At 43.9% G+C, this 71,569-nt stretch overlaps 2 protein-coding genes across 7 annotated transcripts; one reads left to right on the forward strand and one right to left on the reverse strand.

Annotated features, from left to right (window-relative positions):
* Window positions 1-5,565: 5,565 nt before the first annotated feature.
* Window positions 5,566-29,657, reverse strand: Cryz (crystallin zeta). Of its 4 annotated transcripts, XM_085835374.1 has the most exons (11): window positions 29,521-29,579; window positions 29,313-29,448; window positions 23,233-23,265; window positions 22,257-22,380; window positions 20,735-20,887; window positions 17,014-17,177; window positions 14,683-14,734; window positions 10,009-10,158; window positions 7,110-7,217; window positions 6,924-7,019; window positions 5,566-6,596 (listed from the first exon to the last, which is right to left on the reverse strand). In XM_085835374.1, exons 4-11 carry the CDS (start codon window positions 22,365-22,367, stop codon window positions 6,435-6,437), a joined length of 996 nt encoding a protein of 331 aa, XP_085691500.1. In that variant the 5' UTR covers window positions 22,368-22,380; window positions 23,233-23,265; window positions 29,313-29,448; window positions 29,521-29,579; the 3' UTR covers window positions 5,566-6,434. The 4 variants fall into 4 exon arrangements, with proteins under 4 accessions (XP_085691500.1, XP_021014127.1, XP_085691501.1 ...); XM_021158468.2 differs by lacking the exon at window positions 29,313-29,448 and having other exon boundaries at window positions 29,521-29,608; XM_085835375.1 differs by lacking the exon at window positions 23,233-23,265.
* Window positions 29,658-29,687: 30 nt separating this feature from the next.
* On the forward strand, window positions 29,688-48,806 carry Tyw3 (tRNA-yW synthesizing protein 3 homolog). 3 transcript variants are annotated; one of them, XM_085835376.1, is made up of 7 exons: window positions 29,688-29,953; window positions 33,594-33,674; window positions 34,452-34,550; window positions 37,147-37,218; window positions 37,529-37,571; window positions 40,694-40,827; window positions 45,620-48,806. In XM_085835376.1, exons 1-7 carry the CDS (start codon window positions 29,780-29,782, stop codon window positions 45,626-45,628), a joined length of 612 nt encoding a protein of 203 aa, XP_085691502.1. In that variant the 5' UTR covers window positions 29,688-29,779; the 3' UTR covers window positions 45,629-48,806. The 3 variants fall into 3 exon arrangements, with proteins under 3 accessions (XP_085691502.1, XP_021014129.1, XP_029330960.1); XM_021158470.3 differs by lacking the exon at window positions 37,529-37,571; XM_029475100.2 differs by lacking the exons at window positions 37,147-37,218; window positions 37,529-37,571.
* Window positions 48,807-71,569: the final 22,763 nt, after the last annotated feature.

Here is a 71,569-nt window from a genome sequence, read left to right on the forward strand (position 1 = left end):
CCTTTAATCCCAGCACTTGGGAGGCAGAGGCAGGCAGATTTCTGAGTTCGAGGCCTGTCTGGTCTACAGAGTGAGTTCCAGGACAGCCAGGGCTACAGAGAGAAACCCTGTCTCAAAAAACAAAAAACAAACAAAGTAAGGAAATCAATTACTTTGAAGGTTGAGAGCAAAAAGGGAAATTCCTCGTAGCAGTCTGGCTAAGAAACATTTTTTGATTATTTCTTTAAGCTTCAGGGGAATCTTGCAGTTCCCTTTCTAAAGACCCTGTATATTTCTTACAAATTTGGTTACTTACATTTTCATTATATTTTAAACTGCCAATCACAGTAATGTTGCAGCTGTGAGTTCTTCCATATTCTCTAAGTGATCATTGTGGCTTCCTATGAGTTTTTATACTCTCATCAGCCACCTTTTGAACTCATTAACTTTTCATGTTTTTCCTCTTGCAATTTCCAGATTTGGAATCATGTAAGTAATCAATTTCTCTGTGTTCTTTCTTGGTGGTTAACTTCATTGTTCACTTGACAGGGGAGGGGGTGTTAAAGTCATCAAGAGACACATTTTTGGGCACATCTGTGAGGGAGTTTCCACAGAGACTTAACTTAAAGGGAAAAGACCTACCACGCATATGAGCAAGGTGTCTAGACTGAAAAAAAGGGGAAATGAGCAGCAGCATTCTTTCTCCTTTGCTTCCTGACTGTGCAGGAAATGTGCCAAGCCTGGCACACCAGCCTCACCAGCCTTTCCCAGCCATGACGACTGCACACTTCAAACTGTGAGCCAGAAGACTGTGCACTTCACACCATAAGCCAGAAGACTGTGTACTTCAAACTGTGAGCCAGAGCCCTTTATTCCATAAGTTGTTTTTATCAGGCCTTTTGTCATAACATGCAAAAAGAACTAAAACACTTTCAAATCTAATTATGTGAATTTCAACAATCTTAAAGTATATCTCTCACCACCAGCAGTGTTTTTCATAAACATAATTAGTCCCATGGGTGATGAACTACTCTATTGTTTAACTCAGGACATTTCTCTTTAATTGTTTTTCTCATTTCCTAGGGTATGTTTTGGTTGAACAATACCTATCATGTGTAGTTGTAATAGCATGCTAATCACTCAGCTGATGGAAATTTGGTTGTTTCCAATATTTTACTATTAGTATGATTGCAATGAAAAATTACATGTGTCATTATAGATATCTCTGTCTAGAACTTCCTGTGGAGGGAATAATATCAATTTAAAGGAGATGTGTATTTTGAGTGTAAAGCACTTCCCCCCTCATTAATTAATTAATTAATTAATTAACCTCACAGTCCAAGTGCAGCCCTGCCCTCCTCCCCTCCCCCACCCTCCCTCCACTGCCATAATTTAAGGCCTGCTGCTCCTTCTGTCATATTTCTTCTCAACCCTTTTTCCCTCCAAAGGCAAGAGTTACTAAGTATTTTCTATGTTATAAAAAGTGTGCTCAGGTTGTGCTCATTTCTTCTCTTTCTTTTTGCACATTGTAGGGTGATCCTCTTCACTCCTCTCCTTCAATGTATCCTTTCCTCTTGGATACTGAAAATTAAGCATCATTTAAACATATCTTTTTGTGTGGCAGGCTATGAAAGATTATATGGCAATTCTCCTATTCTTAAATTCTTACCTCTCACCTATGCTGCATATTACCAATTGAGGCTCTAATTATTAAATCATTGCTTTCAGTCTAAGATCTGGTGAGTGATACATCTGGCATTTAAAGCTAGGTCTTCTACCTTTCTGAATCCTGATCTTATTGTGTTGGGGTTGCATATGCATGTGGCCCCTCCTTCTTGTCTATAAGGGATCTCCAGTAGCATGGATGTCTGATTTTGGATCATCTGGTTTTGGTAGAAAATATGCACTTCAGACGTGTGGTTTCCTTCAGACTGTGATGCAACACAGGGATCATCCAATCAACATCTGTATGTAGTTGATTTGCAAAGTATTTTCTGAGTGGGCAACTGTCAATCTAGGTTGATGAGCTTGCTATTCCTGTTAACACTTGAGAATTGTAAGCATCGGCTAAGGTCCCACCATACTCTCACTATCTCTAAGTGCTTAGATTGAGATATTAGCTGGAGGAGAATTTTCCAGTTACTGCAGACATTTAGTGAATACTTGTATCATACCATGTTTTGGGAATCAGTGTCAGGGAGACACATGAACTATCATGGATGCCCTACTAGTCAGTGACAGACAACAGTGAACACAGGTGTGTAAGACATAACACTCCCTAGGTTTTTCTGTAGAGAGATTCTCTTATAGACATCACTTGTTAATTAAAAAACAAAAAACTGATGTCCAATGAGCTGAGGCAGGAAATGGGAGGTAGGACACTGGCTGGAGGAGAGAGGATTCTGGGAAAAAGTGAGAATATATACAGGAGGTTCAAGGGAACTTGAGGGGAAAAGATGTAAAATAGCAGGTATCAGAGCTCAGGATGGAATAAGGAGAGATTCAAGCAAGACACTGAGAGAGAGACCAAGGAAGAGGCTAAGGAAGAAGCAGGCCAGGGCTGAAGGAAAGGTAACTAACGAGGTAATAATCATAAAATAGTTCAAATGGGTTAAATGAGTTACGAGCTAGTCAGGGAAGCTTATGACCTAGGCATTTAATAATAAATCAGGGTCTCAGATTCATCATTCCAGGAGTAGGGGCTGGGAAAGGATTTTTTTAACACTTTTCCTTGGAGGTAAAGTTCCCCAAACATGGGCTTAATGAAGTAATAAAAAAATAAAAAATAAATAAAATAGAAATAGAATTTTAAGTGGCATTTTTAAAAGCACCATACTGAAAGTTGTCATTACTAGAGATGGCTGAGTTGTACTTGGATGCTCTGTTGCTTTGGGATGTGGCTGGCCAAGGACGCTAAGTCAAGGTCAGGTTGACCTGACAGGCTTTGTCATTCTTGGAGGTTTCCTGGTACAGAAAACAGCTCTTGATCCTGAGAACTGTGGGCATCCCAGAGTCACATGTAATTTCTTGCTTTAATGTTTACTTAAGGACAGTAGGAAATGTTTCCTGGTTTCTTTACCCTTTCAGACAGGTGGTCCCCAAGCATGGCTCTATGGTCAAAGCAGATATAAAGAGCTGACAAAGACCGTTAGAAGACTTAAATGTGCAGGTGGAACTCCCAAGCACCATTATGTGACTGCTCTGTGTCCCCGCGTTCCCTGTGATGGTTGGTTCTATGTCACCATGGTCATGTTTTGTTTATCTATTTACAAAATAATTATAGTAAATCTAAGGAATTCCTCTATAGTACAGGGAGGCCTTTCCAACTAGTTAAAAGATTTAATCACAAAAAAACAAACTGAAGTTTCACTGAAAGAATTCTGCCCCAAGACTCCAAAGTAAAAATCCCAACCTACATGTCTTTCCTGCTTGCTCTGACACATCAACTCCCATAACTACTCGAGGGAATTGCTTCAAATAATCCTCTTAATATATGTCTTGTTAATAATGTTTCTCTGCAGACTCCTGACAGATACACACACACACACACACACACACCAATTGTGGGAAATACTTCACAGGGTCATATCCCCATTTACCAATGCGGCCAAGGATATTGGTCATGTTTTATGTATCTTTGTCACCTCATATTACAACACAGTGCCTTCCAAGACTGACCCTCACTGAATGCCATCCAACCAGCAAACAAGTGAAGCCAGGGAAGGATGATGAACAGGATCAGAAAAAAGCCAAAAAGAACCCAGGCAGAGCGGAGCTGGACAGTTGGCAGTTCAACGCCTACGGAAACCAGGGGAATAGTAAGTTAGAAAAACCAAAGACCTTGAGAGGAAAGTTCAAGAGCTTGAATTTTTTGCACCAATAGCCAGCAAAACAAGCAAACAGAACTCAGCTCCACCTCGAGCTCCTGGTTCTGAGTTTGCAGGACAGAGGCTTGCTTATTGCCTTGTTCTCTAGCTCAAGTCTTAGGCATAGAACTCAAAGAACCATGAACAGAAATCCAGAAACAATCACTGTCTGCCTTTCATCAAGAACAGCTATGATGGCCTAGGCCATGAGCCCTAAGCCCTAATTAGCAGACTGCAGTGAGCCAGAAGTTGGGACAGGTCTACAGCCAGAATTACAGGGAGATTCACACAGAAACACACCCCATGCTGTGGCATGTTAAACCTGACAATTAACTCAAAGTATGCCTAGTTTTGCCCTCAAAAGTAACTGACCCAGACCAGTGACTGTGAAGTAGCATGGGGTCTGTGTGTGTTAGCTCCCATTCACAAGGCAAGTGTGCAAACAGGTCAAGCTGTTCATTGTAGCAGTAGTAGATTAATTCATTCTACTCTCTTGGCAGCAGTAGTGTGAGTTCCTCGTTACTGCCCCAGTGTTGTGAATTCTCGAATGAAAGACACAGACACACACACAGACATAGACATGCGCGCACGCGCGCACACACACACACAGCCTTTTATTTCAATATGCATTAAATAGCCCAATGGCTAAACCACTTCAACCCTCCATGTTGCTAGCACACTCTCTCCTCTGATATTCTGGAATTATTACTTACTAAAACCCATATTCCATCCTGGCTGCCCCGTACCTAGGCCTACAGCCCTCCTGGGCAAGCCATGATTCCCAACTCTTACATGTTGGCAGTCTCAAGCCTGGTCCTTCTGCTTCCCTGACATGGCAGCACTAAATCCTTCTTCTTCCCTGAGTTCCTTTGTCTGCAAAGTCTAAAGTCCCACCTCTGTCTCCCTGCCCAGCCAATGGCCATCAGCAACTCTGTTTGCCAATCAGAACCAGGTGGGGGCAGGGACCCTCAGCATCTTACATGCAGATGTTTCCAGTAATTTGGGGGACACAAGTAGCATTAGAACCAATCAACAACAGTTCATGGGGTCTGTGTGTGTTAGCTCCCATTCACAAGGCAAGTGTGCAGACAGGTCAAGCTGTTCATTCAATCATCACATCTTTATCTTTTTACACAAGAAAGAGCCCTCCATGTAGGAAGTGCTTACAGCCCCACTCTAAGGATATAAGATATTGTCTCCCTGAAACTTTGCTAAAGTGTTATTTTATAGGACAGTTAACCAGTAAGATAAATGGTGGCTGAGCATAGACCATGTTAATAGCTAAACTGCTATGATTACAGCAAACACCTCAAGCCATCAGTGGCTATCCCCCAAATACATGAGGAATGACGTCTACTCACTATTTAGCAAGGGTCCATCTTCAGACTACAACCTGCTACTCTACCTACAGAACAAATGAAACAAGACAATCCACCACACAATGTGAAACAGAAGGATGTGGAAATGGGTGGGGGTGGGGGCGGGGTGTAGAAATGGGAGGATGTGAAGAAAAGCACACCAAAAGTGAGTCACCAACCACTACTAAAAGTGAGTAACCGACCACTACCTCCTTGGACATGATGCTGGTGTGAGATTTCTAAAAGGCTGTCCTTCCATTTAGTCTAAAAGAATTCCAGGATCGAGCAGGTGTAAGAAGGACACAGGGTCAGGAGCTATGCAGAAATGAGGTTTGTGTTATACACACGAGACAGACAAGGGCTTCAGTGTTCTACACAATTTACTCCAGGTTAAGATACTATGAAAACCAAAGCAGACAGTTCTTAATGTGTTAAATTTGTGAACTTACAATTTTAAGTGAAACTAGGAGACTCATGCCACATATACAGCAAACTGTAAGTGACCATGAAGCATTTGATGGGTGACTGTTCTGAAGACCACAGACCCAGGATAAGGCTGCTGACCTCCCAGACTATAGGTGGCTGGTGACCGGCATGCAGTATTCTGATATTCTCAAAAATGTTAGGAAAACTGACTGGTAGGTCTCCCAAGTGTTGCTCATTTTTGCCCTTCCCAGAAGCTTACAGACTGAGATGACATTAGTTTTAAAAGGATGTTTTTCAGCCCAGGAAGTCTTCAGGGCCCAAGACAGCCATGGCTGAGGGGGCAGGTGACTCCCTAAAGAGTAGCAGGCTTGGGAGCCCAGGAAGGTCAGTAGAGGACCATTTTGAACTTGTACATTTTATTCAAAGGTATGAACTTAATCAGACAAGAAGGTCTGAGATGAAGCTGTGTGTGGTAGTGTGCATGACTAGTGATTATCCCAGCACTTGGACGGCCGAGGCAGAAAGATCACTGTGAGTTCAGGGCCAGCATGAACTACAGAGAATGATCCCGTCTCAAGCACAAAACAAAAACATCCAACCAAACTAAGAAAATGAAGAAAAAGGAACAAAAGAGTTTTGTGACGCATGCAGACCCCATTGGGCACACCTGCTCTCTGCAATTACGTCACTCACTGTGTCTACTCCCTAAAGTCGTGTTTTTAATACATGAACCTCAATCAAATAACACTGTTTAAAGATGGTGCAGCAGAGACTTGAGGAAGAAGGTGTCCTCGTGACACAGGTCTCATAAGAGGAGAATCATTTTCCCCGTCTTCCCACTGCCGTGAATGATATCTTCGTGGGCCTGGGCTGCTTTCTCCAACGGATACTCAGAACCTATCACAGGTTTCACCCAACCTTTTTCTACTCCTGTTTGGAGAATGCCTGCGAATTGTTGAAATTCCTCCTAGAGGAAAGGGATTGGAAAAAAACAAAAGTGTGTGTTTATTATAGTTATTTGTTTCTTGGCAGTGGACCACATGACCCAAAAGGTCCCCTTGCAAGTATGAAGATTGGCAGTTTTCCCAGATCCACACTTGAATTCTCTGTCATTCGCATATGCCTGGGACAGTGCTAGTGTACGAAATACCGTCTTGACACAGCTGTAACTGACTAGTGCTCCCTCTCCATACTGCAGCTCTCACGAGCCACCTCTCCAGTCAGGTGACCTAGCTTGGCATGACTTAAACTGTCAGTCTGCTGTCTAGCACAGTCAGAACCATCCCTTCCTTACCTTGGTGGTTGAAAAGAGAGAGACCCCAGTGATGCTTGTTTCTTTTGCCATGGTGTCCCTTGGGTTTATCTCAATGGGACCTCGACAGCCAACAACCTACCATGGAAACAACAGGTACACAGTTGAAGGTTGCTGTAAACCGAGCTTGAGCCCTGGTGAAAGTCACGGTGCTGAGGTCATACTTACAACGACCCGTCCTCCGTGGGACAGAAGCTTCAGATCATTGCTAAGGTTCTCATTTGCCAGCATCTCGATAATCACATCAACCCCCTGGTCCTTGTCACCAACAGACGTCTGCGTGATAAAAGAACAAGATGAAGGCGAGAGTTGGTAAAACCACTTCTCTAAAGCACACATCAGAACCAACAGTGCATGTTTTAAAGTAATCTAATTACAAAGTGACCAGTCACACTCTCTACTGTACCAACTCAGAAACATTGGATACGATACCGTGGTCAGGTCAAATTTGTATGGATTAGTGTGTGGTGCGCGCGTGTGCGTGCGTGTCTATGAGTGGATATCTGTGGTGTTCGGATGGGTACCTGTGTGGGGGTTGGGGGCTGTGGATGTGTATTTGTGGGTGGGTGTGGTGTGTATGTCTGCCTGTGTGCATATCAAGTTGTGTTATAGGTGGTCTATCATTTGCTTGATATACTGATTCTTTCTGTCTGCACTGTTGGGTTGGTTCTCAACATTTTAAACTGGTTCTTAAAGATCCAGCAATGTTATAATTATTTTGCATTAGATGTATATAACATTCTAAGTAATGAGTACTTAAACCAGGCACTGTAATTGATGTAGGAAAATGAAGGAAAAATGACACACAAGGGCCTTTGGGGAATGCTTCCTCACACTGCAACGTTGTGGGAAGAGGAAAATGCAAACTATTACAGGCTGCAAAACATGCAGAACAGCATGTTAGGTAAAGAACTCCGTATTTGGGTTTTGGTTTGGTTTTATTTTTCAGGTGTTCATTAATTCAGTGTTTTAGGTACTAGAAGCTCAACAACAGACAGGAAAGTTAAAATTCCTCTTTGAACAGAGCTCCATTTCAGTTATTTCTTGGTACAGATATTTAAAGGGACAGGTATCTCTAGGAACAGAGTGGACTGAGCAACTCTGAGCTCAGTAACACTCATCAGGCCAGGGGGAACGGAGGCTTAAATAACAGAGGACAGGAACTGGAGAGAGCCTTGTCAAGGGGTGAAACTGGCAGAGTAAAGGGGGTGGGTGACTGGAGGGCAGCCAGGAGAAGCTGATTTAAATGGGCATAAGCAAAGCTCATGCGGAGACAGCACAGGGTAAAGTGCCCGCTCACAGGCTTCTCCAGATCCAGCACCACAGAGGAAGCTGGAATCCCAGAGCTGGGGGCAGAGATGCATAGATCCCGGTCCTGCTAGCCAGGAAGTCTCCAGGGAGGGGTGAGTTCCAGGTTCACTGAGAGGCCTTGTCTCAGAAAAAAAGTGGAGGTGACAAAGGATGACATCAAGGTGAACCCTTGCCCTCCACACATCCATGCATAGGTGCACATGCACATACACACACACACACACACACACACACACACACACACACTTAACACACGCACACACACACACAATTTGAAAACAGCCATAGACAATGATATAAGGGTTCCTGTCAGGGTAACAGGTGAGTGCCAAGGACTGCTAGGCTAGTGACACAGAGATGGAACTCAGGCGATAGAGCCAACAAAGGGCATAAAGACACACAGACACAAAGATACACAACATAAAATAATGTGAAGAAGAGGAGGTTACTAGTAAAGCCAGTGTGCAGGAAGACAGGAGAAGGTTAACAGTGAAGCCAGTGAGCAGGGAGACAGACAGTTTCAAGAGATCCAATCAAGATCTCACGCTCCTTAGGATAAGGACAGACACAGAGCAGCCTGGACACAAGAACTCTCCACTCACCAGAGACGCAGCCACTGTGAATGTCAGAGCACACACAGGCAGAGCTGCACTGGGAGAGAGGGGCAAGGGAGCAGTGAAGCCTGGTGTTTCTAGAAGTTAGGCATGGGAAGAAGAGATGGGACGAGGGGATGAGGGGATGGGAGAGGAGAGCGGAGTGGAGAGACCTGAAGAAGATTCCTGAGATCAAGAAAAAGCAGAAGCCAGCAGGTAAGTGAAGGAGTCACCCTTGTGGCCTAAAGTCATATGCTGAAGAAACAAGCAGCAATTTTCCCCAGTAACCAGTCTTCTCTCAGCTCAGACACGCCTGAGAACCGCATCAGCACTGAGCACCAGGAGCCAGCTCCTTCTGCATGGCACAGGTCAGAGCTCTGACTGGCATTTTTTTTTTTTTTTTTTTTTGGCAAGGTGGTATGGTGGAAATACCCCCATGCACACATTCTTCTTCCTTGGATATTGACCTCCTTAAGGCACTCCATGCCTGCAAAATTCTCATTGTCCTACCTTAGGACAGTGCTTTTGAGGATGAGCAAGGGAGTGAGTGCTGGTTCCATTATCAGTGATATATAAATAAGGACTTCAGGATTCAGGTGAGCGGTGGACAGAAGTCAAAGGCTGAGCACTTGCCAGGCAAACCAGACAGACAGATAAGATCCTGTGTGAACTGTATGGTAAGCAACACTAACTGAATGTGCCTCACTGTGGTGGGTGGAATAGTGGTAATCCCTCCCCAAGGACCCCATTAGCAAGCAGCATCTTTCCTGGATAGGTACATCTGGTTTGTAATTCTGGGAACCTCGAGTGCAATGGGAATTTCACATCCTTAACAACTGCACTATGAGCATCTTGTAGCTGCAAGCTTTATTTACAACGGGATCTTTCAATTGACTTTAGAAAGGCTCTGTCTCATTTAATACATAAGCGTATTACAAGCATGACAGCAAAATCTGGACAAACTAGATGCCTGTTCTTTTAAATCAATTAAAACATGTATAGGGGTGAGAGAACATATAGATATGAAAACAGAAACAATGTTACTTACTAAGCAAAATCATGTTAACTCATTAAGAAGGCAGTTGTTAAAGTGACTTATTTTTAAAGCCAAGTGAGTCTCCCAGAAGCAAAGTTTGACCTTCTTAAACTGTAGAAAAGTGTACCTTGATTTTATCAATATAGTTGGCTTCTTTGTGATTAAACACTTCGTGGGCTCCGTTTTGCAGAACAAGCTTTTTTCCTTCCTCAGAACCAGCTGTGCCCAAAACCTTTAAGCCATGAGCTCTGGCAATCTGGCATGTAGCCAATCCAACCTGAAAGACAAAACATAACCCTGACATCACATAGTCTCCACATTCCCTGGAAGCAGCCAGTGCCCACAGGGAAGTGTGGATCTCACTAGTGCAGTGGTTCTTAGCCTATGGGTCATGGTCCCTTTACAACAGTCACCTAAGACCATCAGGAACACATATGTTTATGTTACAATTCATAACAGTAGCAAAGCTACAATTATAAAGTAACAATGAAAATGATTTTACAGTTGGGGGTCATTATAGTATGAAAGGGTCACAGCGTTAGGAAGGCTGAGGACCGCTGCTCTAGTGTTGAACTTTCCTGAAGGAAAGAATCATTCTCCCAATGCCGTGCTCAGCATACCTCACAGAGCTTGCTGAGTTCTCCATCACTGTCAGTGCTATGCCGATGAGGAACTGTAAGCTCTGAAATACATCAGCCTTGAGCAAGTCTCATACAGCAGAGCAGGCCAAACCACACTGCAGCCCATGACCACTAACTACTGTAGCAGGACAAGCCACACTGCAGCCCATGACCATTAACTACTGCAGCAGGGCAGCTGCTAATACACTCTTTGTACAGGAGGTACAGCCTTTAAAGATTGCCTTGACGCTTCTCCCTGGCTTTATTTAACCAATTAAATAATACATTCTTTATAACAAGCATAAGGCCTCTATTGTGTAAGTTAGAGATATAGGCTCTGCCCATGGACTTAATGTAAAAAAAAAAATTACATTCCAAAGAGAAAACAGGTGATGTGAATTAACAAATGAGTGAAGTCAACAGAAAGTACTGGGGAAAATAAGAAAACCACCAAAACACCCAGGGTTAGAGCTATGGAGAGGGGCTGTCTAAGCCATCAGGAAAGGTGACCTGGACAAAATGAGGAGAAAAGGGGTGGGAGTGGGGGTAGAGGGGAAATCCAGGCAATCCCTGTCCCGAGGGTGCAGGTGGTAAAGGGAAGGGTAGAGTGGGAACACGCTCGGGGTGCTCAAAAGGCATCAAGAAGGATGGTGTGGCTCAAGGACCAAGCTCACGGCCCAGTGGAGACTGATGGCCAAGGTCATGGCAAGGTAGAGGCTCTGGACAACACTGAGAGCCATGGTGGTGTGGAGAGCCTAAGCTCGCAAGGAGTGGCAGCAGCTTTAGACTCTGGAATCAGGCAAAGACCCTGCTAGACCTGACAAATATACAGCCAGGAAGTCGAGATGGTGTAAAATGACCCTGTAGATGACTGCTGGCCCAGAGCAGGGCATGGAGTTTCTAACTTCAGCTATTTACCCTCTTTCTTCATTGGAAACAAAACCCTTTCCCACAGCGGTTTGTATTAAGGTTTTTCTATCCCCAGTTTTATTCAGAGTCAAATTGAGAAAAGCACTCACTTCTTGAAAAGAAAATAAATGCTCAGAAACTTCTTTTTCTTCTGAGAAGCTCAGTATGTAGCCCAGGTTGGCCCGAACTCATGGTGTCTTAGTCCCTGCAAGCTCATTATGTAGCCCAGGCTGGCCTGAACTCATGGTGCCTTAGTCCCTGTAAGCTCATTATGTAGCCCAGGCTGGCCTGAACTCATGGTGCCTTAGTCCCTGCAAGTGCTGGGTTCCAACCATGAGCTGCCATGATTGGCTGTTATTTCCTGTTACGGATCAGTTTCAAATGCAGACCAGGACTTCTTCAACACTTTCTACCAGACCACTGTTTATCTGGATTTTGTATATTAGGTATTATAGACACATGAAACATACATATGAATCAGCAATCTCAGAGTCTGACCCATTACTCTTGACTTTATGAGCATCAAGGGTAATATTTATCAAATTATATAAATGTTAAAGTGGCAGGCATGTTTGGGCCTACTTCAGAAATTGTTGAAAATTCTATTTTACTCCTTAGCCAAAATTTAGTGCATTATTTTTCAATGAAACTCAAGGCAGCGATTCACTAGTAGTTTTTAAAAATCAAGGATTCAGGGGGGGGCGGGGCATGTGAGTATGCTGCCATATGTGCCCAGTGTACATGTAGAGGCCAGAGGCCAACTTTGAGCATGTCTCCTCTCATACCAGACCATCCTTTTAAAGCTGAATATTCTAACCCAACGCAGTTCACACAGAGCATTAACTGACAGGGTCGTAGGCTGGGCTCCTTTCCACCAAGCCAAAAGTCAGCAACCATCTGGGAACCAAGTCAGGCAAACTGTCCTCTGATCAGCACAAGCTTGCACAGACAAACAAAGTAAATGTAAAAAACTCAATTTAAAAGTAAAGAAACTATGATCTGGAAGGCCAATAGAATTGGGTAAGGCAGGAGAAATAATTATAGTGGGAAATTCGAGAAACCCACTGGATAGCGGCAGCCCTGCCCCTCCTGGGCTGAAGCAACCCATGGACTGAAGGCCCATGCAGTGGATGAGGCTCTGCCAGGCATTCTATAATCTAACCAAAGCAAGTATGCCGGACCCTATGTAAGGAAGGATACAGCCAGCCAATCAGGAGGAGCAATGTACTGTGGGGTCACTGCAGTTGACCCCAATAACTGAACCTTTCTAGTAAAACTACGATGCTAATAAAATCACATTTTAAGGCACAGACCTAATGCAAACATGTCACCTAAAGCTCTCCTTTGAGCATAGTCTCTCAGTTTTCTAAAGGGTTCTGGCTACTGTTTTCTTGCCAATGATTAGACTCACAATATTTTTTCAGGAGATTGCATGGCATTTTCTGCCAGTTATTTCTCTCCAATCTATTCACGAACACTAAAATGAGACTCACCCACCAATATACTGGGACAATGGCTATGTTCGCAAATCCACGCCATATTAAACCCACAACATAATCCAGCAAGAATGTGGATTAAATGAGGACGGAAAGCACAAACACAAGCCAGGCAAAAGCCAGTGTTCTGTCTCCCTCTGATAGGGCAGTAGGATCAGAGGCGATTCACACATGGGCCGCCAGCCTGTCCCGTCCAGCCAGGATTTAGCAGACTCAGCCAGCTCCAAAACCCAGCAGTTTGGATTTTACCTTTTAAAAAAGCAAACCAATCCCTTTGAAGTGGCAGGGCTTTCTACAGGAGTGTAAAGGGATTTCCTCTAAACCCTCTCTCTCCACTGTACGAACATCTCTCTTCTCTACAGAGCACAAGGCTCTTAGAACAACCATAGCAATTTAAATAAACACGTGTGTTTCAAACCTTCGGTTATTAGATTAAATTGAACTCATCCAAAACCAGCCTTTGGAGATGGTTAACAATGAGTTTAGCTGTCTTTTCAAGCCCTACAGAGACAACTTTGGGCTTTCTTTGGTAAATAGTCTGATGCGTGAAATCCCTGCAGATTGATCTCTGACTCGCTGAGGAAGCCAGATGTGGCATAAGAAAGCTCATCTCTGTAGACACACACGGCAGCCTGACTTTTTGAGTTACCTGGCCACTGTCAGAGGCAGAGCCATACTGTCAGGACGCCATCATCATTTTGTGGGGCATGCTGGGTAATGAGTTACTCCTTTCCATGTGGTCCCCAGAACACCCAGCTCCCTGGAGGTGAGCCATCCCTCCACAGGCCCTTGGTTTTGTCTCCAGCATTTGCAGTGTCTCTCTGTGCTGGCTTAGTGAATTCCAAATGCACAGCTCTGGCTTCTCCTCCATGCTCCCTCCAGAATGACCAGCAGTGAGATGCTTGAGGAGTCTGACAATGCTAGGCCTGGAATTCCTTAGAGGGCTTAGGTCCTTTCCCCATCTAGTAACACTTTCAGCCTTGGGTTGTGATGTTGAGGACACAGCTATATACCGTGCACCCTTCGGTTACCATCAAAGTGTGAGCCTGTTGGCACAATAGGGAACCCGGATAGCAGGAAAGCTGACCACTCACCGGATGAGAGGTTTAATGAGCCTTATCTTGCTACCTAAAGGAATACGGAACAACTACTGTTAATGTTTAGAACAGCTTAAAAGGCCACATAGTTCTAAGAACTATGCCACGTGAAGGCAGAGGCAAGGCCAGTCTTGGTGCACTCCCAGTACAGGTGGAAAACCTACCACTTTCATTGTTTTATGAGGTGGTCTGCTGAATTTATTAAGTAAGAAATGCATCAGCCACGGATTCTACTTAGCAGCTACATCTTAAAGCCTCGTGGCATTAAGGGGGGTGGGGGTGGGTGGGAGTGGTGCAGCTCTTCAAAATGACTTCATCATGTACGATGTCAGAAGCCCAGCATGGACAGGTGACAGGCTCCCAAGGCCTTGCCCCAGGGAGGAGTGACTGCTGGCTGCTGGGGATGGAAGAGCACCCTGAGCTCCTGCAGACGGATTCTCACCTGGGCACCACTGATTTTTAGACACAGTGGGTTATTTTAAAAGAAGAAGAACAGAGCATGAAGTTGGGAAGGGCATACTGGGAGATAAAATCAGTCACACAGAGTGCATGAATGAAGTCCTTGGAGAATAAATTTTTAAAATTGAAAACTTAAATGGTGCAGAGATTTCAAGAACTATCACGTGAGACCCATAACTCCATGCTCGCTTGAATACAAAGTTGAAGAATGGATACTCACTCCTCCACTGGCCCCATGAACCAAAACGCTTTCCCCAGCTCGAGCACGGGCACTGCAGGAAAAAAGCAGAGGTGCAATCATGCTCTTGGTCAGAAGAGCCAGGAGCTGCCATCCCATCATCGGTGAGGGATTTCTACCCTTGCTTATGTTAACACCCAAAGAGATGCTGCATCCTAACATGGAGCCAAATGTCCTCTCACCCCAAGACTCAATGATGGCCCCCACGGCTGCAATGAACACAGACTGTCTATGCAGTACCCACTGGGGATATGCCACTGGGTATCTGTCACCTGCCTGAGGCTGTGTTGGGCACGGGGATCACACTATAATGCTTAGGCTACCGTCCCTGTGTGTTGGTAGAACTTGTGAACTGGAACTGGAGTCCCTCGTGCTCATATGTCCCCAAGGGTAGAAATCCCCAAGTGTCCCCAAGCAGTTTGCTGCAGATCAGCCATTATCCTGTGGTCCAGGATTACTCGGGTAGCAGCAGGTGGGCTGCTTCTGACCAGTTCTAATAGCAACGCCTTGCCTTTCCACACCTCTAAAAATCAACTCTGAATGGTTCCTAACAAGGCTGTGCAGAGTCTCCAAGACCCCCAGGCCACACCCTAAAATGCCCAGGCTTTTTTCCTGTGCTACACTACTACATTCTTTTAGACTCTGAATGCTAGGAACAGACACCACCCCATACTGGGGAGCATTTCCCTGCTCAAACACATGAACCTTCCTTCACCACTAGGTGCCTTATGGTCCAGCTCATCCCAGGGACATGGTAGACGGCTCCTTTGGGGGGAATCTGTTCACTCTGGAATGAGAATACACTAGCTCCAATCCCTGTTTATGGTTTCCCGGTGGCTTCTTCAACATCCTGTCTCCTACCTACAAATGTTCCCACAATTACATCTTTACTCTACTAGGTCTCATGGCTGGGCTTTCTTGTAAACTCTGAAGCCCGTCGCTGCCTGGGATTGGAGTCCTTTCCATCCTTTATCCATCCATGTTTGGATATTCACTATCTCAGTTCATCATTTAAACTCTATGTAGGGTCTATTTGTATCCCTCTACTCTTCCATTGCATCCTCCCTCTTGGTTCTAAACACAACCACGTCTGTCTGTCTGATCCTTCAGAAAAAGAAGTAAATCAAAACCTCCTCTAAGACTATGGCGGTCAGAACGAGGATGGTCCATGCATTTCAATACTTGGTCTCCAGGGTGGGACAGTTTAGGGTTAGGAGGTGTGGCTTTGTGGAGAAGTGTCACTGAGGGCGGGTTTGGCAGTTTAAAAAGATCTCTCTCTCTCTCTCTCTCTCTCTCTTTCTTCTTCTTCTCCCTCCCTTTTCTCCTCCCCCACTCTCTGCCTCACAGCTATGGTTCAGATGGAAGCTCTCAGATACTGCTCTAGCACCATGCCTGAAGGCCTGCTTCCACCATAGTTCGCCCTCTAAAACTGTAAGGCCTGATATAGATGATATATGAAATCGTAAGGCCTGATATAGACGATATATCCTCTTTCTTCTATAAGTTGCCTTGGTCATGGGGTCATTGTCACAGTAATAGAAAAGTAGCACTATGGTGGTTTGAATAAGAATGGTCCCCTAGCCAGGTGGTAGTGTACACCTTTAATCCCAGAACTCAGAAGGCAGAGCTCTGGCTTTGAGGCCAGCCTGGTCTACAGAGTGAGTTGCAGGACAGCCAGGGATTCATAGAGATACCCTGTCTCAAAAATCAACAAAAGAATGCTTCCCCAGCCCCCCAGGCTAATATGTTTGAATGCTCAGTGACCAGGGTGTGGCACTATTTGACAGGATTACAAGGATTAGGAGGTGTGGCCTCAGTGGGGTGGGTGTGGCCTTGTTGGAGGAAGTGTCACTGGGTTGGGCGTGGAGATTTCAAGAACCCAAGCCAAGCCCAGGCTCATTCTCGCTGCTGTGGGTCAGGATATCTCTCCCAGCTACTTCTTCAGCATCATGCCTGCCACGTTCTCTGCTATGCTGATAATGGGCTACACCTCCGAAACTGTACGCAAGCCCCCAATTAAACACTTTCCCTTGTAAGCGTTGCCATGGTCATGGTGTCTCTTCACAGCAATAAAACAGTGACCAAGACAAAGATACACATTTTCCTCAGAGTCTCCTATCTCCTTCCTGACTCCCATGTTTTGTGAAAATGATCTTCATTCAAAGGACTAATTTTCTCTTTCTTCTCAAAATGATCAAACGTCTGTGTCCTCTGTGATTGGCATGACCCCGAATGCTTAATCGCAAATGGCTAGCAGCAAGCAGCCATACACAGTCCAGGCAGAGAGGCTGTAAACTCAGAGTGCCACCTCACCTGTGGAACAGAGCTCGGCAGGCCGTGAAGTACGGGATCCCCAGGGCGGCCCCCTGCCTGAAGTCCAGTGTCTTGGGCAGGGGGTAGACAGTGTCATCTGCTGCAAGAGCAAATTCCGAGTAGCCACCAGAGACGGTGTTGTAGCTGAAGACCCTGTCGCCTTTCTGAAAAAGAGATTCCAACTGGGCTAAGACGGCTGGGACCTTCACAGTGCCAGCTTACGGTAAGAGACACTCATTCCAAGATGGCTGGGACCTTGACAGTGCCAGCTTCCACTGAGAAATCATCATTTCCATGTGGATGTCTCCAGCTCAGTGTCTCACAAGCACAGCTGTAACAGTGAATCTCTATCAAGAGGAACCATAAGAACAGAAGCGCTGAAGGAGACAAGGACACCAGAAGACACCCCTCAGCTGCATGAGGACACTGGGAAGGCTACAGCAGTTCAGCTGAGCACTTCCTGAGCTCAGTGCTGTGTCCTTCCACATAAGCATCACGGTGACCCCGGGAAGATGTGTGCTCATCCCCAGAACAGATGAGGATACCATAGTTTCCTCCAACTAAACAACAAGTCAAAATAGTATGAAGAACCAAGCAGATCCCATTACCTCTCAGAGCAAGACACAAAGCACTCTGTTAATGGTCACCTGCTGCACTCTGGCCATGGACAAGCTGGCCATCTGAACACCTGGCCTACATCTTTAGAAGAAGATGTATAGGAAACAATGAAGGAAGCCTGGGGGCAAAGGAGGCAGCTAAGAGCAAATGCTGAGCCAGGCCGAGCATCTCCTCCTGCTCATGCAAGCCATCGCTCTTGCCGCAAAGGGAGTAGGGCTTATTCTGCAGCCATAGCCTGGGTGCAGGGATTCAAGTCAGCTCAAATGCTGTATTCCCAAGTGTTAACAGGTTCACTAAGTAAAAGAACAAAGGCAGGCATAAATCAAGGCCCTTTTCAAATGCATTCCTGGAAATATCATGGGAGGGAGTTACAGGAAAGCAAAGAATTTGCTGCTATAGGCTTCAAATGGTGTCTGATGATAATCTTAGCATTGGGGTTGGTGGAAGTTTGTGGTCTATGTGTGCAGTCCCAAAGGATTTAGCTAATAGTCACAAAGATGGATATTAGGTCAAACAAAGAGGTGAGCAATGGATGACTATTAGCAGGGCCTAAAGACAGACCAAGATAATGTAGCCCAGGCGCTGCAAATATTAACATGGGATGGGGGGTTATTTTCTGGAAACTTCAGTGCATACTCCAAATAGTAGGTAGGTATCGTATATGCAGCACACAGTCGCTGCCAGAAATAACGTGGAAAGGAACCAAACAGGGGTCCAGGAGCCTCAGAAGCTGTATTTATGCTTCAGAGCCATCCTGCCAAGTAGCAGAAACAGCACGGACACAGACACAGACACAGACACAGACACAGACACAGACACAGACACAGACACAGACACAGACACAGACACAGACACAGACACAGACACAGACACAGACACAGACAGACACAGACACAGGCACAGGCACACGCAGATGCACACGCACACTCAGACCCAGACCCAGCCCTGAGAGAGCAGGGGGCGCACAGAGAAGAGCAGTTCAGTTCTGAAGAAAGCAGCAGCAGAGAAGGAGAGGGAGACAAGAGTGTAAGGAGTTGCAACAGTCCCACCTCACAGTCATCAACACCAAAGCCCATAAGCAATAGATGTGAGAGCTAGATGAAGCTTTCTAGAGTTAGGAGCCCAGGAGCAGGAGAGAAGGTAGCATATGTCTATAAACTCCAGGTCACTGGGTTACTTCAATAGGTGAGACAACCTGAACTAAGCTACAGATAGCAACCACAGGGAAAGGAGAGGGAGAGTGGTGCCAGAACTGAGATGAGCCTCAAACAGCAGGTGTCACCAAGACGACCTCAGTGGGCACAGATGATCTCAGCTTTTGATAGACCGAGGAAGGGCCTCCTAGGGTACAAATGTAAGTTTTATTCACCCGAGGTAATTTCCAGCTGCTAACCTGAGCCTAGTCTAGACCTAGAATGTTTTCAGCCTATGACATATTGCAGAATAAGCTCACCCTTTCTAGTTCATTCTGGTTCTGGCTGACTGGTCAACTCAGCTATTCAAATGCTGACTGACTTAAGGTTTCTTTCAACTTTGGATTGAACTGCCCTGCTTGGCCTCATACTAACTGGCAATATGTTCTAATCTGGCTCCTTCTCATTCTCTGGCTTGTTCTGTATTCATGTGTCTAGCTTTTTTTCTGTCTCTGCAACCTGTTTCTATACAATTGCTTCCCCTCACTCCCAGCTGCTGCTCTCTCTTCAGTCACCTTTCTTTCCTCTTGGTTCTCATTAGAGTTGGGCATATCCTATTCTGTCAAATCTTTCTGATTCATTACTTTTCTGCCACTCAATCAGACATCACTTTCAAACATGGGTGCTTCCTTCTGCAAACTAACTTTGCCTTCATTGTTTGGGATTAAATTTCATACTTAGGGCCTATCTGGCCCAGCCAGAGAAACCGAAGGTGTGTGCTAAGGGCATGTCTGTATTTCATCCAGAGTGATCATGTTGCTGAATTAATATCCCTCTATACTGAGGGATGACCAGAAGGACACAGCCCTTCCTGAAGAGAAGAGTCTGTAATGATGGATATATCATACACCTGCTCTGTCTAGGAAGGGAACAGCTAGATGCACAGGACTATTAAGCACTCAAGAGTCACTACTGTAACATACAAACTGGGCTTGGATGTGAGTACACTGTAGACAGTACCAGTTCTTAGCTGAATACTCTAAGCTAGAGACATTGGGTATGGGAAAGGAAATAGAGGTTACCTGTGGCTGTGGATTACTGTGAAAGAAGAATGAAAGAAGAACAGAGGTCTGATGGGATTGAAGGCTAGAGGCAACAGGATTGGGAGAAAATCCAAAGAGCAAGCATAAAACAAAGGACGCTCGGAGGAAGGACGGCAAGACAGACGGTGTGGCAGAAACCAAAGTGAATGTTGGATTTTGGTTTTGGTTTTGTTTAAGAAAATGTTAAGTGACTGAGAGTTCCAAATGTCACTGTGAAGTTAAGACAGATAATAACACAAAAGGGTCCATTCACTCTGGGAGTCTAGAGACCATCAGTGGCATTGACAAAAACCATCTAGAGATGCTGTGGGGACAGAAACCAGAATGCTAAGACAGAGAAGCAAAAAGCTGCAGGAATCTGCCCACTCCCTGCACAGGGGCAAGTTAAGTTTCTCTAATTCAGCCCAATTTTGACAAATATGGTGCCAAGGTTAAGCAGGTTGAGAAATTATGAGGAAAGAAGGTATTATAAATATGCTACAAAGGCACTACCCACACCAGGCATGTCTTGTGGCAGAAGAGTAAGGACAGCCGCGATCATAGTCCTAATTTGGACTCCAAAACTGCAGAGTCTTGGCATATGCACACATTTTTATCACCCTCCAAAAGAGTTAACCTTCCCTTTATTTTGTGAAAGGAAATTAAAACATCCTGACTGTGCAGGACAAAAGCTGTCCATCTGTCATCTCCCTGTTTGTTTCCGTCACTCACACATTTCTATCAGACCAAAGGGACCACGGCTTTCTTTTTGACTAGGAATCCCCCAAGTACCAGCAAATGTGCAGTGTTTCTCAAAGCCTTTAAAGATAAAGTTCAGCTTCAGAAAAGGCTACTCAGTCTAAATAGAAACAATTAAGAATGGGATACCTTGAAAGCAGACACATTGTCTCCAACAGATTCTATGATCCCAGCCACATCAGAGCCCGGAGTGTAGGGTAGGGCAGGTTTTCGACTGTAGGTCCCAGAGCGAATGTATGTCTCTACGGGGTTGACACCGCAGGCGTGGACTTTGATTAGGACCTGTAATGACAACACTCGTCAGTTTGCACAGAGCACTGAAACAATGCCTTACAATAGTGCTGTGTGGAAACTGATGGAATTGGAGAAACCAAGACAATAAAGCAAGACCAAGCCAGCCCCTGTCTCTAGCAAGCCTGTGTTCTAAGTCTGCATGCAGTAGGAAGTAAGGTTGAGACGCTGTTCAGGGTGTGGAGAAAGAGGAACACTCCTCCATTGCTCGTGGGATTGTAAGCTGGTACAACCACTCTGGAAATCAGTCTGGTGCTTCCTCCCAAAATTGGTAAGAACCCTACCTGAAGACCACTACTCCTGGGCATATACCCAAAAGATGCTCCACTTTTTTGAAGTTTTTAAGTTTTACATAGACTTTGGATTTTTAAAGTGTTTGAATTATTAAAGATTGCAGGACTTTTTGAGTTTGCAAAATATTTCATAACGTGATGCTGACATTAATTTGTGGTCTTGGGGATGAACAAGAAAGGTTGTGGCTTAACAGTAATGTGTTTGTTCGTCAAGCTCACCACAGGTGAATTATGCTGGCTAATTCTATATCAACTTGACACAAGCTATAGTCATCTGAGTGGAAGGGACCTCAATTGAGAAAATGCACAAACAAGATAGGACTATAGGTAGGCCTGGATTAGTGACTGACGTGTAAGGCCCACTGTCGGCCATGCCACCCCTAGACTGGTGGTCCTGGGTGCTGTAAGAAAGCAGGCCGAGCAAGAATGAGGAGCAAGCCAGCAAGCAGAACTCCTCCATGGCCTCTGCATCAGCTCCATCTTCAGGTTCCTGTTCCGTCTGAGCTCTTGCTCATTGGGGAGATATGTACAAAGATGGCGTGAGAGTCTCTTGGGGAAACGGGGTAAACTTAAGATTATTAAAATCTCTGAGAGGGTGATAAGAAATGAACCTGGAAAGATGAGCTATGAATAAAATTTTTAAAAAATCATATTAGGCCGTCAAAGGATATTAGACTAAGGGATATAGAACGTGCCTTAATAAGTGTATACAACTTGAGTCCAAAAGATATTGATAAAAGTCACTAGAGACAATTAAATTGCACAGCTGAATTCCCTTAAGTATAATGTGAGCGAGCATTGGTGCAGAGGAAAACTACTTTCCCACCAGCAGAACTTACGCAGAGCTCCCATGATACCAGTAAGATTCTGTTATTATGCTACAGAGCTGATTTTCCACATCAGAAACTTTGTAGCCAGAAGTTATTCTTTTTCAAGTGTCTACTTCACTAAGTATCATGTGCCTTACTTTTTCAGGGTTCACACAGACAGGAGAACACTGCCCTGTTTCAGTAACTGTAGCTCACTGTGCCCCTGCTCTGGTCAGCCATGGCAATGATTGTATCCACCTGATGGCTCTGTGGAACAGGCACGACCACATCCGACTGGAGCTTCAGCACTTCTGGTCCACCAAATTCAAACACTCGAATAGCCCTCATCAACTTCTGTCCAGTTGCCATGGCGACCTAGAGGCTAAGACGAATTAACATATTATCATATTGTTTCTAGGCTATCACTGTTCTTTCTCTCCCCCCAAGAGGAAGCAGATCAAATAATTTTTCAGACAACAATTTAAGCCAGGAGCTTCCCACTGATCTCCCTTCATTTGTGAGGACCTTTCATCTCAAAAACCCGTCAGCTACAAAGCAAACTACTCCATAGGACTTCCTGTGAGGACTCACTGCCTTCAACAAGGGAGTCAAACATGCAAATAAAAACATCTGGACCAATACAAGATGTTTCCTTTTGTATAAGCTTGGGTTGCAGTGCCTTAGAAATGTTATGAACTAACATTAGATTTAGGGATCTTTAGTCAGATTATGAAGTGTGGCAAACATAACAGAGAAACAAGGAATAAACACATTTATGCCTAGCTTTAACACATTAATCTTTTAATAACCTAAAGCACTATAGATATAACCGAAGCCTATTGCGCTCATCCTCCAGACTACCTCTGGGCATCGCTTTCAAGAATCAATTAGCACCATAAATCCAATGCTAGTAATTGGTGAGTGTGTTTATATGCATTTAAGAGCAATGTGTGCAATTATTTTTGTATATTTGCTAACTGTATTTAGGTTGAATTGTACTGAATTGTGGTATTTCCTTTTTCCTCTTAGCACTAAGTGTTTTAAATTTATCAGGTTATAGAAACAGACTTCCTGCAGTTTTTTTTAAATCACATTTGTTTATATGTGCATGCATGTGTGAAAGGAGGTATGGACACAAGCCAAGGCACAGGTGTAGAGGCAGAGAACAAACAGGAGTTATGTGGGTCACAGAGACCAAACGGAGGTGGCTAGGTTTGGTGGCAAATGCCTTTACCTGCTGAACTGTCTCACAGCCCCTCCATAGTTCCTTGTAACAAAAGGAGAAAGAAAACTGAAAGTTAAAAATTAGTGCACCGGTTTATACATAACAATGGCCCAGAAACTTTTCTGTTACCCTATTATAAGGAAGATAAAAGGTAGTTAAAAATAAATGCTAAGAAAAGCAAAGCTAATTAGCAGATGAGATTATGTAACTGGAAACATCATACCGGTAGATGTGATGAACTGGTTTTAGCTGTATGTCCATAATGTTAACTATCATAATTTCTTTAAATAAATCAAATCAAATAGTTAGATTCTGCTGCTACCTAGGAGGTGTTTGAGACACAAAACTCAAAACCTGAGAAAAAAAAGTTTTCTATCCAGTCCAGAAAACAAGTCAGACAAAACACTAATGCCCCCCACATCCTTATGTGCTCTCAGCAACAAAACAAAGTACAACTCCCCAGTCTCTGGCTCAGGCAAGGTTGTAAGGCTTACAGGTGAGGGGTTACTTACAGGGGTGAAGATGACTCCAAACCAACCACACCACTGGAAAGTCTCACCCAGCATGGGCAAGAACTTCCCCATGGCCGGATAGATGGAAACCCTCTCCAGGTAACCCTCTACCTTCTAAATAACCTAGCACCTTCTGGACCTAAGAGGTCAAGTGCAGGTGCAAAGACCCCCATCCTTCTGTGAGGGAACATCAACAGTCAACAATCGTGACCTCAAGGGTCTGAGGGTCTGCTCTAAGTAAGTCATCATGGCTTTCTGCTGCAGGCCACAGCTCAGACAATAGCACTTTTCAATAGTAAATCACTGTGCTAAATGTAAGGCTGCTATGAACTGCACACAGACACACACACACACACACACACAGACACACACACACACAGACACACACACACACAGACACACACACATACACAGACACACACACAGACACACACACACAGACACACACACACACAGACACATACACACACAGACACACACACACACACGAGATATTTAACTCCTCTTTTCATTTTTTCCCTTCTTTGTTTCCTCTCATTGCTGTGCCGTAGCCCCTAAGCAGGCCAAGCATCTACACCCAGGATCTACATCCTGACTTTGGGCTTTTTTGAGAAAGGGTCTGGCTATGTGGGTCTAGTTGGTCTTGAACACGATATGTAGCGGACACTGGCCTCCCACTTGCAAACATGCAGCCTCTGCATCTTGATGTTGTGATTACAGGCATGTGCCACCTCACTTCACTCTGTTTGTTCCATTTTCCGTTTCTATTTACTGCCTCCTCATCTATTTCCCATATGTATCTGTCTTTCCAGCAGACATCATTATTAGCCTCAAAAGATTATTGTAATAATAAAATCAATATTGTTCTAAAGCAGGGTCTGTAGCTTGTTGCTAACTCATTTATTTTCTTACATTCTGGGGGGTAGAAGAAGAGGAAGGGAGAGAGGGGAAAAGGCTGAGACTTCTCTTCACTCTGTCCTGGGTCTAGGAGATCAGCCCCTCACCCCCAATGCACACGCGAGCGTGAGCACACACACACACTTTATCCTGATTCTGCAGAGAGGCAGCCTGGTCCTGGCAGCACCAGCCACCCTTTGCTTCTCTTAATCTCATTCCCCACTGAGCCTTTGCATTCTGATGGCTCCAGCCTGCACTCATTACCTCTGAACTCAATCACAGTGTCATCATCTGCTTCATAACACTCTCACTGTATCAAAGGGAATCTGCAGGGGGCTAGCCCCAGCATTCTGGGGTTCAGAGCTGAGGTGGAACACGGAGTTGAATGAAGGCCAAAAGCCTGATGGCTCTCTGGCCTTGTAACTCTCTTCAACTGTACTGAGGGCTAGAAGCTGATGGCTTCTGGAAAGTTCACACTCTCTTGCTTATTCTGTGGCTGAAAACTGCTGGTTTCTGCCAGGAGCCATCTAAAAGAAGCTAAAAACTAGCAGGTGATCTTCCTGAGATAGCTCTATCATAGACTATAAAGCTATGACAGATTGACTCCTTTAGGCAAGGCCAAGATTACATCTGAGGAAAGATTCCTGCTATTAGTGTGCTTTTCCTGTTCTTATTAAACATATATAACAATCACTAGGTATTAGCCTATCCTCTGAGCAGATTTCTGCAGATCAAGGACGATGTACTTACTGTCTTATAGTGATGCTATATAGACAAGTAGATGATGTCTTAGTTCTTAACAACGATTCTATAAGAATTCCTAAAATTACACTAGTAATTATTAAGATCGTTTATAATAGGACTGCCATTAAGTCCTTTCTGATATCACACTGCAAGGAGAACTCTGCCAGTCTTCAATTTAATTGCCTCTGAGATAGAAAGCAGACATTTACAACTTAGAACACATTCCAAGAGGTTATAAAACAATTAACCAAAGGTCATAAAAGAGAACCAAAGATTTATTATATTTGCAAGGACATAAGATAACATGTTGACTGGGTTTTTCTATACAAAACTTTAATAACTTAGTTGCATCTTTAACTCTCCATAAACCTGTAGAGCTAGGACAGATAATGTTCAGCCAAATAATTACTCTTAATGGATATGCATGCAAACATTCTCTATTGTATACTTCTTGTTCAATTTATGATTTGAATTTATGTTTGAACTTCTAGGGAACTTTTTTGAAAACAACAAGGATGCTTGGATAAACCGTGTGATCTATTCTCCTAGAAAAGGTACAAAAGACTAAGAAAGGTTATATTGTATGGAAAGCAAGGCCATCCTTCTATCAGAGCAGAAGGAGAGAGCAGGATTAGGAAAAGAACTTTTTCAGAGAAAACTTTTTTTGGAAAAGGTTTTAGAGAGCAAGAGAAGAAGTTTTTAGAAAGAATTTAGAAATACAACCTAAAAATCACTTTTCAAAGTGTCCCCTTTTCTTCAGGTGACTTCAACTAGCAGGTTGGGAGTTAGAGCAGCAGTCCCTGCAGAGACAGAGCAAAGGCGACTTTACCTAATCCCCTGCTGTTTTACTATGAGGTGCTAACGGCCAGAGACTTGAAGTTTTCTGGCCTCAGAACAACTCAGACAGGCAGGTCAGCTACCATAGGAATGTGACTTAGACTTAAGACAGATAAACTTTTTATTATAATAAAGGCAACCCTAAATATCTCGCAAGCCCAACGACACCCTTCCCCCTCAGCTACCTTCAAGAGACAACCAGAAAGGACAGCTAGAGCTGGCCCCCAGCAGGCTCCTTTTTCTCTTTAACTCTCTGTGCTTAAATAAGCGCTGTGAAAATGCTTTAAAAAATAACTCTTTTTTAATGCCATGCTTGAACCAGCACTGAGAACCAGCACTGAGAACCCTCTCTAACTCAGTTCCTGGTGGACTAACTCATGCTCTTCAGCAGCAAGAATTAAGTGAAAGGGTTTATTGTTAGTGCTCCTCTCTCTGGAGAGTGAGTGGGGAGCCCCTGGCTGGCCAGGTAAGAGGCTCAGAGCTCCTTAACTGCTTTTTGAACCAGAGAGAAGTCCCTCACACAAACAACACACACACACACCAGAAAATGTGTGTGTTGCACCACCTTCCTTTATTGCTGTCAGACTTTTTATACTTTTAGACAAAAAGTTCTCTAAGAAAGAATTACCTTATAGATAAAATGTTACATAAAAGGGGAGTTACGGAAAGGTATCGGTAACAAGTTCAATGCAGTGTTTTATACGATAAGCTCACTATAAGTTCAAAGTTTTTACATGCCCTTGCCTGATCATAGTGCACACCTGTGGCTTCATCCTTGGACCTGAATATTTTTCCTTGAACACAAATTTGTCCCAAGCCTATTTTCTCTTTTTAGTGTAATTTTAAAAGCTCATTGTATCTTTTATTATGCAGTCTTTACTTACTATTCTGAGGAGTGGGCACATTCTATTCCTGATTCTAACTTTCTTATTTCTAGCAAAACAACTAAAACCATCTTAAAGCTTTCTTCCCAAAATGATTTGAATCAAATCAGGAATTCCATGAAATCATTAATTCATCTAAACAGCATTAATTCATGAAAGTTCATCTTTAGGTTGATCTATACGAAATCTGCTCAATAGAGTGGGTGATGCCCAGGAACCCTTAGATCATCTATGACCGGAAAGGCATATCAGCTGCAGGAAGCAACCCAGAGATGAAGCCTCTTGAGAGCTTGCCTCTCAGAGCTCAGCCATCATAAGCCTCCAGGAAGGTCCCCTTTCCTCGATGGCTCCTGACAAGAACCACAAGAATAAAATAGGATGATATACTAACAGCAGTTATGAACTTAAGCCTTCATAATAGTGAGCTTTTCCTTAAAAAGCATAGTTTTTTAATCTCCATTCATTTTATTGTCTTTACAAAAGACAAAAGGGAAAAGTTGCTATGCAGAACTAAAATGCCAGCCTTCCTTTTACGAAGGAGACGACCTTTACCTTTGTTAGAAGAGGTTCAGAAACCCTGGCAGGTCACAGAGGTCACAGCAGGGCTAGAACCCAAGTTCAGTGCCTTAAAAGTTGGCTGATTTTGTTTTCCTTAACTTAGAATCTTCCGACTTCACTTTTGGAAATGTTGGCATAGATTGTCCTTCATGCCTCTGAAATGAATTCTGGAATGTATGAGCAATTGGGTATGAAATGTCACCAAGCTATAGGCTGGGGCATATATTATCTAATAAAGGCGTCCACTTGGGTATTCTTCAAATGCCTACAAATTGGGAAATACAGTAGAAACATAAAAGACATGGTTCTACAGGGAAAGCTAATCTACCCTGATGGTATAGGTTGTCTAGCCTAGGCTACCTGTGGGGATTGGCTGCAACAATGTAAGCTTTATTGTTACTCATGGTCTCACACTGGACAAGGAAGAGCTTTCTGCCACTTTGGAGCATCTCACACTGTAGTCCAGGCTAACCCAGAACTCAGTTCATAGACCAGGTTGGTCTGGAGCTCTGGATAACTCCCCTGCCTCAACTTCCCTAGTACATGCAACAGCATGCCAAGTTTCTTTGGTTTGTTAACTATGCTATGGTTTAAATGGGCTTTTCTATCTATCATATATATGTTGTGAAAACTGTTTATAGTACCTTGTTTTATTTTTATTTTACTTTTTATTTCTAGGACATACACAGTTAAAAATTCCTCCTCTAGACTGATTGAAACTCATTCATTGGTTTAAATGAAAGTTAAAGGGGTAGGGAATATGTTAGAAGTATATCTTAACATAGAGTTAGTGAGTCAACTCTCAAACTCAAGAGGAAAGACATATTACTAATGAAGTGCAGAGGGCCAAGGTTAGGGCTAGCGGCAAGGAACACTTGTTATCCTCTTGCTGAGGGCTTCATTTGGATTTCCAGCACCAACTTGGTGGCTCAGGCTCAAAACCTATTCTAACTCCAGTCCCAGGAGATCCAATACCCTCATCTGTCCTCTGAGTGCACCAGGCATACACACGATGTAGAAAAAAAGAGCAAAATAAAATAAAATTCTAGAGATAGTTTTAAATGAAGGTTAAAAAGAAGGCCCCATAGTTATAAAATGTACTGCCACCGTTCCAGAATGGCTCATGGAAGCATGTGGCTTACTATTAACTTGGAAACATGAATAAATGATGAAAATTAAAGTATCCAGTTCAAGTCTTCTGGCTATATGATGTCATGGTCTTGCTTTCACACAAATCACTCTGTACCCCTGCAGCATCTCATGGACAGGGCAGGCCCCGCTCCAGTGTGAGAGAATGGCGCTTGCTACAAGCTGCATTCCCTAGGGCAGGAGCCAGCAGGGAGTTATGGTGGCTTCAGGGGCTCGAGGTGGACACGAAGTCCACACAGTGGCCTCTGCACTTTCAATCATTAACAGGTCTTTTCTGGTCACAAGACTGAAGCAGGAACTCTGGGAACTGTAAATGCGCAAGATGTAGTTAACAATGTATTAGGTTTTTCTAACTCTGTCCCTCTCTGTGTCCCTCTGTCTCTGACTCTCTCTAGGTCTCTCTTCTTTCTTTTGAAGACTACTGTAGGTGGGTGCCACTATGTCTAAAAATAGGAATAACGACGCCCACTGCATACACACTGGAGGACAGAACACAGAGCTCCTCTACCTGCACCTGGGGAGTTGTGAACCCGGAGTTGGGGCGCGAGTGCCATGGTGGCAGCAGAAATCCCCAGGCATCAGCAGGCAGTTATCCCAGTCTGAGCCACCGGCCGCCTGCTGTGCAGTTCTCCTGGAGCCTAGAACTTGAAAGAAAGAAAGAAAAAGTCTCCCGGCAGACAAGAGTAGGAGCTTGCTTGCGGTCCTGGGTGACTTACCCTCCTCTAGAGTAGGAATCAAAACCTCGTAAACTCCAGAAGGTCTGTGGGAAAAGAGGTGGGCGGGCTTTCTCTAACTTCGCTAAGCTCCCCCTCTCGAGTTACGCCTTTACGTCTGGCGACGCACGTCTTGCTCCTGGTTGCGCTAATAGGAAACTTTGGTCCTCTCCGGCCACCGTGGCGGCAATATGGCTGCGCCCATGGAGAAGAAGGCGCATTCCAGAGCAAAGAGAGCCGACCCCAGCTCGCTCGCTCGCTCATGGACCGCAGCGCGGAGTTCGGCCGGTGGAAGGCGCAGAGTCTGAGCAAGGCGGACCTTAGCCGCAAGGGCAGCGTGGACGAGGACGCGGTGGAGGTGGTGGAGCTCCTGAACTCGCGGGAAGAGTTTTTCACCACCAGCTCCTGCGCAGGGCGCATCCTCCTTCTGGACGGGGTGAGGCCCGGGCCGGCGGAGGCTTTGCAAGGCTAATGCGTCCTCCGGGTGATGGTGGAGCTAGCTTAAGTGGCGAAGGCTGGGGAATTGGGTTTACAGAGCGCTGGAGGAGCTCGAGTCTCCAGTCCCTTCGGTCGCGCTCGCCCTCGAGCCGCGATAACCCAGTCACTGTCGCTGTGAGATGGGCGCCCGAAGGTTAAAGGGTCGCTGCCCCCTGGTGGCCGGCGTCATTATTGCAGCCCTGGGCATTTTTAGCTCAAAATGAAACAGTACTGTAGATTCATGATCAAAGCCCCTAGCTGCACGCTCTCATCCTCTTCCTGTCCCACGAACACAGGATAACTAGACAACACCGACTGCATAGGATGTTGAGCGAGTGAAATAGGATAATTTATTTCCAACATTTCTCATCGTGCCTGGTTAAAAGTCGCTAGGTCCCGCTTGGTTCATCGCTTACTGAAAGTCCCAGATTAGCGAGGTCTGTTCATGTTTATATTGCTTCCACCACTCCCGTTCTGTTCATGGACACTCTTGCTCACAAGTTAGCTGCCCGCACCTCTTCTACAACTGTCCTGCCTGGGTTTTTTCAGACGAGCCTCCAAAACACTGTTGTCTCTTCTCCAAGCCATGTTTCACAACACATTCATATGTATATGCATATAAGGTATACATACACATATGTGTATATTTATAAATGTATAAATATATGTATATACTATATGTAAAATATCTATAATGAAAATATATTATGATTATACATAATATAATCATAATAGAATATGATATATATTTTCCTTTTTAAGCAGAATTTACTTTAGAAAATCCAAATTTATATTGTTCTGTAGCCTGCAATCCTTTCCTCATTTTAACCAGCTGCCAAGATTGAACTATTTTCTTTAGTTACTTGTCTTTGTCTTGTTCGTGTTCTTCATTTAGGAGTGGCAGAATACTGAGAACAGAACTTAGGGTCTCGATCACGCTCAGCAAACCCTCTACCACTGAGTGACACTTCCAGCCTCCTCCCTACCTTTTGTTTTTTTTAACCTTCTAAAACAGGATCTTTCAAAGCTGCGTAGACCAATCTTGAACACATTTAATAGACCAAGAACTCCTGGAACCTGTGATCCTCCTGCCTCAGCTTCTGGAGTAGCTGTCCTATAATGCTTCCCCTATATCTACATAGCTGAGACACGACTCTCCAAGCTCCACTGTTATGCCAGACACAGAAAGAGGTGCAGACAAGCACAGTGCCCACTTAAGAGTGGCTGTGCATTCTGAGTTGTCATAGGATGCTTTCTGAACCTCGTCTAGTTTATGTATCTTATATTTGGTGGCTATTTATTTTTACTCTGCTTTATTAGAAAAGAAGGAAAGTGAAAAAAAAAATCAGGGTGGGGAAAACATAGGTAAGCCAGAGATGTTCCAAGTCATGGTGTGAGATTGTGTACATTTGCTAAGCATAAGCCACTCATTTGGCTCGGAGGTTATTTATAACAGCCAGCCCATGTTACTAGAGCCTCACTATGAAAACCCGTCATTCAGGGCCCACGCTTCCCCGACCAGCTCCCAGAGGAGCCTCCAGAGCTTTGTATGCGTGGTTATTGTAGAGATTCAGTGGTCTTCATGTGTGTGGTTTCCTGCCCTCCCTTTGCAAAATCTGAGGGAAGGATCTGTATATACCTATTAGAATCTGAGGGAAGGATCTGTATATACCTATTAGAATCTGAGGGAAGGATCTGTGTATACCTATTAGAATCTGAGGGAAGGATCTGTGTATACCTATTAGAATCTGAGGGAAGGATCTGTGTATACCTATTAGAATCTGAGGGAAGGATCTGTGTATACCTATTAGAATCTGAGGGAAGGATCTGTGTATACCTATTAGAATCTGAGGGAAGGATCTGTATATACCTATTAGAATCTGAGGGAAGGATCTGTGTATACCTATTAGAATCTGAGGGAAGGATCTGTGTATACCTATTAGAATCTGAGGGAAGGATCTGTGTATACCTATTAGAATCTGAGGGAAGGATCTGTGTATACCTATTAGAATCTGAGGGAAGGATCTGTGTATACCTATTAGAATCTGAGGGAAGGATCTGTGTATACCTATTAGAATCTGAGGGAAGGATCTGTGTATACCTATTAGAATCTGAGGGAAGGATCTGTGTATACCTATTAGAATCTGAGGGAAGGATCTGTGTATACCTATTAGAATCTGAGGGAAGGATCTGTGTATACCTATTAGAATCTGAGGGAAGGATCTGTGTATACCTATTAGAATCTGAGGGAAGGATCTGTGTATACCTATTAGAATCTGAGGGAAGGATCTGTGTATACCTATTAGAATCTGAGGGAAGGATCTGTGTATACCTATTAGAATCTGAGGGAAGGATCTGTGTATACCTATTAGAATCTGAGGGAAGGATCTGTGTATACCTATTAGAATCTGAGGGAAGGATCTGTGTATACCTATTAGAATCTGAGGGAAGGATCTGTGTATACCTATTAGAATCTGAGGGAAGGGTCTGTGTATACCTATTAGAATCTGAGGGAAGGGTCTGTGTATACCTATTAGAATCTGAGGGAAGGATCTGTGTATACCTATTAGAATCTGAGGGAAGGATCTGTGTATACCTATTAGAATCTGAGGGAAGGATCTGTGTATACCTATTAGAATCTGAGGGAAGGATCTGTGTATACCTATTAGAATCTGAGGGAAGGATCTGTGTATACCTATTAGAATCTGAGGGAAGGATCTGTGTATACCTATTAGAATCTGAGGGAAGGATCTGTGTATACCTATTAGAATCTGAGGGAAGGATCTGTGTATACCTATTAGAATCTGAGGGAAGGATCTGTGTATACCTATTAGAATCTGAGGGAAGGATCTGTGTATACCTATTAGAATCTGAGGGAAGGATCTGTGTATACCTATTAGAATCTGAGGGAAGGATCTGTATATACCTATTAGAATCTGAGGGAAGGATCTGTATATACCTATTAGAATCTGAGGGAAGGATCTGTATATACCTATTAGAATTTGCAAAGAAGCAGTGTTTAAGTTGGTGTTGGAATGACAGCCTCTCCAGAGCTTTGACACATTGCTCCTCGCTGCTTTGCATATGCAGTCTACTTGAGGAATCTCAAATACATTTCTATAGTGATGAGGAACATGTGGAAAGGTGTGCCCATCCCAGGCGTCAGCAAATGGTAGGCCTTCCATAGTGTTAGCCACCCTGTTCTACAGGAGGTGCCTTCTCCCTTTTTCATTTTTTTATGAACATATAAGTCCTTCATCCTTTTCTTCCAACAAACCCATGCCCAGAGAGGCTTGTGACCCAGGGTAGGTGTGCTCAGCTGGCATTCATAAGATCTTGGGTTTCATCCCTAGCATCACAACACAAACACAGAAGCAAACCAAAAGCATGCCCGTGTATCTGAAGACACCTGAGTACTTTTACCATTTGAGCCCTAAGTTACTTGAATTGATTTTTCTCCTAGGTTATCTTAACCCAAAATATATTGAATTATTTTTCAGTCATCTTTTTGAGTACTAACTTAAGAATGCCTACCATGTTCCACAATGCAAATGTACTCATCTTGTTAAGTTTTACAGTTGAGTTGTCTGTCATTTTAGAGCGCAGAAGGCTCTGGAGTTCAGAAGCAACACTGCTGCTGGCTGCTGGTCACACACAAACCGTGTGCAAGAGACGATGTGGTAAGTTTTTAAGTTAAAAAGTGATCTTTAGAAATCCACAGTTTAGATGAAGACTAGAACATTCCCTTGTGCGACTGCGATGGCTGAAGATTAGGAAGCCTGGAAAGCTTTTGCGACATCTGCCCGTGGGGTTGTAGGCGGTGACAGTGTGGAAGTATCTGTGTGCCTGCAACTTAGCAGGGAGGCCTCTTCAGCAGCACAGAGGTTAGGGTGGGCACATGGCTCACTGGGTTCAAATCTTACATTCAGCTCTGTTATTTAATAACTTTGCAACCTGGTAAAAACTGTAAAAGAAGAAGGGACTTCACTCTGCCTTGCCAGCTTCAGTGTTGGAAATAAGTGTCTATCATTTACCAGATCCCTTCTGGACACGCTCATGGCTGTGCCCCGTGTGTCTTCTCTGAGCCTGCAGTGTTAAGTGAGCACAGGGAAGGTTGTACCAGGCAGAGACCTTCCCTCCAGGTCCTTGTGGGCATCCAGCCCCATCCTCTGCAGAAATGAGGAAAGGAGAGAAGTGGACACAAAGAGGCGTGGCTGGTTCCAGCATTCTCGTGTAGAATGGGGAGGGCTCCATGCCCTTCATAGGCTCCACAGGAAACTAAGTAAAATAAGCAAAGAATAATGTTTGTAATTAAAATGAGGGCAGAGGACACAGATGTCTCAGACAGAGTGGGTAGTGAGCACTAGAATGTCTAGGAAGCAGAAGGTAGGTGGGAGAACGGGTTGACAGGACAGGGCGGGGCAGGCGCGCCTCATGCTGACCTTTGGTTCCCTCAGATGGCAGCTCTGAAGGGTGCAACCAGCGAAGCTGTTTTGAAGTTTGAACCTTTTATCCTCCATGTGCAATGCCGGACCCTGCAGGACGCACAAACCCTGGTAAGATGTTGAGCTTGCTCTTGAATTGAGATGTCTGTCAATAGAATTAATCTTAAGCTTTAAGCCACCTTTTAAACTTATTTAATGTTGATTGATTCAGCTAATGTTTTGACTTAACTGTTCTCATATGTTTGCTTGGTCTAGCTATTTATGTCAAGTGTTAGGAGTAGGGGCTCCCGCTCATCTCTGGGAAAGTAAAATGAGTACCCACACATGGCCCGCTATCTCCCTCAGCACCCTCATGTGGATTTCACAGTGCTGTGCCTTTGTTTTTCTGGCTGAGTTCTAGAAGAGAGCTCAGAAACTGCATGTTTGAGGTCTCCCTGCTCGCCTGCAGTTTTACTCGATTACATGCAGAGTCGTCTCATTGCAACAGTAATTTAGTAAAACATGAACCACAGAGCATCCGGGTAGAGCTGTGTGCAGTCCTTGCTCACAAGCTGCTCTGAAGAACTCCCCAAAGCGGAGGCTGAAAAGGAAGAAGCGGAGTTAGGCCTGCAGCCGGGAGACAAAGATTCTGAGCAGATTAGAATGTTCCCTGTTTCAGAAGCAAGAAAGGTCTGGTGTATTCATAGAGCAGAAGAAGCAGGCCATAGAGGGGAGGGAGGATGAGGAGAGAGGAAGATGGAGGCCTTTAAGCCAGAAGAGGTCCGGTTCCCTTGTCAGGCAAGGGCTAGCTGCAAAGGCTTGGTGCACTGTACTTTGAGAGCCTAGTTCTGCCACAGTATATTAGGGCTCAGCTGTAGTGTCCTGGAGTGTGGTGGCATGGCCTGAGAGGACACCAAAGAACATGAGAGGGTGACAGAGTCAAAATGTTTTAGCTTCTGAATTAACAGAGTGATGAGGTCGCTCAAGAATTAGACAGCCTGAGGGGAGGAGTGGTGATGAGATCATAGCAGTGCCATAGTGTCACAGCGCCCTAGTGTCACAGCATCATAGTGCCCTAGCACCATAGAGAAGTGTCCAGGCTTCAGACATGCGTCTTATTCTGGATGCCTGTCTGTCATGGATACCATCTCTCTCTGCCTTACAGACAAGCACCTCTCCCCCGCCTCTCTCGTGGCCTTCCTCTGTGAATGCACACCAGTGGCATCTCTTATAAGGTCATCACCCCTGTTGACTTAGGTCCCTACCTTGACGACCTCATTCAGCATTACCAACATAAGGGCCCTTTCTGCAAATGTTGTCGCTGGGGTTAGCACATCACTGATCCCTTGAAAGCCACTTCAGTTCTAACACCAAAATGAGGTTGGTGTTTGTGTAAAAGGCTGCTCTGGAGTATAGACTGGCCTGCAGATGCACATTGGAGAGATGTTAGCATGCACCATTTAAAGCCATGTGCCAGGAAGCAGTCACTGTGGAGAGAGTGAGAGGAAGCAGGAACACTTAGACACGCTTTCAAAGCGTTGGTTGAGACACAGGGCTCCGCAGCCTGCGACTTTGTTTCCCCTAGACTTGGATCAGCCTTGTTCTCATCTTGCTCCAGAGCAAACCACCAGTGCTGCGTCCACAAGCTTTACTTACCGTCCACATCTCAGTGCTGTCTTAGTTAGGGTTCCATTGCTGTAAAGAGCCACCATGACCAAAGCAACTCTTGTAAAGAAAATGTCTAAGCAGGACTGGCTTACAGCTTCAGGGATCCGATTCATTATCCTGGTGAGAAGCATGGCAGCATTCGGACAGATGTAGTACTGGAGAGGGATCTGAGAGCTCTACACCTTGATTCTTCTGCCGGCAGCCAGGAGGAAACTGTTCTGTATTGGGTGGAGCCCAAGTATAGGAAACCTCAAAGCCCACCCCACAGTGACACACTTCCTCCAATAAGGCCACACTTCCTAGTAGTACCACTCCCTGTGGGCCAAGCATCCAAAAAACAGGCTCAGGGAGCCACACCTATTCAAACCTCCACACCACGGGCCCAGGTCCAGTTCCCAGTGCTAATCCCAGTGGAGCCCGGATGCATTCTCCTGGGCCAAAGCTGTGGTGGAAGTCTAACATGCTGACTGCAGGTTAGAGCTCACTGCAGTAGAGCACAATTGTGCCCTGCCTGTGAGCACATTCAGTGTTGCCCAGCCTGTCAGGTACCAGAGAAGAGTAGAGAGGGCCTGTGGTGTCTCCCCATAGTTGGTATTTATTCCAGGGGAGGGAGACGAGCAGTCAGAAGACAGATGGTTTCTCACTGGGGTAAGTGCTGTTTACGGCATGGTCAGGGCACTGTGCTAGAGAGCAGTGGGGAGGAGCTCCAAGCCCATCTGTGGCTGTGGCTTTCTTCAGGACTGGAAAGGATGCTAAGGGAACTTTCTCCTTTCTTAGAGAAAGCACTTCATTTGTTTGAAGTTTGCTTCTGTCTAGCATGGTTTGGTCATCAGCCCTAGTTTGCGGTCACTAGCCAGAGCCTGTTTTACCGTCTGTTGGTGACATTTCCAAGGCTGCTCTTGGGGTGTGTGTAACAGGCATTGTGATGGCTTTGAAGCGCAGTCCACACAGCCCAGCACATCAGTGGGTTTGCAGTTATCTGTTTCTGCCACCGGTGGTACTCAGCTGAGGGGCTGGCTTGTTGGCACACCAGAACCTAGGGTGCTATGCTTTCTTACAGCACTCAGTGGCAATTGATTCTGGCTTCAGGAACTCTGGCATCACCGTGGGAAAGCGAGGGAAGACCATGCTGGTAAGGTGCCATTGGCAGGAACACTTCTGTAACCGCTGTCTTTTCTACCTGCGCCCCAGTTCCCAAATAAGGACTCTGAGAATTATTCATGAGTAAATGCCTAGGCAAGTTTGAGCTTGTTCCTGTTAGCTCACAATTCATCTATCCTGTTTAAGACTCGTTACCACTCCTCAGCTTCCTGTGTCCAACTTCCTAGAGTCCAGGTGGTGTCTTCCTGCCTGACTATCTCCCAGCATTCCCCTCTCTGTGTCCAGATGCCCCACCCTCTAACCCTGCATCAGCTTACTGGCCATCAGTTTTTTATTGACAGGTGATGCTTCCACACAGTACAGAGACTCTCTCGACACAGTTCGGTGAGTCTGACATGAACAAGATTGCTGGGACTGTCTGTTAGCACTCCTGCCAATTCCCTCCTTCTCAGCATTCCTTACCGTTGTCTGGACCCTGGGAAAAGTGGACAGGCCCCTCCCTAAATATGAAATCCAGACTTTGGATTCATATCCGAATCCCTGCTTTAAACCACACTCTCTGCTTACTTTGAACCTGTTCCTTGCTCTACTGGCCTCATCCTGAGACATCCGGGATGATGGGATAAATATGGTTGTGCTGTGTAGAGAGATTCATATGCATCAAGTCTTTCATATCGATAATCTCTGTCCACAGCTGTGCTTCATAAGCACGTGTGAGCTCCGTAATGCCTGCATCTGTTGTCTCCTCAGAGCTCACACAGATCATTACCCTTGAACCAAGTCCAGCCTGTGGGGAGCAGTTCACTCTACCCTCTGATGAATGATTGCACACAGCTTGCTGTGTATCACTGCATCTAAACTGAGTAGTAACAAACATACTGTGTGATCTGCAAAATCAAGCAAATTTCCCTTCACAGAGAATGTGTGCCAGCCCTTGACCTAGATGACCCCAGGGTCCTTACAGCCTACCCCCGTCCTTTCCTGGCCAAGCCGACCCACAGTAATTTTGCCCAGTTCTGATCTCTGTGGTATTTGCTGTTCACACAGCACAGGCTATAGCTGAACATTGTCAAATTCCTGCTATTCTAGATCCCTCCACTCTTTCTATTTTTAAGAAAGAGCCTATTTCCCAAATAGAGGTGGCTTTCAAAGAACTTAAAGCATGACTAAATAGTAAGTCAAAGTCTTCACTCTGTAACATATCAGGGGGAAAGTTCACACGTTTCTTTATCTTTCTCTCCATTTTTCCCTGTTTCCAGTTAGTCACTGGTCTGATCGTATCTGCCTCTGTGCCTTTGCCAGCCAGGCCCTGCACCCTGGCCCTGGTCCTGAGCCAGCACCCACATCTATCTCCTTATTTCTAAGATTGTCTCTTGACAGGCTTCTGTGAGGTCTCCTTCAGCCCTTCCAGTCTCTGACCAGTATTGCCAGAATCTCTCCTTTAAAACACAACCAGGGTCTCCCAAGCTTTTCCCTGATACTCACAGCCTTAAACTCTGTGTATGTGTGTGTGTGTGTATGTGTGTGTGTGTGTGTGTGTGTGTGTGTGTGTATGTATGTGTGTGTGATGTTCCAGCCAGGTAATCTGTTCTGCCGATGTTGCTGCTCTGACTAGAACATCCACTGTTTTTATGTCTGATGAAATTGTCCTTGTCCCTGGAAATACCACTCCAATGCCTGCTTTGGTGTGGAGCTGAGCCTCAGACTTCACCAAAGCATCTGTCATATTCTGCTCCAATGTATATGGAGTTCTGTAGGCTTCTTATATGTTCATGGGCATCTCTTTCTTTAGGTTAGGGAAGTTTTCTTCTATAATTTTGTTGAAGATATTTACTGGTCCTTTAATTGGGGAATCTTTCCTCTCTTTTATGCCTATTATCCTTAGGTTTTGTCTTCTCATTGTGTCCTGGATTTCCTGGATGTTTTGGATTAGTAGCTATTTGCATTTTGCATTTCTTTGGTTTTTGTGTCAATGTTTTCTATGGTATCTTCTGCACCTGAGATTCTCTCTTCTGTCTCTTGTATTCTGTTGGTGATGCTTGTGTCTATGACTCCTGATCTCTTTCCTAGGTTTAGTATCTCCAGGGTTGTCTCTCTTTGTGATTTCTTTATTGTTTCTATTTCCATATTTAGATCCTAGATAGTTTTGTTCAGTTCTTTCACCTGTTTGGTTGTATTTTCCTGTAATTCTTTAAGGGATTTTTGTGTTTAAGGTCTTCTACCTGTTTACCTGTGTTCTCTTGTATTTCTTTAAGGGGGTTATTTATGTCCTTCTTAAATTCCTCTATCATCATCATGAGATGTGATTTTAAATCAGAGTCTTGCTTTTCTGGTGTGTTGGGGTAACCAGGGTTTACTTTGGTGGGAGAACTGGGTTCTGATGATGCCAAATAGTCTTGGTTTCTGTTGCTTATGTTCTTGCCCTTACCTCTCGCCATCTGGTCATCTCTGGTGTTAGCTGGTCTTGCTGTCTTTGACTGCAGCTTGTCCCTCCTGCAAGCCTGTTTGTCAGTACTCCTGGGAGACCAGATATCTCCAGGAGGAATTTGGGTATGAAGAACTGTGACACAGGGTCAGCTCTGGGGTGCAGACAGAAACCAGAAGGATCCTGTCCTCAGCTGTTCCTTGGTTCCTGTGTCCTGATGTATCTGGGAAGGTCCCTCTTGGGCCAGGAGTTTGAGCAGAAGTGGTGGTCTTACCTGTGCTTGCAGGTGTGTCAGCACTCCTGGAAGACCAGCTCTCTCCTGGCAGTATTTGTGGCACAGGCTTAGCTCTGGGCACAGACGGAAACTGGAAGCAGCATCTGTCATGATATTAGCATGTTTCATTTGTGAGTGTGCACACATACAAGGATTCATGTGCTTCTTCTGTCAGTTGTTTATTTCTAAACATGAGCTCTTGGAGGCAGGAACCAGGCTTTTCTCAGCTACTGGGAAGCTAGGCAAGATCCATTACATGAGTTTCTGTCCTTCAATGCAAGTGGGCTTTGTTTGTTTTGTTTAGTTTGCTTCTGTGCTTACCCTGTACCCAGCTTTGGGACGCACAGGGATGGGCTGACTGTTTTCGCGACAGTTGCTGAGCTCACAGCCTCATATCCCTGAGGAGGCAGCTGTGCTGCATGGTGGAGGAAGCAGAGCTTCCTGATTGCTGTCCTCAGCTCACGCAGATGCTCCAAGACACTCTCATGTTCCCTTGAGGCCTCTGTTGATGTGCCATCTATTTCTGTTCTTTAAATCATGTGCTAAAGCTTCTAAGCCATAGTGAGATTGAAACTGTACAAAGTTATTAAATTCTTTGATATCATCTCCTTCTCTGAAAAAGGATGTGTAGACTGTCCTTGCAGATGTCTGTTTCATCTCCTTTGGTTGGTTTGAGGTTGATAAATTCCATGAAGTCAAGGGCCTACATGCTGTAACAGGAGTTAACTGTTCGAACCGAACCCTGACTGGGACTTGACTCAACTTCAGAGGCTCTGTTCTTCACGTCTAAACTCCTAACTATTCCAGGCTGTGCGGAGTACACATGGATTGGAAGTCCCATTAACCCACAAGGGAAAGCTGATGGTAACAGAGGAGTATATCGAGTTCCTGTTAACCATAGCAAATCAGAAAATGGAGGAAAACAAGAGAAGAATTGGGAGGTACAGTTAATTATTTCTTCCCATGTTACTCGTATCTGCCTACATCATACTTGGAATTGGGGAGCATGTCCTTGTAGTCCAGACTGCTTATATAATCATCTCTGTCCTACGGAGGAAAGGAAGGTAACTGAGGTCTGCAGTGGAACTAGAGCCACTGAGATGGGCGCTCCATGATTGCAGAAGGAGGCTTTGCAGAGTAGGTAGAGGTGACCACCAGTACCACTGCTAAAGAGAGAGTCTGACAGCAGTGGGGACAGCTTGAGGGGAGTTGTGCACGCTGCCTTCTCCTTTCACTCTGACAGCGTCTTAGACCCCAGGCTAGTCCAACAACCAGCTGTTGTCATGGAGAAAATCTGGAATTGCCTTGCTGGTCAACTAGGAAGGAGACTAGATTCCAATGCACATCTTTCTACTGTGGCTCTCCAGTTGGACCTGCTGGCAAATGAATGAACATATGGTGCCCTTCAAACAGAGTTTCTATAGATGTTGCCTGCCTTCTGTGTACAAGCAGTGCCACTCAAGTCCCCTAAGCAAGCTGTGTCTGTGTGTATGTGTGTGTGCATGACTGTGTATGTGTGTGTACATCTGTGTGCATGACTGTGTATGTGTGTGCACATCTGTGTGCATGACTGTGTACGTGTGTGCACATCTGTGTGCATGACTGTGTATATGTGTGCATGTATGTATATGTGTGAGTGCATGTGTGTATGCATGCATGTGTGTGTGTGTGCATGAGTGTGTGTGGGAAGTATGAGTGGATATGCATGTGTGTATATGTGTAAGTGCATGTGTGAGCATGACTGGGTGTGTGGGGTGAATGGGTTTGCATGTGTGCTGCATGAGTGTGTATGTGTATGTACATGTGTGTGTGTGTGTGTGTGAGAGAGAGAGAGAGAGCGAGCCAAAGCACACTGTTGTAGAGGTCAGATGACAACTTTGTGAATTACATGATTTTGAAGATGACGTTCACACCATCAGGCCTGGGTGACAACTTCTTTTGCCTACTGGGCCATCTCACTGTGGCTCACCAGTACAAGTTGTACATTTCCAAGTTACAGAGCGATGGACATTTTTATGTAACTTCCCTTGTTCTTTCTCCCCACACGTTTAGAAGTCTCACATTCCCTCATTGCCTAAGTACCTCTCGGTCAGTCTTTTTTCTTTCCATCTGCATTGCCTCTCTATTCAAGACCTGTAAAGCAGCCCCTCGGGCTGGTCTCAGTGCACGATGTAGACAGGATGTCTGTCTGTCTGTCTTCATGTTAGTGGGTCTCTGCATTGATGTCAGAGTCATGTCTTTATACTGGAGAAGAGCCCGTGGCTTGGCTTGCCTGCCTGAACCCCCTAACTACCTCGAGATGTCCAACTGCAGCTAAGACAAAGGTGCCAGTGACAGCAGTGGGACCTAGTCTCTACAGCAGCCCGGGTTCAACCCTGTCCCACCAAGTCACTCAGCCCTGGTCTGTCAAGTCACTCTTGTATTTTGATTGTGTCATCAGTAACTTAGGGGAAATGCCACCTCAAAGAAGAGTTGCCTGCATCATTAAATAGCGTGTACTTCATGGTAGGCTTCGGCACCTGCTGTGGACTCAGAACAGGGAGCCCTTCCTCCTTTGTCACTCACAACTCAGAAGGCTAGAATTCCTGGAGTTCCTGAAGCCTCCCCTAGGGAGCTGTGTGACCTGCACCAGACTGGAGTGGGGGCTGGGGCAGCTGACTCCTTACCACAGTGCTCATCTCAGCACGCAGCCTGCAGGTCCTGGTTTAGGAAAATTGATGACAAATCCTGCCACAAAGCATGGACAATCTACCCAAAGCAAAGCCTTCATGAAGGCAGCTGGCACCTGCAGACATGATCTGCGCACGGACACCCACCGCCACAGAGCTTACTGTCCGCCAGGTAGACTGGGCTGTGGGAGTGGGGTACAATACCACAGGAAGCAGCAGCTCAGTTTCTCGCATTTTCTGCCCTGAATTCCAACAAGTTTATAAATATAGCACAAGATCAACTAACTCTACACCTGGCAAAGTTAATTGAGCCTCGCTCACCAACCATAAAATCAAATTATGAGTTAAATCCATTGACTCAAAAATGTGTTTTGAGATGATAGTTTGCATGCCGCTATCAAGAGAGCAGGCTCATCACATAAAATCAGGGAAAAATTAAAGAAGGGTAAAAGTGTCTTAAGATCCTGATTACAAGAATACGTGTGGATTCAGAGTGTGCGAGCAAATTAGGGCTCCTTGGGGAGCAGCCAGATGCAGGCACAGAACTCCTGATCCTAGGAGAGAAAGGGCCGTCAGCCACGGGCGGGTACGGGGAGGGACATATCTCTCAAAGAATTTGGAAGCCTCAGCCCAACAAGTAACAGTTGATCAACCACAAATAGCTTAGCAGCATGACAAAGTTGAGTTAAAGTACTTAAAAATATTTGTGTATGTATGTGTTATTTGTGCACATATGTGTATATAGGTATGATGCATGAGTGTATGGCATATGCACATGTGATAGGTATGTATACATATGGGTGAGTGTGAAGTATGTTTGTCTGGTCACATGTGGCATATATGTGAGACTGGTGTATGTGTATATCGTGTATGTGCACATGTGTGCAAACTTATGTATGTGTATGATATATGTATGTGATACCTGCAGATGAGTGCAGATATGTGTGTGTGGTATGTGTGTGGGAGTGTGGGGAAGGGTAGGTGTGTGTGGTACCTGTGTGCAAGTTTACATATGTGTAAAGCCCTGTGTCCTGCCCTGTCACTCTTTACCTTATCCCCTTGAGACAGGGCTCCTCACTCAGCCTGGTCCTAGGGTGGTGTCAGGAAGTCCCAGCAGGCAGCCCTCTGGGCTCTGCAGCTCACAGACCACTCATGAGCCTTTTACACGGGTGCCAGGATCTGAAGTCCGGTCCTCATGCTGTCGCAGCAAGCGCTGTTACCACCAAGCTGTCTCCTCGTGCCCTAAACTAGTCTTAGTAGAGAAAAGGTCTTGTCCTGTTCATGCTTGTGAAGAGTACTTCCCACGCCTGCTTCTCTGTGGGAAGGGACTCAACCAACAGAACAGCTGAGAGCCTGCAGTGTCTGGAGCCAGGCAGGACAGTCCAGGGAGCAGGGAGCATGGCCTGCTTTGTAAAGAGCCAATCTGGAGACTGGAAGAGACAGGGACTGACAGACACTGTAGATATTTCATACTTAACAACTTCCAGGTGGAAAGCTCCAAATTTGGAGGTCTGCCTCTGACTACAAGAGGAAGGGTTTCGCTGTCTGTTAGCAGAAGGTTAAGACCTGGATCCCACAGAGCCATGTGGCCCTGAGTAGAAAGAAATTAACCATGTTCTTCTTTTCATCAGCTGTGTAATAAAATATTAAATAAAACAGAATAAAGGGCTGAATATATTGGCATATAATATTGTTAAGAATAAAGAAATCAGAAAGGCAATGTAATTGAGTCTGTTTCCAGTGGTTGAATTTTTTTTTTTTTATCTTTTTTACTGTGGTAAAATATATGTAACAGAAATTTACCATTGTAACCAATGGCATTGCGTGCATTCACATGATTAGTAACCATCACCATCCACCTTCAGAACCTTCATCCTCCTGAACAGAAACTACATCCTCTGAGCACCAGCCACTCTCGGAACACCCCGTTCTCTGTGTGTGTGCACCAGACTCTGTCCTGTTGTGTAGCTGCTGTCTCTGTACTCTGTTGTGTAGCTGCTGTCCCTGTCCTGTTGTGTAGCTGCTGTCTCTGTACTCTGTTGTGTAGCTGCTGTCTCTGTCCTGTTGTATAGCTGCTGTCTCTGTACTCTGTTGTGTAGCTGCTGTCTCTGTACTCTGTTGTGTAGCTGCTGTCTCTGTCCTGTTATATAGCTGCTGTCTCTGTACTCTGTTGTGTAGCTGCTGTCTCTGTACTCTGTTGTGTAGCTGCTGTCTCTGTACTCTGTTGTGTAGCTGCTGTCTCTGTACTCTGTTGTGTAGCTGCTGTCTCTGTCCTGTTGTGTAGCTGCTGTCTCTGTACTCTGTTGTGTAGCTGCTGTCTCTGTCTTATTGTGTAGCTGCTGTCTCTGTACTCTGTTGTGTAGCTGCTGTCTCTGTACTCTGTTGTGTAGCTGCTGTCTCTGTTCTGTTGTGTAGCTGCTGTCTCTGTCCTGTTGTATAGCTGCTGTCTCTGTACTCTGTTGTGTAGCTGCTGTCTCTGTACTCTGTTGTGTAGCTGCTGTCTCTGTACTCTGTTGTGTAGCTGCTGTCTCTGTCCTGTTGTGTAGCTGCTGTCTCTGTACTCTGTTGTGTAGCTGCTGTCTCTGTACTCTGTTGTGTAGCTGCTGTCTCTGTCCTATTGTGTAGCTGCTGTCTCTGTACTCTGTTGTATAGCTGCTGTCTCTGTCCTGTTGTGTAGCTGCTATCTCTGTCCTGTTGTGTAGCTGCTGTCTCTGTCCTGTTGTGTAGCTGCTGTCTCTGTCCTGTTGTGTAGCTGCTGTCTCTGTTGTGATGTGGTGGAAGGAGCTGAATATTTAGCAGAAGGGAAGCAGCAGGCAGAGATGGAAACAAGGTGCTCAACTAGACATGGCGTCTGCATGGCTGACTTCACCTGTGAGTGCTGCTCTTAAAGAGTTGAAAACATAGTTTTACAGCGATGAAGGCAAAGAAAGGTGTAGTCGGTTGACTTTATAAGGTTAAAACACGACATTGTCACGCTTCAAAACAGAGGACCGGTTCGAGGATGGTTTCAGTCATTCATTTTCAAAATACTCATATATTTAACCATATATTTAATTCTTTACAGGTTTTATAACTGCCTACAACATGCTGTCAAACGAGAAACCATTTCAAACTCACATTCCAAGATCAAAGAGAGAAATAACCCACTTTGTACTCATAAGAATAGGCAGAGCCAAGGAAAAGCACAGAGCCCATCGACCACTGAAGACAACGGGAGGGAGCTAGAAGACGGTGATGGCCTGGAAATCAGTGCTGCACTCTTCCTGGGAGACGACTGAGGCCTGGCACAGTGTCGTCTCTGGTGCATGGTATAAGGCTGCTCTTTACAAGAGTATCAAGGCTTGCTGAGGGCATCAACCCTACAGGAGGCAAGAGTTAATGTCTCTGTTTTAGAGAAACTTCAGTGTAAATGGCTTTTCAAAGTATCTTTGTATATGTTTGCTCTCTGAAGACTGCTTTTTTAAGCACATTAGGAGTCACTCTACAAATAAACTTAAAGCTTCTTGTGTCTATTTATGTCAAATAGGAAAAGCGAGGTTACTTCTTTTCTGAGGTGGCCTCAGCATCATGAGCATTTGGGTTGGAGCCATGGGAACAACCTCACTCCAACCCTGAGCCTTTCTTACGGAGCAGCTCAGAATTTGCATTTCTTGCCCTGGACAAGTGTCTCCTCTCACTTTGGCCATGTGGGTAAAAGTAACTGATATACATGTCAGTATTTTGTTCAGGGAAATACTTGTGCCTTCTGTCTACTTTGTCTCTCACCACCAGAGCTTGCTGCTAGCAGCTGCTGAGACACATGGGTGTAGCTTTTTCTAAGCTTGCTTGGGCATGATCACCAAGACACAGACATGCACATAAACTAGAACACATGTGCCGGGACAGCTTGAAGGGTCAGGACGTGCGTTCTGACGTCAGAGGGCCTGGAGCAAACCATTCATTTTGTGGGTTTCCATTTCTTCTGCACAAATTCTAACACCTGCTGTGCTCGCACTTGAGGGATGACTGGATCAGATAGGAAGTGAGCATTGACCAGCAGTAGTCTATTGCAGCATTACCATTTTTCCTCATTGAAGGGAAGGTGACTTCATTGTTTTCAAATGTACCAGTCATGAAGATGACATTGACAGCATCAGGGAGCATCATGGGAGCAGAGGCCATCTCTAGCTTTGGCAGCAGGAGCTTGAGGCAACTTGTCACATTGCATCCGTAGTCAGGGAGCCCAGGGGATGGTGCCGCCCACATCAGAATGGATCTTCTTGATTAAACCTCATGAAACAGTCACCAGAGGTATGTCTCCTGGGTGATTCCAAATCTCATCAAATTGAGTAAATTAACTGTCACAAGTTCAACCTTTGTCAGTCAGATGTCCAAACACATTGCTTTTTAAACTTTTATTAGGATGTATTTTATTAGCTCTGGTTATACATCTATGTGCTTGAGTGTGGATATGAACACATATGAACAGTTGCCCATACAGGTCAGAAGTTTGAGAAGCCCTGGCGCAGACAAGTATGATCTGCTTAACACAAACACATCTCCTGAGTCAGGTGATTTCAAATACTGGCAAGCTGGAAACAGAGTAACCGTAACCGTCATCTTTATTTTTCTTAAATATGTAAATAAAGTCGATCAAGTCAGCATTTTAGGAGCCCTTCCTAACAGGCTTATTCCAGATAGCACGAAAAGAAGCCACATGTGCAGAGGCTGTAACAGACCTCCCCTGTAGATTTCTTGTGGATTCCTTAGATGAGCAAGCACCTGTGATACTGTCTACGCTCAAGACAATGCTGTGTTTGCACTCTGGTGAAGGGCATGGCAGGAAGCCCTGGTGCTGTGTGGTGCTGTGTGGCGTGTGCCTTGCACAACTTGCACTCTTGAAACTGCAGCTGCACATTACGTATAAGCATATACAGCTCGCTGCCAGGTAGGGAACTGGGGTAGGGAAAGGAAACTTACAGTCTTAGAATGTCTTGAGCATGGCTTCTGAATTACTGAATAAAATCTAAATGATCTGCCAGGTAAGCAGTCAGAAGGAGTGACAACATGTAAACAGAACAGCCAGCATGGTTACCATGTAGTGGTGGTGGTGGGGGACCCTAGGTAGAGCCACCACGGGGAAGGGACCTGAGCTGCAGTGACTACCCTGGGTTTTAGCCTCTGAACTAGAAGGCATTCTCTGCTTCTCCCTGGGCTAGCCATTCACTGCCCAGGTTTGACTCCTGGTTCCACAAGCTTTGTTTCTGGAGTTCAAGTTATGGCCAAGCAGATACGTTTCATGTGGCTCACAAGAGGGCAAGCTTTCCTAATTGGGTCAAGATTTTAAAGGACAATGAGCTCACAGTTGGAGTAAAACTGCATCTCTAGGGTTTGTTTTGTTTGTCCCCTTTAATTGGAAAACTTGGGTTGTTGGAGGCACACATGACACTCAGCCAGCCACATTCTGGCTGTAACATTTGAAAAGAGTCATCAAGTTCCCCTCAGACCCTTCCCACTGCTAGCTCTCTGACAGACACCTCACTAGTTGGTCCCTGTGGGTGTCAGTCTGTGGTGGCAAGCCCTGGATAGACACTGGAGAGAAACAAACCTGTTACTGTGTTAGTGTATCATAGGACAAAAAGATAAACTGCTACAGTTCCTACGGATGCAAGATCAAAATGCAAAGCCCTTTGTATAACGATGTTTAGGAATTTGAAGATAGCTACCACCAAGAATGAAATCAAGGTTGAGACTTCTCTCTCTCTCTCTCTCTCTCTCTCTCTCTCTCTCTCTCTCTCTCTCTCTCTCTCTCTCTCTTCTTTTGAGATGGTATTTGGTATATTTAGCATTGTCTCTAGTTCATGCAGGCATGGGCCACTACATCCAGTGTATGTGCTAAGAACCAATCAAACCCAAGGCTTTGGTATACACCAGGCAAGCACTCTACCAACAGAGCCACCTCTAACACCATAGAGCAAGATACTCTGAGCATAGGCAACTGCACAGCTCACACACCCAGAAAGCCAGCTCTACATAGTAAGTGGGTGCGTTGAGTTAACAGAGAACAGGTGCCTTGCCCCTAACATGGCAATTTAGCTGTCCTGTCCTCATTATGAAAAGAGGGAGGGCACTGGTTCCTGGAATAAATGCTGGGGGACTCTGAAAAATGACCACTGCCTCTCTCCTGTGATGGAGGCCAGAGTGACTTTAATCGAATTGGAGATGAGGAAATAGATCTGACACTGCTATGTAAGGAATACAATAAAAATATACTCCTACCCCACTGTGGTGCTTTGCACGTATGGGTTGGTCCTAATAGGGATTCAAATAGGTACAAATGTTAATGTGCTAAAACCCAATAAAATAGTTTAATTTCCTAGAATTTTGTCTGTTCTGTTGCAGTAAATATTTCTTGAGGTTTGTATTCCACTTTAGATCATTTAACTCTCAAATAAAAGACCAAAACCTTTATTATAAGCCTTAAAAGCACTAGAGCTGGGCATATACCAACCCTCTGTGCTGTTTTGTCTACTCATCTGTCAGTAGTCCCAAGATATCACTTGCCACATTTCACCTTGGCCGCTCCTGCTCCAACTGGCCCCCCTGACAGCTATGCTCTCAGGATCCACCTACCCCATGGTGCCTTCTTCCTTTTTCCAACCCTCCTCATGCTAGGGAACTGAAGCCCCAGTACCTCTCTTCTGCCCAACTACAGGGTGTAGGCATCTTTATTCAACCAATAGTTTTAAATTAAGGTACAAGGTCTGCACAACAAAAGCTGGTATAAGTGAGAATTGAGGCTCTAGACTTGTCTTGAGGCAACCAGACCTTGGAATACAGAAATTAGCATTTCATTACGTAGCTACAAACCAAACCTCAACAGTGTTCGTCCTTGTGAAATGAGTCATTCATTCATTCAAATAGACTTTGTTTTTTAACAGCACTTCAGGTTTACAGAAAAACAAGGTCACTTGATAGCTGCATAGTATAAGGTAGCCTTTGTCTCTGACTGAATGTGCAATCTCCACATGGTCCCCTCTGTTTGAACCCTTGGTCCTGGGCTGCCCAAATGGTGGCACTGAGGAGGACACAGACCTTCAGGTCCTGGAGCCATGCTGGAAGAGATGGAGTACTGAGTGGGGGTGGGGCAGTTACGGATTACAGCCAGGCCCTGGCTCCCACCCCAGACCTCTAGCCCTTTGCCCCTGGGATGAGAGATGTCGCAGCTACACACCCCAGCCATCACGAAGTCTGCCACATTTCACCAAAGTAAGGTGTGTCCTTTTAGACTGTGAGCCACAAAGGACCTGCCTTCTGCATGTGCTGCCTCCAGACACCTCATCTTCCTGCCAAGAAAATAACCAACACAGACAGCTCTTCTGACAAGATGACAAGATTCCCAGAACCTAGAATTCTAAGACACGCTTTGTGACTAATGGTGCCATGGCCTCTCTGGTTATTTTTCAGCGACCCTTTTTAATTTTTTATATTGAAATCATTTCAAAACTGAAGAAAACTGACACTCTGAGAATCTGCTTGCCCCTCACCCAGGGTGATTATATGTGCCCCTCTCCCATGGAGTCTAGATAGTATACACCCACGTGTATAATCAAGTGCATGGACGCATCTCAGTATATACTCAAGATGTACGGAACTCTGCCTATTCTTTTTGAGGGAGGACCCATTGTGAATGCTCAGGCTATCCTTGCACTCTCTGTATAGCCTTGACTTCTGTCTTAGTCATAGTTCTCTAGTATCACAGAGCTTATGGAATGAATACATACATACATGTGTGTATGAGTGTATGTGTGTGTGTGTGTGTAAATGACTTATAGGCTGCAGTCCATACTAACTCAACAATGGCCAGCTGTGCCTGGGAAGTCCAAGAATAAAGCACTTGCTCAGAGCCAGGAGGCTGGGTGTCTCAGCTGGTCTGTAGAAGCTGGAATCCTGAAGAAGTAGGTTCCAACAGATGTGCTGGCGAGTAGGTGCAAGCAGGCAAAGAAGACCGAACCCTTCCTTCTTCCATTGTCTTATACAGGCCTCCAGCAGAAGGTATGGCCCAGATCGAAGGTGTGCCTTAAGATCTGGATTAAAGGTGTGTGTCTATGTAAATTAAGAGAATGTGTCATCCTACCTCATAATCTGGATCAAAAGCTTGTGTCTTCCAGCCTCAGGATCTAGGTCAAAGGTATGACTCCATTTCTGGATTGTAGTTCATTCCAGATATAATCAAGATGACAAGCTTGAATAGCCATCACAATTTCCTTATTCTCCTGTCTCTATTTTCTGGATGCTGGAATTAAGTGTGTATCATGGCACCCGGTGGTACTTGGAATTGAACAATGCCTCATGGATGCTAGGCAAGCACTCTATGTGGGGGGATATGATCAGGAATCCCTGCGGATACCAAAATCAGCAGATGCTCCCACTCCTATATAAAATAGCATTGTATTTTCGTGTGCCCATGTATGTCTTCCCATAAGTGTTAAAACACATTGAGATAGCTTATAGTGCCTTATACCCTATAAATGCTTACAGAATAATAACAAGGGAAGGACTTAGTGATCAATACAGAGGCACTTTTTTCCATAGCCTACCAATGTGGATAGGCAACTGTGTTTCCATTAATGATATACCTACATGGCCAAGGCCCGATAAAGTCAGGTTGACAACCTGCACAATAATACCACCAGTTCACAAGCCAGCAGGGCTGGGGGAAATTTAACAAGGCTCCACCCTACATTAAGAGCCACAGGCAATTAATGGCTGCTAAGAGAGAATCAGTCTTCTCCAGGAAAGAAACCCCTGGTGGGTTATTCAGTGTCAAAGCATCATTTCTAAACACAAGAACATACGAACAACTCTGACTAGACTCAGCAGGTTGTAAATATGTAGCAATAATAACTAAAGAGAACATGAAGTTGAGAAGGAGTGGGTGTGGGGGCAGGGGAGGAGCTAGGGGCTGGAAATGGAAATGATGCAATACAGTGCTCGTGTCTAATTCCCAGAATATAATGAAAAACGCTGGAAAGAGGGAGTTGCAAACGCCTACACTTGGGAATCTATAAACATACTGCTTTTTTTTTTTAGATCAAAGTCCCACCCACCTGTCTCACTATCGACTCACAATATCCAAATCAGTTATGACATGATTACTCCTTTATTTCTTTTCCTGTTATCCCATGACACATGCATGCACGTGTATTGACACACACACACACACACACACGTTTGTCAAATGGATTATTCTATTCAGTGATCTAAGAGTCATTGCTGTTACCATTTATGTTAATGCTAGCATTGTCCCAGGTGTAGCCCATGGAGTCTCCAGGTTGCCCCTGTGTGCTTTCCAGGTGTTCTTGTCTTGCACAAACCAGAAGATACTCCAGCCTCATCCTGTGAATCTCCAGCCCATGAGTCTGGCCCCTTTGGCATCTGTGCCTCTAGGTTCTGCACTTGTGACAGTGCATTATTTTTATATATAATTATGAAATTGTTCATCATGTGTGATAGTTATTAACAAATGATCCTATTCCAAGGCTGTACCTTGTAGCTCATCTCACCTTCAGGACACACTGGCAGGAGTGCCTTCCTCTTCTTTCTGCTCTGTGACAAGCTCCCATTAAAGCCTTGGAGTGTTGTCCATGATAGCACTTAATGCAGCCCTTTGTTTCTCAGCTATAATGACTAACTCTCAGCCTCTCTCCAAGGCACGATGGGACTAAAACAAACTCCGTGTATGTCTTTAGAGAAAGCCAGCAAGGAGAGATCAAAAATCTTAGTGAATTTCCTTATCTTAACAATAAGTTCCTGCCTGCTGATGGTGGTATGCCTTTAATTTAAATTAAAATTATAACAGAATTCTCTCCTTTAAAATTATTTTCTCAATGGCTTATCTTTAGCTTAAAATTTCACATAGTTACAAATAAATTTAATTCTAATATTTGAAATGAGACTCCTTAGCTGGACAGTGGTGGCAAGTATCTTTAATTCTAGCACTTGAGAGACAGAAGCAGGCAGATCTTTGAGTTTGAGGCCAGCCAGCCTGGTCTACAGAGAGTTCCAGGACAGTCAGGGCTACACAGAGAAACCCTTTCTTCAAAACCAAAGCAACAGCAACAACAAAAAGAAAACAACAGGCTCCTAATGCCACCTGTTTTGTCTGCGTGTTGCTTTGGAATGGCATAAACTATCAATGCCTCCTACAGCAGCAAGAATGGCATGGCGTCAGAGGAAAGTTTAATTAACCGGTTTTACAAAACAGAGAGTGGGCAAGAAAGGGGCGAACAGAACGTTGACTAATTGCCTACATTGGCCACCAGGTGGCAGAGTAGCACACACAGTCCGAGAGCTGTTTAGGAGGCGCTGGTGAAGTTCAAGAGCTTGGCTGTGTTTTATTTACAGTCCTACAATATTCCCAAGGTTTATTTTTTTCAAAAGACATTATGAAACCAACTTCTATTGTCTTTTTATAGTAATTATATGCAAAGTGATAATATTTTAGTCATTTAGTATTTCGTGCTAAAAAGCTATTTATCAGGAATATTTGAAGCTGATACATTAAAAAAGTGAACACAAAAAAACAAGTGCTTCATTGTTTAGTCTGAGGTGTGTCTGTGTGAGTGTGTGTGTGTATGTGTACATCTGTGTGTATGTGTGTCTCTTGTGTATGTGTGTGTGTCTGTGTGTGTCTATGTATGTACTTAAAATTGTTCTGTTCACTTTCATATTTTTAAGTACATTTCACTTATTAGGTATGTAAGTAAAAATTTGTAATCCTATTTGTGCGATTTCAAAGATGAATCTGTGTGTGAATGCATATGTATATGTATGTGTATGTGTGTGTGTGTGCATGCCTCTGTGTGTGTGCATGCAAATGCACTTCTAGAGAAATTACAGTTTCAATACATCTGTATTGAATCTACAAGTGTTCTGGACAGAGTAGATAATTATAGCCAAATTCATCCAGACTGTATAGATTTTCGCCTTAAATTGTTTTCTTCTATGAGTATAAAGCTCCCACGTTTCATACGGGCCTTTCTATCTTTATGCTCATTATAATGCTTAACACTGAGCAAACAAAATGCTTCAATATCTACATTTAACAATCCAATCTAAATAATGCACTGCTGTCCATTCCAAATGGCCATTCTAAGTGTGTGGGTGAATATGTGGTTTTGTGGTTGCACATGTCCATGTGCTGACCAAGCAAGAGGTCAGCCTCAGATGTTTTTCCTCAGGCACTGTGTACCCTGTTTTGAGATGGGGTAGCTGACTTGGCCAATAGCTCACCAGTTATTCTAGGCTGTCTGGCCAGGGGACCCCAGGGAGTCCATTGTCTCCACTTCCCTAGTGCTGGGGTTACAAAACAGGACTGTGCCTGATTTTTTTACATTCTTGCTAGAGAGCAAACTCTGGCTGTGCATGCAGCCCTCACTCTGTTAACTCAGCGTCCTTCCAGACCCTCCAGAGAATTTCTGATATCTCCGTTTCGAGGGTCTTTGCAACACTGGTTTCCTCTGAGATTCTAAAGCTGAAGTGTCAATAGGACCAGTAGAGCAAAGATTGTTCCAAGTACATCACAGCTAGAGTGTAAGTCAACTGTTGTGGCTTGGCTGTGTGAACGTGGAAATCAACTAAGAGAGACTGGGAGGGGAGGCTGGTTAGAAGCTCTGCCCTTCCTGTAAACATGTGCGATCAAATGTTGAGAAACCGGCAATGACTTACCTCCTTGCTACTAGCTGCTAGATGGAGCTCAAGTAAGATCTGGCTCGCCCGCATAATCTCTAGTTTACACGTCCCATTTAAAAGACAAAGGAGCAGCTTTGCTAAATATCGCATTTGTATTTTCACTTACAAACTAACAGAGGAATTTGGCAGGCGCTCCTCCGTGAACCTGAAGCGCTTACTTTCTGGCGGGGCTCCTCATTGGCTCCTCAGCTTAACTGCTTCTGCAGACGTTTCTATATTGCACTCTGGGTAAATCAATCCTCTAAGTGGGAAAGGGGGCATTCTTTCACTCGGGGTGAAGGATAGCTCTTCAAGTGGGGACATTTATTTCATCGGCCGTTTTCTTTCTTTCTTTCTTTTTTATTACTTCTCTTTCTTTAATCTTTCCATATTTTTAAAATTAAAAAGCCTTCATGTGATCCCGAGCCTCGCTTGTTGGTCAGTGGCCTGCTGCCCTGCTGACGTGAGCAATCTAAATATAGGAATGAGGGGATCGTCCACATTGGCTCTCAAATCATGCTTTCTTTCTGTGGAAAACACACGATTCAATTTAATTACTTCATCTGTCATTCTCCAGGACAGGGCTTCCAACAGGGCCAAACAATTCTGAAGCCAGTTCATCTCTTTTAAAGAGGGCTAATCAGAAGGGATTTGCGATATTGAAATAACGGAGAGGCCGTTGTGATTGATTCTGAGCAATTCAGGAATGAAGAATTCTTCCCCAAAGCCCCAAATCATTGAGCCGGCTCTGTTTTAAAATAAGGGAAGCGAGCCGCATCGCTTACATATCACACCGGTGCTGTCTGTGGATTCCCCAAACGCTCGGAATGAAATGTGTTTCTATCAACAAGGATGAATGGATTACAAATGACAGCAAAATGCATACGGCAATTCTGTACAATTCTGAGAGCAGGAATCCTTAGTGTTAAAAGCCAGAAATCTGTTCCGGGAAAATAATAATTAAAGCGAGTTTCCACACCAAAATTATTTCCATTGTTTCTTTACAACAAGAAAAGACAAACATTGCAGAGAAACTTTCCATAGCCCTGTTGACGGGAATGCCAAGTTTTGCTACTAATGTAGAAAGCAGTAATTACGTTTTTAAAAATGACAACTCTGGTAATTATACATTTAAAAATGAATCCCAATGTTTAATTAGGTCATATGACTATAATATCAGCTTGCATGAGCAGCACACCAATTTCTAGCAATTCAAAGAAATACAGGCATAAAGGCTGCTATGATTGTGACATTTAAATAGAATGAACCATAATGTACTACATTATTCTTTAAATATTTTAATGTTTACCAATGTTATTGAGTAATGAAGTTTGTCATCATGGCTTATTCTTCATAAATAATTACTCTGGTAGCAATGAGTGTACTAGAACATTCGTGTGTTCCTTCCAAATTAAACTCATAGCTAGACTCAAACATACATTTGAACATGGTTTTGTATATTTTAATATGCCTAAGTAAATAATATGTTTCTTAAATTGATTACAGCAAATTTTATGTTAGGAAAGTAATTCTCATTGTACCCTGTATTATAAACCCTCATTTATTATTATTATTATTATCATTATTATTATTATTACGTTCACTTCTTCCCATTTTTCATTTATAAATTCTGCATCTCTTGGCTTTTTAGTCTTTGTCTCACTGATTACTATTTCCAAGAAGCTTGAATGCCTGTGCTTTACAAAGTTTCATTTTGTCGTAGGTTTTTAAAATTAGGCTTTTAAAACTTGTTTTAAATTACTCTTTCCTTCTCTAAGCCACACGGATATGTATCTAATAGCTTTATTTATTGCAAACACAAGATAGCCGTTGGTCAGTTACTGAATCTTTGCCCCCACCCTGTCTCTGCTGTGCTTGAATAGAATTCTTTCTACGGCTGTGCTGAGTTTTGAGAAAGCCTGAGAACCGAATCCCATAATATCACCTTTCTATCCCCATATTTGCTCTTGAAGATTTAAAAAAAAAATCAATTAAGCAGATTCTGCGGAATTCATTTGCACATGTTGGTGACACAAGCTCTTAAACACAAATGCTAAACGCCTCCTTACATCGAAGTAATGATTTACACAGCTGAGATGCTCGGGTGCTTTTTCATTTCGTCCCTAAAAGGCGGATTTCTTAATGTGGTAACGGCTACCCGGCAATCCTGCCTTGCCGTCCGTCCTTCAGCACTCCGCCCTTAACAAAACATTGCCGGAAATTTTACGAATCCTCTGTTTTTGTAGCTACATCTGCTAAAAGCTACATCAGAAGCCTAAGAATCTACTGTGATACACGAAAGAAAAGTTCTTTCTAGAAAAAAAAATGTGAATCACTTTTGTGTCCTAAAGGATTATATATGATTATATATTATTGCATTAAATGGGGAAAGGAGAGAGAGAGAGAGAGAGAGAGAGAGAGAGAGAGAGAGAGAGAGATCCTTCTCGAAGCCACGGTGAGGTCTCTGAAGTTGACCGAACAGTGAGTTGAACGTGTCTGGCAAACCTGCCTGACCTCCCAGCAGTTAGAAATGTCTGGTGCCTGGGATTGTGGCTTTAAACAGAAAACCTGTGTTTTAACAGGAGGGGTCATTTCAGCTCGTGGTAATCAAGCGTGATACAAGAGAAGGTTGGGGACGTAGCCTTCACAGGACCTACGTTGTCACCTTTTCTAATTTTACGAATGTGAAACAACAGTATGCTTTCAATTTCTCCTCAGTTCAGTTTCATTAATTCTCCCCAAACATTAGCACATGGCAGGCATCCAGAGCTGGGGGCGGGCCTCGGGGTTGAGGCTCCTCTGATATATAACCTGTCTTCTAGTCTTCATATTGACTGGGTGCTTCTAGCCTGTATCACTGTGGCCCCCTGAGCCACAGGGGAACTCTTGATTTCAAATCGCTGTGCAGCAGATACAGCCACCAGGACAGACTTTGTCTAATAGTACAATCCCCATTTCCTTTACAATATCTTAGGTATTCTACTGCAAAAGGTGTTGAAAAGTTCAGGCTTTTTTCAAGAAGTACCCTTGCTGTCATTACCTGGAAGTTATCAGTAAGAATTAATTATTTCTTTACAAAAACTTGGAGACCAAGGAACTAGGCATGGGTAATAATGCTAAAAAAAAAAAAAAAAAAAAAAAAATCTACACACTATTTTCATGTTTGCACTGGGCATTTTCAAATGCACTGTAGACTCTAGAATATGAATTATGATCCTGTTTATATTGAATGGAGTGGGTAATTACTAGCCATAAATCAGTTCTGCTATCTCGAAAGCACAGCCTTCTTACTCCAGGCATCAACATAAATAAGTTTTGGATCTGTGTCGAGTCTGTTGTGCTTCATGAAATAAAACCTGTTAACGTTTGAAGTTTCCAATCTAAAATAAAAATATTTCCTTTGATTCAAAAACCATATATATTCCCCATACCTCGTATTTGCTAAACATACCAAAAGAAAGCTGTTTCATCCACTAGAAAGAAGTCAATTACTTAGGATGCCCTCCTCAATACTAACATGGAAGTGTGGCCTGTTTCCAGACCTGTCATTTATTCTGAGTAGCTTCGGAGACAGAGACCAGGAGTCTGCTGGCTGCTTACCTTGATAGCCAGATGTGGAAGAACCCTGCTATGCTGAGATTCCACTACCAAGGGTCTGTTCTAAGTATCTGGGAAAATTTTAAGCCAGATATATTTCCAGAAGCTGGCAGTTTGTTCTGAACCTTCCATGGGACATAAAAGTGTTATTAGGACGAGAACAAAAAGTGGCCAGACTTAGAGAAAGAGTTGATATTCCTGCAGTAGACTGCAAGCTGCCTGCTAACCTCAAAGTCCTTGGTGTCTGTGCAGAAACACACAGTTTAAATCGAGTTGTCAGGTGTAGGGGAATTCAGGCAAGAAAAAGGCAATGCAGGTGTGGTCCAAGAGACACTGGGGTCTCTGTCGGAACTGCCACAGGCTGCCTTCTTCTTTATGGCATTCCTACCCATCCTCTGCCTCTGCATCTTCATTTGTAGGGGACTAAGAAGCTTGGCAAGCAGTCTCGTGGTCTCTCCTGTTTCTGTGAGTTGGTGTGTCTGTCTGTCTGTCCAATACTCCTACCAGCCTAATTCTTTTTCAGAAAACATCATCCTAGGAGCTGGAGAGAGAACGCAGTGATTGAGAGCACTGGATGCTCATGTAGAGGACCCACATTCTGCAGTCAACACCCAGACTGAGTAGCTCAAGACTGCCTGTAAGTCCAACTCAGGGAGTCTGATGTACTCTTCTGGACTCTACACTTAACACATGTGGCATCCATCCGTACACATAAATACAAAATAAATTTAAGAATAAATTTTCAAAATATAAGACAGCATGTTTTTGACTTCTTTAATAAAGTACTGCATTTGATATGTATGCACAACTGTTTTCAGAGAATATTAAATATACACGTGGCTTGCTCAGTGGAAAAGTTACATTAATCTCAAAATAGTTCCTACATTGTGGTTTTGTCGAGTTTGTGGATTAGTGTGTTAATGAAATAATTATGAATTGTGTCCAGTGGGTTCTAATAAGAATACAGAAACATGCTCTACCATAAGGCATACTGAAATAAGAGTATACACACATGAGATGTTATAGGTTTCTAGAAATAGTAACTTTTCCTGAGTCAAATCTGCCACAACTGAAAACAGCCTGTGGAGCCTTTATGGTGTTTTTAAGAAGTCAAATCCTCTGAAAGGTCAAAACCCTTCCTAAAACTGCGATGACAGTGACAAGTGTCCAGATTTACTTTAGATAGTATAGGTCAGTGTTGTCAAAAGAAGTCACAGCCCCATTAAGCCCTGTTTCTTCATTCCTTGGAAACTTTCTCTCTCTCTCTCTCTCTCTCTCTCTCTCTCTCTCTCTCTCTCTCTCTCTCTCTCTCTCTCTCTCTCTCTCTCTCTCCCCTGCCTCCCTTCCTTCCTCTCTCCCCCTCCTTCCCTCCTTTCACTTCTTTCCACTATCTGTGAGTTCCTCCGCTAGCATGGAGGAGATGGGATTTGATGTCATGAAAGTGGCAGCCCACAAGAGACACTCTTTACAAAAGCAACTCCTTCCCACCTCCCTTCCCCCTGAAATAATAACAATTTGCTAAATTGTTGGGAAGTTGTTCTAATTCCTTGTCCAAATTATTACTCGCCCTTTAGATTAGAAATGAGGCCAGGGTTAGCAATCAGCTATAAATGGTAGGATTTCTCAAGTATGAAGCACTTGTCTGATTGTGAAGTGGAGGCCATTACTGCCTTGATTGGGCTTTTTTTTTTTCCCTTCCAGCTTGCTTGATTTGTGGTTGAGAGCACATATTCACTCCTGTACTGTGAGCAATCACAGCTTCCCCCTCTCATTTTTTGCTCAGCGATTTAGGGTCCAGGACTCTGGCACAGCTGCCACCTTTTAGCCACCACCATGCAGAATGTGTCTTTAAAAGGAGCGGGGGGATGGGAGCAGGTAACCACTGTGCGTTCGTTCCTTAATGCACCGATTTTCTGTTTCTCAGAGAGAAGTTTCTCACTTGAAATAACAACCATGTCGGACCTTGGACTCCTACATTCAATAAGTAAGTTTGGAAAGAGCCCTGAAGCATATATTTCCATTTCTTTAACTCTTCAGAAATAAATAGGTGTGGGATCCGGGTCCAAAACTGTGGCACATTTCCCGGGATGCACATTTTCTAGAGTGCTAGCATAATTTTTTCTCCTCTGGGAAATAGCACAGAAACAGGTACATTTTCTAACCTTGTCAGGTGGTGGAACATCGAATTCCTCTCCCCCAAAGGGTAAGGGCTGTAGTAAGAAGGGATTTAAACCTCCTGAAGTTTTAGTTTGTTAAGGTTAGATAGGAAATGGGACAAAGTCTGACTTAAGAGGACCTCTTTGTCATCAAGAGTGACAAATGTTTTGGTTAAGAGTTAAGTTCAGCATCTCTTACTCCATTGTGAGATGCATTAGAGAAATCCAGGAATCAGGAGTTTCAGCGTTGGAAGGCTGATCGTCCTGAGAGCATCCAGGTTCCTATGAGTGAGCGCCAACCACTCTTCTTCTGGCCCTGCTGCCCCAAATCAAAATACCAGAATTATTTCCAAAATCACTGCCTTTCTCTACACACACTGTCCAAGTCTAGGTCACAAGGCTACCACGAGGCTCATGGACATGCACAGTGTCTCCAGGGGCCATCGCCGCTCAACATCACTGTGAACTCACACAGACATCTTATGCAAACCAGCTTCAGAAATAATGTGATTCTATTCCAATTCTGACTTTTAGAAATTAAAGAAAAGAGATATAATTTACCACCCATCACTGCATGGTTTAATAAACTTTTGTACATCTATTGAATTGTGCAGATACTGGGTGTCCATAATCTACAGACAGAATATTTCCATCATCCTAAACAGAGGCCCTCTCTTCACTCACAGCCCCTCTCCATCCCATGCAAGGCCTGGGCAATATTAGTCTTTTCTTCTGTCTCTATAGGTTTGGGGTTTAAGGACTTTTTCAAACATGTAATTGTGCAATATACACTGTTATATCAGGCACTGTCACTGGGCTGTTTTTGACGTTTGCTATGACATCTGAGTCATCCCATGCTTCTACCTTTTTCCCTTTCACTTATGAACAATTTTATTGTGTAGATTGCCACAATGTGTCAATTCATTGCGATAAGAGGCTTCAATATGACAATGTTTCAATTTCAATATATAATTATGGATGTGCTCACAACATTCCTGTACCAACCTTTGTGTGGAGATACATGCATGACATGTGCATACAAACAAACAGTATATGTAATGGGTAGAGTTATGCACACAAACATTATATGTAATGGGTAGAGATATGCACACAAACAGTATACGTAATGGGTAGAGAACTGCCAAGTGTGTGTAGATGCTCCTGCCTTACCAGTGTTGTGTTAGTAGCCATTTTACCATATCTCTGTCAATATTGTTACTGCCAGTTTTCATCACAGCTACTTTATACCGGGTGAAAACTTGACCGCATAGTTTCTATCTGTATCTCTGTAGTTACTAGTAGCGGAAGCATACATTCCATGGTCTTATTAGACGTTTATATATTTCTTCAAGTAAATATCTAGTCAACTCCTCTGTCCATTTTTTAAAGTTGGGTTTTTACATGTAGATACACATTGGCTACCAGGTATGTGACGACTGGATTGTTTCCCAGTCTATGGCTGACTTTTCTCTCTTTCTAGTTTCTCTGAAGCCTCGAAGTTTTTAGTTTTGTGAAAATCTCTTTTGAACTTGTAAAAGGATCACAATATTTTACCACTTCTGACTACAGTTGTAGGACCAGAGCGATTGCTCAGTGATTAGGATCACTGGTTGCCTATGCAAGGGAACTGAGTTCAGTTCCCAGAACTATGTGATGGCTCACAACCATCTGTAACTACAGTTCCAGGGGATCCAAGACCTTCTCCTACCATCCATAGTCACTGTGGAGTGAGAATAAATAAATCTTTATAAATAGATTTAAATACAATTGTTTAAAATGAATAAGTCAAAGATTAAAGGCAAATCAACAACTAACCTTGTATCCAAATAAGGAAAGGAAAAGATGTTTCAGTCATTTCATCTCGAAAGTAATCCAAAATTTTTGAAGAGAACACATTTACTGGATACCACTGCTGGCTTCATGTTCTTCATGAAACTAGTGTAGAAACTCAAAATTCCGCCTTGTCAGGTCACAAGTTGTTTGCGGGAATTGTATCTATAAAACAAACCTGAGGACAAAAACTATTCTTTGCAATGGGACTACTGAGAACAGCAAATGGCCAAAGCCAAGAAACTTCACCTCGTGGCTGGAATGCCAAGCTTTGCTCTCCAAGACCAAGTGCAGTGTGTTACTCCTCAAATACTGTCTGGAAGGGAAGGTCACCGCTGAATGCCAAGCTGTTCTGGTTGAATTTCATTGTCAACTTCCTATAACCTAGAGTTACCTGTGGAGACGGAACCTGATTCAAAGATCTGTTTGGATCAGGTTAGCCTGTGAAAGATTCTGTTGATTGGCTGAGTTAGGATGGCCAAACCCATGGTGGGTAGCACCATTCCTAGGACCTGGGCTTCGTAAGAAAGCCAGGTGAGTGTGAGCCTGTGAGCGAGCCAGCAAGCATCATCCTCTATGGTTCCCCCTCCACTCTTGCTCAAGTCCTTGCACTGACTCTAAGGATAAGATAATAAACCTCCACAGGTTGGTTGGAGTCAGAACATTTTGTAACAGCAAGGGAAAGCAGACTGTGGCAAAAGTCTATCAGACAAACTGTTGGTAACAAAGGTATCTATTTAGAAGTTCCTGGGTGTGGGGAAGGGGAGTTCCTATAAAAAAGACCTGGAATGTGTTGCAACATCCACTGCTTTGCTCTAATGCAGCACAGGTACACACACCTTGCTTTTACTGACAAGCATGTCCCTGTTTCTAGAGCCTGTACTTTAAAATCCTCCGCCGTGAATCTTTTTGAAAATTGAATAGTCAGCATTAATTATCAACAATTATCAACTCTGAAAGGCTGGACTTTCACCCAGATTTTGCTGTCTATGTATCTATCACAGAAAAAGAGGCACTGGATTCAGTCTGATTCAGTCAGAAAGACTTACTTCTTTCTGAGCTTTGCACCACTGGGAATTGAGCTCTGATTTCAAAAATGTGCATACAATTGCACTAATATTAAAGAAGACTCTCATTTGAATTAGCAGAGCCTCAGAGTGTCTTCTATATTAATTCCAATAAAACTACAAGTCATTAATCCTATTATGTTATTTTTATGGAAACAAGATCGTGGCAAATGAAAGGTGAAAAACGGTGAAGGTTGTGTGGCTTGAAGGTGTCTAGTAAATTCTGTTGTCTACAAGCAGACAGGCAGTTCATATTATTTTTATGCTTTCAACTGGATTACTTTTTTTTTTAAAGATTTATTTATTTATTATATGTAAGTACACTGTAGCTGTCTTCAGACACTCCAGAAGAGGGCGCCAGATCTCGTTGCGGATGGTTGTGAGCCACCATGTGGTTGCTGGGATTTGAACTCTGGACCTTCGGAAGAGCAGTTGGGTGCTCTTACCCACTGAGCCATCTCACCAGCCCCCTGGATTACTTTTATATTAAAAAAAAAAAAAAACATGGCTTTCAGTTGAAGTAGAGCTAAGAGCAGAGTCAATCTTGTTTGTCAAGACTGCATAATTAGTTCAAATCAATGTACAGAAAACAGAGCTGAAGATACTAAAGTCAAAACTGTTCATTGTCATCTTCCTAGTGAGGCTGGGAGTCAAGAATAAAGCACAGTTAATTAAACTGGAAACCATGGCAAGTCTAACCAGAAACAAAACCATGTGAATCAGAACTAAGAAATGGTCCAATAGGTCCCATAGGTCCACCCTGCGAGGCTTCTTCCTGGAGCTTTCTAAGCTCAGTTGTGAGGTCCTCAAGCATGAGTGCTGTGAATGACAGCAGCATGTTGTCCTCTAGGCTGGACATCCATGGCGAAATGCCAGACAACTATAGCTTTAAAAGATATAAATAGAAAACACACAGCCCCTAAAGGAGTGACAAGTTGAAAGCAAAGAAATGAAAACATAGATTTATGCAACACTGGGCTGGATTGGGGCCCTGCTGTTACACTACCACTGCTGTGGTCAGCAGAGGAAAAGCAAGACTGAATCTGGCTGAACCCACTCCCTGAGGGGCAGCAAGAGAGATGTGACGGTCGAGGCTCAAACACTGATGATGTGGGCATCAGAAAAGGGTGTCGATGTAGTGTTACAGAGCACTCTACAAAACAGCACAACAGTGGGTGGTATCCTAAAGCGTCTTGCGTTACCTACCTGTAACAAATCTGGCCCTGTAATAAAGATATGAAAATAGATCTTTAAGTAACTGAGAACTTCCTGTGAAGAATATTAAGACTGGGAAGATGGTTCTGCTGGTGAAGTGCTTGCCAGGAATGGATGGTGATCAGAGTTTGGATCCTCGACACCTACATAAAATACCTGCAGTCCTAGTACCAGGGAGCAGAGACAGGAGGGTCACTGGCCATGTCTGATGCCAGTCTAGGTGAATCAGCACATCGAGATGAGCTCCACTTCAGGTAGAAATCCTGCCTTCACCAGTGAGGTGGGGAGAGATGGAGAAGGATGCCTGACACTCATCCTTGGCCTCCACAAGCACACACACACATGGGCAGTACAACTGCACAAGTCAGACACAGCACATACACCACACACAGCACATTCACATGGCCACACACCAGAAGTTCCGATTATGTATGCTCTTTCAAACTAGTAAAACAAGACATAAAGTCATCATGAATGGTAGTTCATTCAGCAGGTATTCCCTGATGGCAGGATGGTTCTGCTGAGATCTCTACATGAGGAACCTCATCCCCCCCCCCCCCACACACACACACACACTGGGCAATTCTCCTTGCTACAAATTACAAACTTAGTAGCATCTTATAGATGTTGGAATCTCTTTCATGAAAAAAATCCCATTATTATAGTAATTTAATTGTCAGTGATGGCTATATGACAAATCTGTTCACTTTCTTTGCTAAATTATCTTTTGGTTATATAATGACATTTTCTCGTTGATTTATTTATTCACTTGGCATTCTGATCATAGCTCCCCTCTCCTCCCAGTCATGCCACCGCAAACACACAGACACACACACACACACACACACACACACCTCCTTGCCCAACCCCCTATTCCCTCACCTCTGAGAAGAGGGAGATCCTTCCCTAAGCACCAACTCACCCTGGCCTCACTCCAGGACTAAGCACACCCTCTCCCACTGAGGCCATTCAAGGCGGCCCAGCCAGGGGAACAGGAACATCCCGTGGGCAAGACTCAATCTGTGACACTATTAGTTATACTCGGTTATGCTAGCAGATAGGAGCTTAGCATAACTGTCCTCTGAGAGGCTCTACCCAACAGCTGACAGAAACAGATGCAGAGACCCACAGCCAAACATTAGATGGAGTTTGGGGTTGGGGGGTCTTGTGGAAGAGTTGGGGGGAAACTGAGGGACCCCAAGGGGATAGAGACTCCACAAGAAGACCAACAGAGTCAACTAAACTGTACCCTTGGAGGCCCCCAAAGACTGCATCTCCAACTAAAAAGCACACATGGGCTGTTCCTAGCCTGTGCCCTCTCCCGCATATATGTAGCAGGTGTCCAGCTTGGTCTTCATGCGGCCCCCCAATAACTGGATGGGGACGGTCCCTGACTCTGTTGCCTGCCTGTGGATCCTGTTCCCCTAACTTCCTTGTCTGTCCTCAGTGTCTAGTCCTTCAGGAACTTGATATAATGATGATCTAATCTATTCATTCCTTGGAAGTTTCTCTTTGTCCGCATCTCTGAATTTATGACATTACCATCATAGCACACACAAACTGATATTCACTCATAAACACATTCAGACTTATACCCATGTTCATTCACACGTATCTGTTGTACACACACACACACACACACACACACCACAGACATTCCCTCACACCACATTCACTCACACAAATACTTGTACTCACAGACACATGCACACATACGTGTTCATACATGCACACATACCAACTTGCACTCACACACACATACATGTTCATACTCAAACACCTACATTTGTTCACTCTTAAACACACACACACATACACACACACACACATGCTCTCACATACCTCCACATACCTGTCTACATACATATACTCACACATAGGCAGTGCCTTCTTGCTGTATCTTCTCTTGGTGGGAGGGCCACAGCAGTTCCCTGGGCCTCTTACAAGGACAGTAAGCCCATTCTGTAGTGCTTTGCCACTGTGATCTAATCAGCCAAGGCTTCCCTTCTGAAGCTACCATGTTGCTAACTAGGTTTCAACATGGGGGCTGGGGATAATGCACTGAAATTACAACACCCCCCCCCCCCCCCGCCAGTTACCCTGTCTTCTCTGTCCCTCTCTCCTGACATGTGGCCATTCCTTGAGGTTCAAAACTCCTGGGTCATGTGGGATGCTGGGAGAAACTCAGACCTGTACATGCACTCACACACACATGAGTGTACACAGGAACAAGCACTCACACACACTCACACACATACATACATACACACACACACTTATACACACATGTGCATGCACACAAACACACACAATTGGCCTCAGACACAACACACAGAAAGTATAAGAAGTAGATTAAGGACTCAAAGTTAGTCGTTCTGCCTTTTTTTTTTATAATTTATTTTTTTTATTAGGTATTTTCCTCGTTTACATTTTCAATGCTATCCCAAAAGTTCCCCATACCCACCTTCCTAATCCCCTACCCATCCACTCCACCTTCTGCCTTTAAACAGGAGAATTTTGAGTCCAGTTTTCTCAATTGCCATTTCCCCACACTGCAACATATCCAAAAAATACCCTTTAAAGGGCCAGCTGTCTGGAGTGTAATAAGATATCTGATATAGAAGCATAGAGCCCCTAATCCTTTGCTGGATGTGTAGGGGATGGCATGTCTCTAAGAAAAGGAAGAATAAAACACAGAGAACCAAGAGACATGGTTCTTTTGATCATGCGAGGAGCTGGGTCACATGGAGGGGACTGATGTCCCAGCATAGCGTCTTGTCATTCTCAGGGAAGAAAGTCATGAAATGTTAAAATGGGGTGGAACATGAAATTCGATACTGCATGAAATCAATGATGTAAATTACAAGCCGTCATTGCAAGTTAAAAATGGTGCACTGAGCACACATTTGCAGTCAATTCTTTCCTGCAGCCCATTATTCTTCGTTCTAATAAATAGGCATAGATCATAAAGCCAGCAAGAATGGCAAAGGGAGCAGACAACTTCGGAAGCAGGAAAATACATGGATTAGTGGAGCCAACCCTGAAACCTTTGAAGAGAGGAGAGGAAACTCAATGGCCTCACACTTTCATCCTGGAATCAGACTGGGGATCTAGCACTAGCTCCCCCTGGAGGAGGAACTACAGGTGGAACTTGAGGTAGGATCACCACTGAAGACCACTAGACTATATAGTCCTGTCCTGCACTATGTTCTGCTGCCCACTTAACTGGGCACAGAAGTCAGCTGATAGTCAACTGTGTGTCTACTTAACTTTCACCTTAAAATTATTTATTTTAAACATGTTTATTATGTGTATGCGTGGGTGTGTACACGTGAGTGCAGATGCCACAGAGGCCAGAAAAGTGTGGCAGATCCCCAGGAACTGGAGTTACAGGAAGATATAAACTGTATAAAATAGGTGCTAAATCTAAACTTGCTTCTCTGTAAGAGCAGTATGGGCTCTTAACCACTGAGCCATCTCTCCAGCAGTTGATTAATTGATTGATTATTCAATTGATTCTGTTTCATATGAAATTCTTTTTCCCATGGGGGACAAGAAAGCTGACCAGAACGCAGAGACAAGTCAGGACTTGACAACATTGAAGGAAGATGGACAAGGACTTCCATGCAGAAGACTAGACAAGGCTGTAGTCACATCTCAGCAGGTTTTTAAAATGTGTACGCATGTGTATGTATGTGCACATCTGTGCATGTGTGTGTATGTGTGTGCCCACGTGTGCATGTACACATGAGTGCATGTGTATGCGCATGTATGCATGCATGTGTATGCGTGTGTATATGTGTGTACATGAGTGCATGTGCATGTATGTGCACATGTGTGCATGTGTATGCATGTGTATTATGCATAATGACTTCTTTTAAATCTGTTGTGTTTTTTTTTTTTTTTTTTTGAGACAGGGTTTCTCTGTGTAGCCTTGGCTGTCCTGGAACTCACTCTGTAGATCAGGCTGGCCTCGAACTCAGAAATCCGACTGCCTCTGCCTCCCGAGTGCTGGGATTAAAGGCGTGCGCCACCACACCCAGCTCTGTTGTATTTTTAATATCTGAGGGCACTTTTCATTCTTCGAATGTCTTTCTTTGCTTTGTAGAATTCTGTGAATGCAGTCCTTGTTAAATATGATAAATAGTCCTATTTGTCCTTTTAAGCTCACTGCTCTGGTGTTACCCAGGGCAGACAGACTCTAGGCGCCCAGGGTTTCACATTGCAGGAAAACCCCTGTCCTTAAGTATGAGTGAATTGCCAACTTATACGCAGTAGAACATGACTGTGAGAATGAGGTTACTAGGCTGATGTCTGGAAGAGACGACAAGATACCTCTTACAATTGCATTACAACATTGCCCTAGATATAATGTAGATATATATTTATGGATGCATGCTAGTAAATTGAAGCCTCATCCCACCCTACCCCATACTTACAGAGCTTCACCTTGCTGACATGTGGTACGGAAATGACCCTGTTGGCCTTAGAGAAGCAGATGCTCATACTGTAAGGGGCATGGGGACTTCCAGGATCCTGTTGGAACTGTGGCCATTTTTCAATAACAAAAGCTGGGTTACCCTGGAATATGATGCAAGTGTGAAAAAATCTTCTTAGAACCCGAAGGAGCTAGGATAGACTCATCTACGTCACTAGACCAATGTCCTCACTGATCGAGCTGAGATTCTCAGGCAGCTAAGTCAGTTTGAGTCATTTGTTATACAACAATGAAAGTGATTGCCTTAGTGGCCAAGAAGCTAGCCCCTGGCAACTATGATCAAAAGTAGCTCCAGTAATTACTCTAATAAGTTGTTTAAGCCCCTTGTTCCTTAGATTCATTATATATGAGATGTGGGTAAAACTGGTACTTCCAGTGCAAATGAACATGGCATGCCACACATGCTCAGCACTAGGACACCAACTGCCATAGAGAAAGGACCCCGTGGTCTTCATCACAGTAATTAACATAGTAGGCTAACACAGTGTCAAGTACTAAACTGAGGGCAAATAAACATAAGCTGTTCATGATCACCATTATAAGGCAATACATCTAATGTAATAGTAATATAACTTATAAGTATAAAATCAATTTATCAATCAAGGTAGACTAAGTTTTACTGCAAAAAAATCCCAATGTACCAGTAATTTGGATCATGAATAATCATTTTTTTTTTGTTCATGTGAACTACACACAACCAACAGCTGCACTTTCAAGTCATCGTGTTCCCAGAGACATGAGCAGACAAAGAGCCAGCACCTTCAGTGTCAGCGGTCCGTGTGTGCACAAGTGAAAGAACACAGTTGACCAGTTCCCCCTTAGTCATCAAGTTCTCTAGTCTGGCCCACTGCCTTCCCCATGGCCACTCAAAACTACTGGCACCACCCAAATGTAAGGACACCAACATCATAACCCTGCTGTACTTAGAATGTCTTCTAAAAATGGGACAGAAAGCAAAGTTCAGTGATAAGGATGCTTAGACAGTATTCCATGTCTCCCATCGAAAATACTTCTTGCTTGCAAGTAAGAAGAGCAACTTCATAATTTAGAAGTCATGAAGTTGGTAAGTCGTGAAGTCGTGAAGATATAGAAGTCATGCTGAGGTCCACGTAGTCCATGCTGGCATGGGAGGCTGGGTGGATGTTCATTGTCCGTACTGCCCCTGGCTGTTATGGGCAAGAATGCTTCTTTTGCAGGAATATTGATCATTGCAGATTCATAGTTGAGAATGAGAGAAATTGAAGAATTCTATGACATCTCCCACCCTAGAAGAAACAGTCCAGACAGGAAGCCATTAGAGTCCTAAAAAATTTCGATAGGGAGCCTCATATCAGCTAGCGTGTGCTGTCTGTTTGGTGGTCCAGTGTTTGAAAGATGTTGTGGGTCCAAATTAATTAAGACTGCTGTTCCTCCTACAAAACCGCCCTTCTCCTCAGCTTCTTTCAGCCTTCCCTAATTCAACAACAGGGGTCAGCTGCTTCTGTCCATTGGTTGGGTGCAAATAATTACATTTGACTCTTTCAGCTGCATGTTGGGTCTTTTGGAGGGAGTCATGATAGGCCCCTTTTTGTGAGCGCTCCATAGCCTCAGTAATAGTGTGAGGCCTTGGGACCTCCCCTTGATCTGGATCCCACTTTGGGCCTGTTGCTGGACCTTCTTTTCCTCAGGCTTCTCTCCATTTCCATCCCTGTAATTCTTTCAGACAGAAACAATTGTGGGTCAGAAGTGTGGCTCATACCTGTCACCAATGCACAGCTAGAGTCTAGTCGCACGAGCACCAGACAGACAGACAGACAGACAGACAGACAGGAAGGAAGGAAGGAAGGAAGGAAGGAAGGAAGGAAGGAAGGAAGGAAGGAAAGAGAGTTCAAAAGAGCCAAGGTCATGAGTGCCCAAGAAAGCTTGAAAAGTGGATGGACTGTTCCAGAACGCAGCATTCTGGGTGTGTGTGAGAGAACTCAGTGCAACGTGGCCGTGGGAATTACCCTGCTAGGGCACGCACATGGGGACATAACCAAGACGGAACGAGTAAGGGCTGAGCAGTCAGGGTCATTCTTAGGCTTGGGTGTGTTGGTTGTGGTTTCCTTCACCTCTAAGTACTCTCCCCAGACATGGGCAACCATTGCAAACAGCGGTTTACAGCGGTGTCCAATTTTTAATTTGGGGTATTTACTTGTAAATATTCTCATTAGTTATTTTAGTGATCTTAAACATATCATTCTTAATATTTTTTCAGTATTTTTCTGCACATGTTAGACAAATGTCTTAACATGGATGTACTCATAGCTCAACTGTTTTAACATTTTATAGTTTTTTTTATTATTATTATTTTAACCGGTTATTTCTTAGTAATCTTACAACCTTATTAAATGTTTATTCTGAGACATTAAGTAGCCATGCTCCTATAAGTTTATCAATTATAGCTGCTGAAATCTTATTGTTATTTACAGCCAACTTCTTGTTTCAATGTTGGTTCTGGATTATTGCAGAGACTTAGACTTTTAGCTATGATGTGCTATTTATATATTTTCTACTGGAAATTATTTCAATTACTTTAATGATTTTTCCATCACATTATTCTTTTATTGATGCATATTAATCCTTTTATGATATGAACTTCTTTTCTCCTACATAAATATGGCAAGTACTTTTCATGTAGAAAAGTATTTCTTTATTTTTAAGAAAAAAAAATCTTTCCAATGATTATTTTTTTTAATATGGCTAAGTTTTATTTAAAATTGAGTTTAGGAAAACATTTGCCAAGATTATATAAATATTCATTATTTTAAAAATACATTTCAGCAAAGGGTCTCTCTATGTCGTAAACATGGCCTTAATCTCCTGATGGTCAGCCTCCCAAGGTAATAGGGGAAGGTGTAAGCAAGCTTGCCTTCCTCTGTGCTCTGTGTGGCCTGTGTCTTGTAGATCAGATTCTAATA

This window comes from Mus caroli, unplaced genomic scaffold, assembly GCF_978045245.1.
Source record: "Mus caroli unplaced genomic scaffold, Mus_caroli_1 scaffold_3, whole genome shotgun sequence".
In the NCBI taxonomy this organism is placed as follows: domain Eukaryota; kingdom Metazoa; phylum Chordata; class Mammalia; order Rodentia; family Muridae; genus Mus; species Mus caroli.

What these genes read in the sequence shown, in the direction of transcription:
- Tyw3 (XM_021158470.3), top strand. Translation starts at nt 29,780, where the DNA reads ATGGACCGCAGCGCGGAGTTCGGCCGGTGGAAGGCGCAGAGTCTGAGC. An exon ending in GCATCCTCCTTCTGGACGGG is followed by an intron (nt 29,954 to 33,593) that starts GTGAGGCCCGGG and finishes CTGTCATTTTAG; the next exon opens with AGCGCAGAAGGCTCTGGAGT. An exon ending in CGTGTGCAAGAGACGATGTG is followed by an intron (nt 33,675 to 34,451) that starts GTAAGTTTTTAA and finishes TGGTTCCCTCAG; the next exon opens with ATGGCAGCTCTGAAGGGTGC.
- Cryz (XM_021158467.3), bottom strand. Translation starts at nt 22,367, where the DNA reads ATGGCAACTGGACAGAAGTTGATGAGGGCTATTCGAGTGTTTGAATTT. An exon ending in CTGTTCCACAGAGCCATCAG is followed by an intron (nt 20,888 to 22,256) that starts GTGGATACAATC and finishes TTGTCATTACAG; the next exon opens with GTCCTAATCAAAGTCCACGC. An exon ending in CCCACGGAGGACGGGTCGTT is followed by an intron (nt 7,020 to 7,109) that starts GTAAGTATGACC and finishes TTTCCATGGTAG; the next exon opens with GTTGTTGGCTGTCGAGGTCC.